Source organism: Cicer arietinum, chromosome 7, assembly GCF_000331145.2.
Source record: "Cicer arietinum cultivar CDC Frontier isolate Library 1 chromosome 7, Cicar.CDCFrontier_v2.0, whole genome shotgun sequence".
Lineage (NCBI taxonomy): Eukaryota > Viridiplantae > Streptophyta > Magnoliopsida > Fabales > Fabaceae > Cicer > Cicer arietinum.
Window position 1 is genome coordinate 19,448,790 of NC_021166.2, and position 72,089 is coordinate 19,520,878.

At 30.3% G+C, this 72,089-nt stretch overlaps 4 protein-coding genes and 1 long non-coding RNA gene across 6 annotated transcripts; 1 reads left to right on the forward strand and 4 right to left on the reverse strand.

The window, feature by feature from the left end:
• The first annotated feature begins 3,381 nt into the window (after positions 1-3,381).
• LOC101506240 (alpha-glucan water dikinase, chloroplastic) lies at positions 3,382-22,386 on the forward strand. Of its 2 annotated transcripts, none has more exons than XM_027336804.2 (34): positions 3,382-3,603; positions 3,763-4,036; positions 4,954-4,995; positions 5,094-5,203; positions 5,336-5,414; positions 5,541-5,632; positions 5,730-5,883; positions 8,158-8,412; positions 8,538-8,888; positions 8,988-9,098; positions 9,219-9,317; positions 9,409-9,546; positions 9,652-9,740; positions 11,157-11,291; positions 11,523-11,685; positions 11,788-11,877; positions 11,963-12,148; positions 12,603-12,665; positions 12,760-12,822; positions 12,909-12,968; positions 14,321-14,521; positions 14,628-14,711; positions 15,165-15,341; positions 15,414-15,520; positions 15,663-15,876; positions 16,222-16,325; positions 16,421-16,559; positions 16,726-16,851; positions 17,790-17,900; positions 19,177-19,275; positions 20,496-20,669; positions 20,790-20,882; positions 21,348-21,463; positions 21,942-22,386. In XM_027336804.2, exons 2-34 carry the CDS (start codon positions 3,785-3,787, stop codon positions 22,144-22,146), a joined length of 4,482 nt encoding a protein of 1,493 aa, XP_027192605.1. In that variant the 5' UTR covers positions 3,382-3,603; positions 3,763-3,784; the 3' UTR covers positions 22,147-22,386. The 2 variants fall into 2 exon arrangements, with proteins under 2 accessions (XP_027192605.1, XP_004509565.1); XM_004509508.4 differs by having other exon boundaries at positions 3,447-3,603; positions 14,321-14,473.
• A 295-nt stretch (positions 22,387-22,681) lies between these two features.
• LOC113787711 (uncharacterized) lies at positions 22,682-24,000 on the reverse strand. The gene is made up of 2 exons (XR_003474239.2): positions 23,289-24,000; positions 22,682-23,154 (listed from the first exon to the last, which is right to left on the reverse strand). It is a non-coding gene; the product is annotated as an uncharacterized lncRNA (long non-coding RNA).
• A 1,781-nt stretch (positions 24,001-25,781) lies between these two features.
• Positions 25,782-26,795, reverse strand: LOC101505602 (uncharacterized). The gene is made up of 2 exons (XM_004509506.4): positions 26,493-26,795; positions 25,782-26,396 (listed from the first exon to the last, which is right to left on the reverse strand). Exons 1-2 carry the CDS (start codon positions 26,714-26,716, stop codon positions 25,976-25,978), a joined length of 645 nt encoding a protein of 214 aa, XP_004509563.1. The 5' UTR covers positions 26,717-26,795; the 3' UTR covers positions 25,782-25,975.
• Positions 26,796-39,451: 12,656 nt separating this feature from the next.
• LOC101499934 (protein neprosin-like) lies at positions 39,452-44,480 on the reverse strand. The gene is made up of 7 exons (XM_004509574.4): positions 44,254-44,480; positions 43,027-43,113; positions 42,693-42,914; positions 42,415-42,582; positions 41,089-41,142; positions 40,490-40,636; positions 39,452-39,888 (listed from the first exon to the last, which is right to left on the reverse strand). Exons 1-7 carry the CDS (start codon positions 44,455-44,457, stop codon positions 39,511-39,513), a joined length of 1,260 nt encoding a protein of 419 aa, XP_004509631.1. The 5' UTR covers positions 44,458-44,480; the 3' UTR covers positions 39,452-39,510.
• Positions 44,481-66,540: 22,060 nt separating this feature from the next.
• Positions 66,541-71,376, reverse strand: LOC101499629 (protein neprosin-like). Its single transcript, XM_004509573.4, has 7 exons — positions 71,167-71,376; positions 70,246-70,332; positions 69,928-70,137; positions 68,590-68,757; positions 67,713-67,766; positions 67,009-67,155; positions 66,541-66,921 (listed from the first exon to the last, which is right to left on the reverse strand). The coding sequence occupies exons 1-7, from the start codon at positions 71,368-71,370 to the stop codon at positions 66,541-66,543; spliced, it is 1,251 nt and encodes a 416-aa protein (XP_004509630.1). The 5' UTR covers positions 71,371-71,376.
• Positions 71,377-72,089: the final 713 nt, after the last annotated feature.

Below are 72,089 nucleotides of genomic sequence, written 5' to 3' on the forward strand. Positions count from 1 at the left end.
GTTTATAAATGTGACAAAACATAAACATATGATAAAATTAAAATGCTTAAAATGTTTCTAGAGTTGTAATATTGACGGTCCTAAAACTATTAATTGAATTTACAGTGAATTGAAACTAATTTATTAATTTAAACTAAATGACATGACAATAAAATGAGAAATCAAGACAATAATATCATATCAAAATAATCAATAAAGTTTGATACCTTTTACACTATTATTTATGATATATTTTATCTTTAATTATTTAATATCTTATTTTTTTTCTATAATAAATATTAATTAATATTATTATTGATCAATTAATAGCTAAAATAACATTAAATTTATATTTTTTCAATAGAAGATTATATTAAACTTTGAAAAGTACGTCAAATAAAAATATTTTTTTTTTACACAATTAAAAAGTATCGGAGAAAGTTATAACTAAATTATTAATGACATTGGAATATTCTTTTCCTAAAAAAACATAAAATATTCTTTGAGATAAAAATATTATTTGCACGGATGCTGTATATAAAACCAGCCAATCGGGTCCTAATTAGTGGAGAAACGTTAGAAAACGCATTGGAGGAGAAGACATTAAAGTCCGACACTTGGAGCCTTAAATCACATATTTGTAAAAAAAAAATTATATATATCTCTACTTAAAAAAATATTGTATGTCGACAAATGTCGACAAAAGTGCATCCATTATTATTTTTTACTCAAAATCAAATAAATAGCTACGAAGTGCATAAGTGGGTGATAGGATCCACCAAATCCGAGAATCAGAAAAGCGGTGTTGAGTTTACGAAAAGCGGTGGTCCAATGAGTGAAATTACAGAAATGGTACTCCCTCAAATAACTATTACAAAAAAAAGCACAAATCAATGAAATTTCAAGTGGTAATAACTCAAATCGCTAGAATACTTCCCTTTCACAATGATTGGTATTCTATGATTTAAAAAACTTGGATTATTTTTTTAATTTCATTAAAATGATTGATATCTTATGATTTAATAATTTATTTTAATTTAAATGTAAGTAATATGTATGGATATTATAAATATGATGATTAAAATATCTACGCAAGTATGTTATCTCTAACAACCAAAAATATAAATTATTTGGACATACATACATAAATATGAAAATTTTAAATAGAAATTATTTAGTCACATCATATAATTATTATTTTTTTATTTGTGAGTCCAAACATTTTTTATTTGGAGTTGTGTTCAAACAAGCATTTCTTATTAAAAAAATTAATTTTGCAATTATTAAAAAATTCAGTTAAGTATAATTAAATTTTTTGATGTATATGTAAAAAGTTTCACATTGTCAATGTATACAAATTAAATTTTTAATATATATATTAAATTTATTAAATCGTCTCATATTAATTTCAAATAATCAACTATCGATATTAAATAGTTTGAATCAAATAAATGATGTATTAAAAATAATAACATTAAATAGTAGTAAAGTAATTAATTATTATTTATAATAGTGAATAAAATTTAATTTTTGTTTATACTTCTAAGATCTAGTTCGGTAAAGATTCTACCCGTGGTCGATTTTAAAATTATCACTTCTCACTTCTCTACTAGTAAAAAGAAATACCTGTAAGTTTTTTTCAAAGGTTTCAATCGTAATTTAAAATGGAATTGACATGATTGTTTGTGTCGAACTGTGATCCATGCAAGATCCTTCAATATGCTTTCTGGTGGCGGCATACCGTGGTTGATGGTAGGCTGGTAGCTACGCTTTTAGTTGAGGTACCTACAAACACTTCAATGCACATATCATTAAGAGTTGAGGGAAGTGAAAGATAATTAATGAATATACATATATTGTTTGGTGTGACTATTGATATAGTAGTTCCTCAATGAAGAGTGACATGGAGGAGGTTACAATGTTGCATATTATCCGATGCTAAAGGTGGATCAATGTCTAATGCCAATGAACAACTATGATCAATTGGGGACAAACTCAACACTTACGCATGTATTTGACACCCATGAGAGCAAGTACTTCGTAATCTTTGGTCGATTAGACTAAGTTCCAATTAGAGGCACTTAGTGGACCATAGTCCACTAAAAAAACAATATATTTTAAGATTTGACACTAAGTTTGCTTGTTTTATTAATTATCTTGAGTGATTTTTTGATTTGGATTCAGTTGTAGTGGTTAACATGGTGCATGTAGGTGTTTCAAATAACATTACCCTAAAACCTCTTCTTCAAGAAGTGATCAACCTTTGCCAACAATATGATTGAAGAACTTCTCTTGTTTATTAGCCAATTGAGGTCACTCTTCTCTAATGTTTGATTTAGTTTTATAATGATTCAATTTTTTCTCCTATACGATAATCAAGGAATGTAAGAGGTAGTAGCCTGCACCATATTATTTATTAATATTAAGGATATAAGACTAGGATTGGCCTACTTCGTAAACCTAACAAAGTTATGCCTTTATTTTTTTTATAGTCTTTTTATCTTCTTCATTCATTAGGTGGTTTAAGACTATTTCTTTTTGGGTATGAAGTCATTCTCTAACTTGTTCTTTCTCCCTCTCTCCATCTCTAACTTTGTTTGTGATTTAGTCATATGAGTGTGACATTGTTTGTTCTTCGTCTTTGTGCGACATTTTGATTTTCCGTCTTGTTGTACATTTTAGTTTGTTTCAAGTTTGTATTTCATATGTTTTTTGAAATGACTGAGAAATACTAATCTAAGAGACCATCTATAATCAATCTGAGCGAACATCAATAAATATTTTTTTCCGAGAATAGATGAAATTAAAGACTATGAGTTTTACATCATTCTTGACATTTAACTATATTTGAAATAAATTAGTTTGATTGTTATAATTCATATTTCGATTTAAAAATATATGATTGACTTAAAAAACATTTAAGTGTATAATTAATATACTTTGACTTTATTATTAATCTCAAAATATAGATGTTAAATATTCCAATGCATAATCAATTTAATTATATTACTCTCATTTTAGGATTTTAATGAGATTATTTTTCTATGAAAAGATATAAATCTCACCTAATAATTGTGAAAGATAATTTAAAATAAATAAATAAAAAATTAAATATTCAACCTTCATAACACTAATTTATTAATGTGTATTTTTACACTAATTTAGTAACATCTATAATTTCAAGAAAAAGATGATTTTTTCAATGTTATCCTTTTCTAAAAGAAAATATTTCATCTAATTCACACTATTAAAAATAGATAAAATATTGTGTTTGATTGAAAGAAATTAAATGAAAAAATATGGACAATCAAGGAAAAGAAAAGGTACCATCCCTCACGGACCCCACGGGATATGTCGTATGAGGCCATTGATGCGTGTTTCCATGCGATTCCGCACGTGACAACCTCTATTACACAACCCCTCTCCAATTCCATCTCGCCACGTGTCCTTCATCCTCGATATACCTTCCAAAAATACGACTAGTGATGACTATCAAAGCAACCGCTATCATTCATACACTCATCATGACACACACTTCAAAACTTTCTCATTCATCAACGTAGATATTTTCCCTTCCCATTCTGCCGAAGATTCCACTCTCACATTTCACCGATTCATCAAAAGGTTCCTTCCCCTTCAATCACCAATTTCACTTCTCCTTTTTCTCATCAATTTTTTGAATTGATTTTTGTAGCATCGCGATTTTGATTTTGTGGTGATTATTAACTTGAACAAGTTTAGTTTATGTTAATTATGTTGATTCCGAGTTACGGATTAATGCAGAAGAAAGAGTGGATCCACAAAGATGAGTCACAGTATCTTTCACCAAACACTGCTCTGTCAAACTCAAACGGTTGCTGAGCATCAAAGTAAGCTTAATTCTCGCGGTGTAACTGCTAATACTTTATTCCAGTCGAAGAGTGTTCACAAAGAAAAGAAGCTTTTGCTTTCTACAAATTTCCGAGGGAACAGATTGTGTGTTAGGAAACGCAAATTAGCTATGGGAAGGAACCGAGCTATTCCACGCGCTGTGTTAACCACAAATCCTGCTTCCGATGTATGTTCTAAACTGTGAAAACGTGTTGGTCGTCATTGCTTCGTTTTGATTTATTTGAATGCGATTATTATTATTATTATGTTATTGTTATTGTTGTTACTACTTACTATTTTGTTTTTCTTTTTTCGTTTTGATTTATTTAATCGCATCCTTCTTCGTTTTTATTTTATTATGTCCTTTGAAATGAAATATAACAAAAAAATGATTTTAAGAAGTGAATGTAGTTAGTCCAAATTTTAAAATAAATTTTGCTTATATACCATTTTAGAGGGAGAATGCTACTGAAATAATAATAATAATAAATAATAATAATAATAATAATAATAATAATAATAATAATAATAATACATTTCAGTGGAATCCAAACACATTGTTTATGTTTCTTTGAATGTGATTACTATTTTTGTTTTCTTTTGGTAACATTGAATGCAACTCTGTTAAAATGTCATAAGTTAACATTAGGAGTGTTTACTTTTTTAATTGAATTGTCAAATTGTAAATGCTTTATGCATTTTTGCTCACAGATTCATTCTTGATAGTGTTAAAACATCCAGGTATCAATAGTTGCATGTATTGTACTAGTATATCTGTACTAGTTATTTGGATACAAGTTGACTTGTGACTATGATATTTTTGTACAAGTTATCTTGGATACAAATCATGATTCAATATGGATTTTAATCATGATTCTTGGATACATGTTAACTTAAATTTTATACAAATTAACTTGGATACAAACCAGTCAATACATCCAGCTGCCAGGATTCAAATCATGACTCAATGATAAAATTTAAATCATTGATGTACTGTGCATGGTGAATTTTAACCAATGATTCAATGCGTGCCAATTGTTTGTCTGTTTTTCTTAACTTGAACTTGTAATGGTGTATTGATTGGTTTTTTGGGACCCGGAGCAGCTTTCGAAGAAGTTCAACCTGGATGGAAATATTGAGTTGCAGGTATTCAGCTGATCTGTTGAATTAAATTGTTATTTTGAAAATAAATTTGAGATTGTAGAAATACAATAGCTAATGGTTGCTTTTATCGGATGGAGCAGGTCAGCGTTAGTTCTTCAGAACCAGGAGCCGCAACACAAGTAGATTTGCAGGTTTCAAATACTAGTGGCTCTATGCTTTTACATTGGGGAGTTATATGTGAAAGTCAAGGGTATGTTCAGTATCAGAGTTTTAAAGTTATAAAGTGTGTTTGTATCTAAACTAGTTAATTAGTAGTTAATAATAGCTTGCGATATTTCTTGTAACTTGAAGGAGATATTTTTCCCTTATTTGCTATTTCCAGGAAGTGGGTACTTCCTTCTCGTCACCCAGATAGAACTCAAGTTTATAAGAATAGAGCTCTCAGAACTCCTTTTGTAAAAGTAAGTTTTAATAACAACTACAAAAGAAAATAAGGTTTCCTAAACTGACTTGACTTGTTCAAATATTGATTTGCTTTTTGTTTGACTAATTTTTCTTTTCTTTTTCTCTTATTTTTCTCTTATTAGTCTGGCTCAGGATCCTTACTTAGGATAGAAATTGATGATCCTGCTGCACAAGCCATTGAGTTCCTTATACTTGACGAAGCTCAGAATAAGTGGTGTGCTTTCATAATCTAGTTTCTTTTCTACCCTATATTTAACCCGCAATGTTATGGTGAAATTAAATATAGTTACTTGCTTTTTTACGAAGTAAAGGTTTAAAAACAATGGTGAGAACTTTCACATCAAGTTACCAGTAAAAGATAAGCTAGCTCCACAAGTTTCAATTCCCGAAGACCTTGTACAAATTCAAGCATATATTAGGTGGGAACGAAAGGGTAAGCAGTCGTACAACCCAGAGCAAGAGAAGGTCAGTAATCAAGTAGTGTTCATGTCTTGCATTTAGCTGCTAAATTTGGCTTCCTACATTGTTTCTTTTAGCTGATTCTTCTTATGACTTTCATGGTTTCCCATTTAGTTTGTTTTACTTTGCAATTTCATGGCTACATTGCTTTGATGCTTTGCCTTTAGAGAATATATCAAATCTGTTCCTTTGATCTATCCAGGGTACGCGTTCTTCATTATGCACAGCATAACAGCCTCAGAAAAAGTTTAGTCTCCGAATCTACTGTTAATGTTAAGTTTATGTTAGTGTTATCAAATTGCCGCTATAGCGTAGAGGAATTTAAACAAATAGTTATTGTTCCACAAATTGTTATTTAGTACAAAATGTTGTCCAATAGCCGCTATTGCGGTGCTATAGTATAGCGGAATTTGAAAAAACCGCTATTTTCCACAATTCACAATTGACAACATTGGTTTATGTATGCTCTAGCTATATAATGCTATAACCCCTTCCTGGTCCATGTCTTTGTTTTTTCATGGTCTCAGTCCTCATTTAAATGGTTCTTGGATCCTTTGTGGGTTTTAAGGCCCACTCTCTAGTTTCTGTGTTTAGTTTCCATGAAATATTAGTAATAAAAAGCGAAGCGCTTCCACTTCTTATTGAGAATAAACTACTGAAAGAAGCCGCAATCTTTTTTCTCTAATGATGTAGAAATAGACAATTTTCTTCTGAAAGTTGAATGGGCACTTTCCTTGTAATTTTCGACCTACAGGAGTAATTTTCTTAATTACCCTTTGAATCTAGTCCACAATCCACACTTTATAACAGAATAATTGCTTCATAAAAATAGATGATTTTGTTGCAAAGAGTAGTTATTAGATAGATGGTTCTACTACCTTTAATTTTGCAATGAAATAAGCATCTGTTACTTGTTAGGGCGGGATGAACATTTTGTTAGTGGTGCTTATTCTGTCATAACGTGTGGCTATATGAGTGCAAGTTAATTTGGAAAATTATAAAGCACCGATTGGCGCACCGCCAGGGGAAGTTCTTGTATGACATGCAATGGATGCTAGTTCTTCTATCAAAGGTAATAAAGAGAGACAATAAACAATGAAGGAAAGAATAATCCTGTTAGATGCCCAACAAGATCTTCTCTCTAACAAAATGGAATTCAATTTCGATGTGTTTAGTCCTTTAACGAATGACAAAACTTTGAGGAAAGGTACAACATCACAAGTTCCGTGGGACCTATTTCACAATACTTCAGTTTTTGGATTAAAGTCTCAACCACAAACATTCGCTAGTATCCTGAGCCATAGTGCGATATACCCTATCTTCTTACTTGACATTGGGTCATCAAATTCACCTCCTTCTATTGTTGAAATTAAGTTTCCTCCAATTAGAACACAATAATTTAAAGTGAACCTTTTATCACTTGCATCACCTGCCCAATCCGCAATTAAGCATCGAACAATATTGGTAAGACCTTTATTATATATATAAACAAGCCCTTTCTTAAGCGAACCTTTAATACCCCTTAAGATCTGAGCAATTACATTTAAACGACTATCACACGGCCAGTCAAGAAATTGACTCACGAGTCATGACACTGACTTGTGATGAAATATCTAGTCTGGTCATGTTGAGATAATTTAATACTCCCTGATTTCCTCCATAAGATATAGCACCCTAATAAGGTACAACCGTAAAGCTTCACATCAAGGTTCATATGCATGTCCATTGGCTTACAATCAAGCATCCGCGCTCTGATTCTTCTAAGAAGTTAAGAGCATATTTCCTTTGAGAATGACTATTCCTACCTGCATGTGATTGGGCTACTTCAGTCCCTAGAAAATAACATAATCAACCAAAAATTTTGGTTTTCCTAAACAATGACCCTATTGCAACTAGTTGGACTTTCAATCGATCCACCTGTCCAGTGTAAGTAGAGTATTTACTTTTACGAATGGCAAGGTCTGGTAGGACCGCAATGGGACAACAAATTCAAATAGGATTTCAATAAGGGATTTATAGGAGCGATCTGTAGATCTCCAAGACATTGACACTAATAAGCAATACCACAACAACACAACTGAGTAGTTACGCAGTTCTGTAGATAATGCAGCATAATATGGGAAATGGATTTTATCATATTTCTGTCATTCTCTTGTAGTTGTTGGAACTTGGGATTTGGAATTAAACAGAAGTGTTAGCTAGATACATTTCAATGCTTAAATCAGAGCTAATGCATTTTGTTTTCCCATGCATCATTTTTATATGTTTTTTCCCTTTTAGGAGGAATATGAAGCAGCTCGACGCGAACTATTGGAAGAAGTAGCTAGGGGTACATCTGTACAAGCCATTCGTGCAAGGTTGACTAACAAACCTAATGATGCTGAAGTGAAGGAGCCTAAAAAAGATAATGCTGCGAAAGTAAAGGAACCTTCTGTTTCAGAAACAAAAACCATCCCTGATGAACTTGTACAGATTCAAGCTTTTCTACGCTGGGAAAAAGCTGGGAAGCCTAATTATTCTCCAGAACAACAACTTGTAACCTTATATAATCCTTTCTGATTTCCCCTTTTCTGACGAACTTTAATTACTTAGATTCTCAACACTATAGTGTTCATTGTATCTCATCAGACTTTTTTGCTCTCTTTCCTCAATTGACTTAGATGGAATTTGAGGAAGCAAGAAAAGAATTGCTAGCTGATCTTGAGAAGGGTGCTTCTGTGGATGAGATACGGAAGAAGATTACCAAAGGAGAGATACAAACTAAAGTTTCCAAGCAATCGAAAACCAAAAAATACTTTCGTGGTGAAGGAATACAAAGGAAAAAGAGAGATTTGACGCAGCTTATCAACAGAAATGCTGCTGCAAACATAGACCAACAAGTTGTCGATGCTCCAAAGGCTTTGACAAAGGATTTGACAGTAGTTGAAAGATATGCCAAAGCAAGGGAAGAGGATGATAAGGGTAGTGTTTTGAATAGAAAGATTTTCAAGCTTGCTGATAATGATCTTTTGGTGAGACAATTTTAATAACTTGCTGTTTTTTCCCATCTTTTTTGGCCAGAAGGTCTTCTTTTGATGACAATCCTAATTTTAGTTCTTTCTTTCTTTAAGGTCCTCGTTACTAAAGATGATGGTAAGATTAAGGTTCACCTGGCAACAGACTACAAATTACCTATTACACTTCACTGGGCCTTATCTAGAACAACACCTGGAGAGTGGTTGGTGAGTGTACATTGTCAACTCTAATACTGACAGGAGACTTTGGATGTTTAAATTGATGTATCTGTTGCGTGTATATCTCTTTTGGGTTTTTACTTACACGAAATATAATGGCAATCTTAGGCACCACCTGCAAGCTCTCTGCCCCCTGAATCTGTTATTATGGATAAGGCTGTAGAAACACCTCTTAAAGCTGGCTCTTCATCTCATCTTTTTTCCGAGGTTTCTACAATAACAATCTGAAGTTGTATTTTTATCTTAGGCCTCTGAGATCGGAGTTTAAAATTTCTGATAGTATTAATACAATTTTCAGGTCCAGTCCTTGGATATAGAGGTCGATGATGACACTTTTAGAGGATTAACTTTTGTCATTCTATCAGATGGAAGATGGTTAAAGAACAATGGATCAGATTTTTATATTGAATTTGGTGGGAAGAAGAAGATACAAAAGGTTACACTTTGTGCAGTTGTATCAGTGGTTCCCCTAAATCGACATATATTGGTTGATGTCACAATGGTATTTTGATTGACAAGACTTTTTTTTTTTCCATTGAAGGGTTTAGGTGATGGCAAAGGTACAGCTAAGTTCTTGTTGGATAAAATAGCAGAAGTGGAAAGTGAGGCACAAAAGTCCTTTATGCATAGGTAAGTAATCCCTTAAAAGGTTTTACTGCTTTTTTAAATTGTTCCAATCTATCATTGTCTTTAAGTACTATAAATAAAGTTTTCATACATGATCTTAAGAAAAAATGATCTGCAATTGCTTTTGTGGTGAGGCATGTTGGCTTGAAGACTGGCCCAGGGTCTCCTTGTTACAGGCATTGTATCAAAGGTTTAGTTGACCTTCCTTCAATAATTTTACACCTGGTACTGGGTTGGTCTAGGTTTACTATGACACAACACAGAAGATGGCAACAACACAGGTGAAAAAGGCAGAGTGGGATCAAACCTGCTCTAATAAGTAATACCACATTGAGAAGAGGGATTTTGAAGATTTAGACTTAGGAAAACTGTGAAATGCTCGAGTGATTAACACTAAGTAGATGGGATATATATATACACTTCCTAATTAATTACATGATATGTTTCAAGAAGAATAAACACGAGTGCAACTTCCTAAGTACATGAACATTATACATAAATCTGAAAGTACATGAACATAAGCATTAAATGCTACTATTTCCACAAGTTCCTTCCTATTTCCAACAGTAGGAATACATAAGATTTCACCATAAATAATTATAGTTGTGGACCAAGGGTCAACTTTGAGTTGTAGGAGTATATTCTTATTGTTTGAGATTGTACATTGACTACTCATATCACCAAAACTGTGGTTATTGGAAGGGAGCAACTCTCACCCCATGAGTTAGCTTTTGGGGTTGAGAGATGACAACAAGTAGGGTCTAGGTAGAGTACTATAGTACTAGTCCCCATACCGACATTTTAAATCCTAGCTTTGAGATGACTACTCCACAAGCTCATCATTCTATCATACAAAATGATGGGGAGATGTCAGGCATAAGTTTCAAAGTAGACAAAATGAGAATGTTTCATGTGTTATCTTTAATAGAAACGTGTCACTTAAGCCAACAAGGAAGTAAACTCAGTGCTTCTGAGACGAGAGAACTATGATGGATGTGTGGCTAACATGATTAGATGGGATAAGAAATACTATTATTAGTTAAAAAATTGGGGTAACTCCTATCGTAAAAAATATGGTAAGACATGTGTAGAGGAATATCGTAGAAACATGGGTAAGGAGGGTTGTAAAATGGAATATAAACCAATAGTTATGAAGAGAGACAGGCCAAGAAAAACTATAAGCCCAACTATTAAGAACAACTTCAGAAATAAGTGGTTTATCGTTTCCTTAATCCATTTATGAGTTCACCAATATTGGTATCTTGTATTCGTTGACTGCATGCATGCTTTGAGTTAACCAATATATTCTCTTGAATCTGAGGTAGCCCATGCTGATTCAATGTACTCACCCAAATACTTAATAGGATTTACGTTGTTCAGTATAATCTGGGTAAGTCACTTATACATCTGTTTTTTCAGATTTAATATTGCATCAGAATTGATAGATGAAGCCAAAAATGCTGGGCAATTAGGTCTTGCTGGTATTTTGGTGTGGATGAGATTTATGGCTACAAGACAGCTCATATGGAACAAAAACTACAATGTGAAGCCACGGTAAATTTCCTTTAAATGTTTATTATCACTTGGTTTATGCACCCCAGACATTAAAGTTTTTAAATCCTTCCAGAAAATATAAATTATGAATCACAATATCTTGCTTTCTGCTTCAGGTTTCGTCAGTTATCGTCTTTCTTTTGTGAACAGGCTAATTCATTTGTTATAGTATATCTTTCTGTCTGTGCTTAATCTCTTCTGATCATAAGCATCGATTACTGATTGGAACAGTGAGATAAGTAAAGCCCAAGATAGGCTTACAGAGTTGCTCCAGGACGTTTATGCAAGTTATCCACAGTACAGGGAAGTTGTGAGGATGATTCTTTCTACTGTTGGCCGTGGAGGTGAAGGTGATGTGGGACAGCGTATTAGAGATGAAATCCTTGTCGTCCAGGTAGATATGATTTTATTTGTTTTTCCTTCATTTCCTCATATTTCTCCCCTCTCTACATGCATTGATCTTAAATTACATGGAAAATTTATGTTTGTTTTGTAGAGAAATAACGATTGTAAGGGTGGAATGATGGAAGAATGGCACCAGAAGTTACACAATAATACTAGTCCTGATGATGTTGTAATCTGTCAGGTAATATGCTGTTGTTGATCTCTTTGTAATACTTATGTTTCCCTTTTTATCCTCACCTTTGATAATTCGGGAAAAATCTCCCCAGGCACTAATTGATTATTTAAGTAGCGACTTTGATGTTGGTGTTTATTGGAAAACATTGAATGACAACGGAATAACAAAAGAACGGCTTTTGAGCTATGACCGTGGCATCCATTCTGAACCAAATTTTAAGAGAGATCAGAAGGAAGGTCTTTTGCGAGATCTGGGAAACTACATGAGGACATTGAAGGTTGGATTCATATGTGGCTTAAATTGAGTTCTATTTTGCTTTCTTATTCTTCTTTTTGAGCTAGTGATTGCACATTTGTTAAAAGTTTTCTTGCTTCTATTCAATATTCTTCTCTTTTGTTATGATTCTTATTGCTGTGAAATATGGGTGCATATACATTAGAATATGATGATGATAGAAATGTTGCACCACATCCCTGATACCATAATGGAGCTAAATTGTATTAAGTTTATTGTTGTAAATAATAAGCAGCAAGAGGGAGGGGAACGGTTTATTTCAGTTACTACTGCCAGAGATTATTGGAAGAATTGTTTTTTCTTTCATTCCTTCTTTTGGTGGTCTTCTAAGAAAGTTAATCCAATCTTGAGCTGCACACCAGTACCCTTAACATATTTTGCCAACTTGTCAATTATGTTGTCGCGTGATGACTTTTGTTTGATTATATCATATGCAGGCAGTTCATTCAGGTGCAGATCTTGAATCTGCTATTACGAATTGCTTAGGCTATAAATCTGAGGTAACAAAATTGCTAAGAACTCTGTTGCATAGGAAACTTTTTTTTTTTATCTTTTGAGAGATTATGCTAAGAATTATTCTCTATTATTCCGCAGGGTCAGGGCTTCATGGTTGGGGTGCAGATAAATCCGGTGCCTGGTCTGCCATCTGGTTTTAATGTAATGTCATCTTTGTTCGAATTTTGTTGTGATATTGTTATATCTCATGAACTATAACAACTATTTGTATGATCTATCTCAAGCAGGAGTTAGTTCAGTTTGTCATGGAACATGTTGAAGATAAAAATGTTGAGCCGCTGCTTGAGGTATATGCTGCTTTAATATAATCAGTGACCATATAAAATAGGGATAATATCCCCTATATTTATTTTCTGTGATTACTACTTTGAGCCTATATGAAATCGACACCGCTATGTAGTTTATGCACACAGTTTCACCATAGGTATCTCATTCCTCTCATTTAACAATTATGATTTTGTTTTATGTCTTCTCTATTTATTTAGGATCAAGAGTCTTGTGTCCCTATATTTAGGGATTAGTTTTTAATCTTTTATATCAAGCTAGTATTAATTCATTATGAATAATATTCAAGCCGTTACTATTTTTCTTTTCCTTTCATATAAATTCCATAGTTTCAAAACTATTATCATGATCAGTTTTCTTATTTAACAAGGATTAGCATTCTAGTATTAGTATAAATAAAGGTTACTGTTTTTATATCGTACTCTTGTAACCACTTTTCAGGCCATATCACTATCCAAGATGAGGCTCTCAACGCATACCTCACACCTGGGACTAGATATCTAGGGTATAACCTGGATGGCCTGATGGATCTAAGATATACTGTGATACCATCTTTGAGTTTGAGCTTAAGGTCGAACTTAACCCCACAAAATCAGCTTATAAGGAGAGAGACACTCACCACTTATGACCATTATTCTATCCATCAGTATCCAGTGTGAGCCTCTTAACACCTCATGTCCAGAACTAGACCTCATGTCCAGAACTAGACATCTGCAGCGTGACCTGCGTGGTCTAACAACGGGTGTCCCAATAGATCTAGAATAATTATGACAATATCTTAGAATTCGGGCTTATAGCCTAAATCAACCCTATATAAAGTAGCTCATAAGGTAGAGTTGCTCGCCACTTATAACCATTAATCATACCATATTACTATCCAATATGAAACTCTCAATCCCCCTTCACACTCAAGACTGACCATCTGGAGTGTGTCCTTGGTTGCCTAATAACGGGTTCCCCAATAGGTCAAGCATAGATTCCAATAGTTAAAACTTCGATTGCATCTAAATCAGCACTACAAAATTAGCTTGTTCGGTAAGAGATGCCCACCACTTATAACCATTGTTTAGATTATATCACTATCCAATATGAGACTCTCAAAACCAAAATCATAATTCATATACTTCATTTCTTATTCTTTTTGCTCCTTTATCTTAAACCCTTCACACAACACAAATCAAGAAATATTTTGAAGTATGGAAAATCTCTTTTTAAGGGTTAATTTGATATACTCCACAATATTCTGATAAGAAAAAATGAAGAGTTATGGGATGTTTTCTAGATATATCATAGCAGTTTGAATGTATACCCTACACTCCCCCTATTGATATGAATGCATATTTGTTTGCAATAGGGTTTGCTAGAGGCTCGTCAGGATCTCCGACCATTACTCAATAAGTCCCAAAGTCGCCTGAAAGATCTCTTATTTTTGGATATTGCCCTTGATTCTACGGTTAGAACAGCAGTGGAAAGGGGGTACGAGGAATTAAACAATGCTGGACCTGAGGTGATTCCCTTTTTTGGGGGTCTAACAGTTCTTAAAAGATGCTCACTGGTTATTTATGTTGATATATATTTACTTTTAAATCAGTATTTTTTTTTATCGAACCTAAAATATGCAAAGATATGAAGCCTGATATGCCGATGTGTGGATTATGCAGAAATTAATGTACTTTATCTGCTTGGTTCTTGAAAACCTTGCACTCTCATCAGACGACAATGAAGATCTTATCTACTGTTTGAAGGTATACTGATATGACTGTGGCAAAGTATGATTCTGCTTATTAGCATAAAAAATTAAATCCATGATATCTTGTAAAGTTGATTCTGGGAAGAGCGATGCCCCTTTCCGTCTTATTATTTTCAGTTATTCATTATGTGCAACTATTTCTTTATCTTGGTCAGTTCGCAGTTTATGATTCTATAAAATAATGAGTCAAACAATGTGGAAGTTCTTAGAATACCAGAAGTTTATGAATGCTTATTCCATTTTAATTTGAAATTGCTTCATGCAAAATCAAACACCTTAAAGCTGATTATGAAGGGCTCATGATAATACTAGAAGACAAAACAACAAGTGCTTTTTCAGTATTGGTGCTAAATGGAAGTAATGTCCAAGCGGTTGTAGATGTTCATGGTCTATCTGTCTAGCTAAATGAAGACCATAATTTATATTTCTTATTTTTTTCGTTTTAAAGGGATGGGGTCTTGCCTCAAGCATGTGTAAGGATAAAGACAGTCATTGGGCATTGTATGCAAAGTCAGTCCTTGACAGAACACGCCTTGCACTCACAAACAAGGCAGAGTCATACCAGAAAATTCTTCAGCCATCGGCAGAATATCTTGGATCATTACTTGGCGTGGAAGAATGGGCTGTATGTCTTTTTAGTTTATTTAATTTTCTTTCTTTGCGCCCTTGTTTCTCTCCTGAAAATCTCCTCTCGCAGGTGGAAATATTTACTGAAGAAATTATCCGTGCCGGATCTGCTGCTTCTTTGTCTACTCTTCTAAATCGACTAGATCCTGTACTCCGAAAGACTGCTAATCTCGGAAGGTGGGATTTATCACACTTGTTCAACTTGAGTCCCTGATTTCATCTTCAGGGTCATATCTTTCACTTAAACTGTCATGTTATTCGTTATTTGGTTGTTTTGATACTGATGGCCTTCTGGTGTGATTCTTGTTGTCGGTTATAGCTGGCAGGTTATTAGCCCAGTTGAAGCTGTTGGATATGTTGAAGTTGTGGATGAGTTGCTAGCTGTTCAAAACAAATCATATGAGCGACCTACAATTTTGATAGCCAAGAACGTGAGGGGAGAGGAGGAAATTCCAGATGGTGCAGTGGCTGTGCTGACACCTGATATGCCAGATGTCCTTTCTCATGTATCTGTACGAGCAAGAAATAGCAAGGTATCCTGCTTCTATAGCAGTTTTTTTTGGCTTATATTTAAAGCTACTACTGTTGAATGAAGGGCCTATGCATTTCATGTTTATTTTTGTGTTTGATCAGTGATGTGTAGTCAAATAGGGTACTCTCGCTGCCACTTCTCAAATATAATGACATATGTAGTATGTGGTCAAACTGTAAATTAATGCACTTCATCAAAAACTGTATCTATAGCGTTGAGTTATTTATGTAGCTAAACCCATCTAATGGAAGAAGGCTTAGTTGTTGTATGATAATTGCTAAATACTTTTTTCTAATAAGAATATCGTATGCATTGATTGGAAATACTAAGGTTCCAAGTTTTCCAGGTGTGTTTTGCGACATGTTTTGATCCCAATATCCTTGCTGACCTCCAAGCAAATAAAGGAAAGCTCTTGCGTTTAAAGCCTACATCTGCTGATGTAGTTTATAGGTAACATTTATGCTTTAGCCCCTCTGAACAACATAAATTGCTGTTTAATAACCATTTTAACACCAATTTTCTTCATTTTTTTGGGGTTCTTACAGTGAGGTAAAGGAGGGTGAAATTAATGATGACAAATCAACCGACCTGGTAGAAATTGGTTCTGTTCCACCCTTATCTTTGGTCAGAAAGCAGTTCAGTGGTAGATATGCTATCTCATCTGAAGAATTCACTGGTGAAATGGTTAGATTTTCAAAATGCGTTGTCAATGTTATGCAGTTATAGTTGTTTTTACTTACGTCTGTCTATCTAGCCATTATCTGGCCAAACACCTGTTATGTTATTAAATTGTCACTGTTCTAGTTCTGTGTTCCTTCATTATAACTTGTGTAAGGTTGTGTTTTCCCAGGTTGGAGCTAAATCTCGTAATATCTCTTATTTAAAAGGAAAGGTGCCTTCTTGGATCGGAATTCCTACCTCGGTTGCCATACCATTTGGGGTTTTTGAACATGTTCTCTCTGATAAGTCAAATCAGGTTCTACTTATTATCCCTTATTTCCTACACGTTATGTTGCATAACGAGCCTTACTGTTCATATTCCGTGGTTATTTCCTGTGAGGATTTACCATGATGTTTTCTAGTTAGATGTCTCTTTTTGTTTGATGAGGATAGTATTTCAGTATTACACACAATCACACTTGTTTGGTGAGGATAGTATTTCAGTAATACAGTCACATTTGTTAGAATATTAGAAAATATATTATAATATCTTTTATATTACATTAGAGTATTGAGTTATTTTCTAAGATCAATTTATAATCATAGAGATATCTTAGAATATCTCATTATTATTATGATTTTTTCCTGAATTAGGATTGAGTCTACGTATCTCTATAAATAGAGATTAGTATTGAGTCTTTTGTAATCAAATTTGCATAAAATTATTATCAGTAATATAGAAGCTTTTATTATTTTCGCTTCTCCTTTTATCTAAAATCCGACAATTTCAACAACACTCACATTAGCTTCTGATTCTAGCTGTTGAATTTCTAACTATTGCATTTGATCCTAGGCAATTATAATTTTGTTTTTTAATTTTTGTATTAGTAACTCATCAATGGAGCATAAATTTGAATATGAACATGAAGTTAATACTCCAATAATCAAAATATCTGTGATGAGTGAACTTTTCATAATATGTCTCAAGTAACCCTATTGTAATAAGGAGTTCCCTTGGCTCCTTGGAAGTTTCTTTACGAGTGTTATAGCCAGGGAGTGTTAAGATAAGGTTCTTGCCAAGAACCTACTTCTGGCAGAGGAGATCATTAAAGCCTATTACTTCCTTAGGATTCAATCTCAAAGGTTACTTAGATGCACGTGTGGCATCTAGTTCTTTATTTTTCATTTACTTTATATTTTTCATGTACTTTATCTGTAGTTTAATGAAATCTTGGACGGCATATTAACTAACAGGATGTGGCTGAGAAGGTCAGTAGTTTAAAAAAGAAGTTAACTGAAGGAGACTTCAGTGCCCTCAAGGAAATTCGTGAAACAGTTTTACAGTTGAATGCACCACCCAAGTTGGTAGGTTCTTTTTAATGTTAGGCTTTAGATTGGCATGATATGACGAACATTGTTCTTTCTTTGATTATTATTGTTGCATATGAAATTGCTGAAAAATATTTTATTTTCCATGATTGCTAGTATGAGATGGTAGTATAAATAGGGAATTAGCAAAGCAGCTGGACTGTACACTAATCCGTGGCCAAAAAATAGGAAGTCAGTCTCCTCTTAATTGTTAAGAGTCTCACAATGGATGAGATATGACCTAAAAAAGTGTCTAGAAGTGGGTAGCATCTCTCACCTTACAAGCTAGTTTTGTATGGTTGAGTTAGGCTGAATTCAAATTTTAAGAGTAACAAACAAAGATATTATGGAGATCCTTATTAGAACTGGAAATAACATCTACTCCTACCTGTACATAGAGAGCAGGAAATGAAGGGAGTGGGATAGAGAAAGGAAATATATAAAGGAGGAGAGGGCATGGGGGAGAGGAGTGGAAAAGAAATGAGGGGGCAAAAGTCTCTCCCTCCAATTTTGCCATACCTCCCATATTGGAAGAATTTTGAGGGGAGGGGAAATGACTTAAAATAGTTGTGGACTGAGCTAACAATTTTGCCTTCATAATTCTTATCCCTAACTATCCCATGTTACCTATGCCACATCAAGCCTTTTCACTTTAAGCGAGCCATATAAATCACAGTTTTTGCTTCTTTCTATCCTCCATTTGCCATAAAGGCATATAGTAAAATTACTTTTATTTTTCCTCCCCTCCCTTTCCCTTCAATCTATAAAACCCCTTTGACCTCTGCCCTTCTTTGAACCAAACAGTATGTAAAGGTTTTAGTGTAACCAGATTACTTTATGTATTTCTTGTATATATCAATCTGCTCAAGATATTGGTCCATATTTATAGCACACAAGAGATATCATAAAAGAAAAAAATGTCCTAAGAACAAAGCTGTGTATCAGCCTAAAAAATTACCTAAAGAAAACAACATAAATAAGTTTAGAGAATTCTTCTCTAGTCACTCCACTTTAATTGAAATCCCGTTTTAAGCATATACAACATTTCTGTTATTGATTTCCCTTTCAAAATGTCGGGTTAAAATTTTCATTTATATTTTCTGTTTTTAAGGTCGAAGCTTGCCTTTAGTTTAACTTCTCGTGTTACTTGTCTGCATTTTTCTCCTCTTTCTGGACTGTTAAAAGATGATATGCATTCTAATGTTTTTAGGCTACTCTACATGTAAAATGATGTACAGTCTTACAGATGAAGCCAATGAACTGATTATTTCAGGTAGATGAGTTGAAAACTAAGATGAAGAGTTCTGGGATGCCTTGGCCGGGTGATGAAGGTGAAAAACGCTGGGGACAGGCATGGAAGTCTATAAAAAAAGTAAGACTTATATCCATATACTCGATTTGATGCCTGTGCCATTAAATTATATACCATGCTCCAAAAAGAAAGTGTTTATCTTCTTGTATATTTGAGCCACACTCCCCACTACTCTTACATTTCCATCATGGTCAACATAAATTTAAAAAAATTTAATGAGGTGTTATTGGAGGCCTATCATTACATGTTTTCTTTCATAATAAATATTCTTTGCACATATAATGTTTGTAGAAATCAGTTGTTCTTCATACTTTATTTCCACGAGGCAATGTTTACATAACTTTCATGGATTCATTTTTTTTCTAATTATGAATTTATGACTTTTTCATAACAATTAGGAATGCATTCAGTGGTGGCTCTGAGCGTGGGCGCGAGGGGAGGCCAACCAGGGCCCAATATTTTTAGTAATTAATAGTATATAGATTAACTATTTTCCTAAGACATGCATGACATATAGAATAGTATTACTTATTCATGCTAGTGTTGCATCTGTTGAACGGAATTTTTCTAAATTGAAATAGTTAAAGTCTTATTTGCGATGTCCTTAAATCCTAGCTCAACTGACAAATGCCGATATTGTTAGGTTGGACGTCTTGTCTAGGGTTCAAACTCGAAACCTCGCAGTAGTGTGAGTTAATTATGGTGGTATTTACCATCTCTTTTAAGACAAAAAAAAGTCTTATTTGCGATCTTTAATGTCACATTAAATATTCTCGCTAAAATTTCTATTGAAATCAATTTTTTAAATTACATTGATTGTAAAATACCATTGATGACTTTGCAACAAAAAATTCAAATAGAACGATATTCAAATAATCATGAAGGCACCATATTATTGGTTTGTCCAGGGCACCTAAAACGTGAGGTCCAGCCCTGAATGTATTGATCCTTAACATGATACACAGACTGGGTTAAAGTTAATAAACTGAAGTTTGTGACTATGGTTTTCTTTCCCCAGGCAGCTTTATCTACAATCTAGTCTCTACCAAATTTTCTCATGCCTCATTGATTTTCTGAACTTTCCTCAGTTGTTACACTGGGACATGCAAGCGATATACAATCAAAACAATTATGTCAGCACAAAATAGTCATTTTAGAAGTGTGTTTTATATTTATCTTATGTCAAATTTTGGTGAAACCAAAATTTTTGTGGTACTCTGGTAATCTTATTTTAGTACTCATGGATCAATATCATTGATTTGTTTGTGACTCACAAAAAGGTGTGGGGCTCAAAGTGGAATGAAAGAGCGTACTTCAGCACAAGAAAAGTGAAACTGGACCACGAATATCTTTCCATGGCTGTCCTTGTGCAGGAAGTGATTAATGCTGACTACGCTTTTGTCATTCACACAACTAATCCATCCTCTGGAGACTCTTCAGAAATATATGCCGAGGTATAATTAATGATTTCATGCTTCTTTGCCTATGCTTCCACAAATTTGTTGAAACATTCGCCATTTGAAGAGATGATGGCAATAAGCATGGACATTTTGTGTGATTCTCTTTTGATATAGGTTGTAAAGGGACTTGGTGAAACATTGGTTGGAGCTTATCCCGGTCGTGCTTTGAGTTTTATCTGCAAGAAACATGATTTGAACTCTCCTCAGGTAATTTTGTTATAGAATTTTTTTCCCATGGTTGTTTATGCTTGGTGCTTGTTATCATTCTTTTAATGAATATTTTCTACTTTGAAAGTTAAAGGGTCAGTCTATTTGGACAAGAGGGTCAAAAACAGTACTGCGAATAATGACATTCTATTGACAATAATGCAAATGACATTTTGGATGCTACTCATTGATATTTATAATGATACTAGTTTCTTAATCCCTATCAAATAAAGATTAAGGAAAACAAATTGTGAAAATAAAGAAATATAAAAATTATTTTCAAGTGATAATTTTAGATATATTTTATGATAGAAATATAATAATGATGTGTTGAGATATTTAGATATCCTAACAATTATGTCAAAGTTTATAACATCATAGTGAACATATGAAATTACCTGTACCCGTACTGCATCTGTTCGTAAAACTTCCCATTATTTTGCTGATGGTTATGGGCTTCTTTAGGTCTTGGGTTATCCTAGCAAACCTATTGGGCTATTTATAAGACGGTCAATTATCTTTCGATCTGATTCTAATGGCGAAGATCTAGAAGGTTATGCTGGTGCTGGCCTTTATGACAGGTAAAATTTGACATCTATTCTTCGATGAGCATCTTTCATAGAACTAATAGAATTTGATGAACTAATGCAACCACATGTTTAATTACTGAAGTGGCTTTCCGTAACTCTTTACCCTAGTAATAAATATGAAATTGAGGTAAAAATTATATCAAAAGATGCAGACGTCGTATTCCAAACGAATTGAACATGAAACGTCTCCAGCATAATGTGAGAGATCAGCTAAGATATTTTAAGATATTTAAAAAATACTGATGGTATTACAAGATATTACTACGTATTTTAACAATTATGATAGAACCTTAGAATTCACGAGAGCTAATAGCCGCACTAGCAGTTGTCAGTTTCTGTATGAAGTTTTAGTTTGTCTTACATAATGTGTGCACGAGATTGATTTGTCATGTAAACTCTTTGAAATAATCGTTTTGCAATTCTATATCATACTGTCTGAACTGATTAACCCAGTTTTCTTTCGGAACAGTGTGCCAATGGATGAAGAGGAGAAAGTGGTGCTAGATTACTCAACAGATGCACTGATGATCGACGGTAGCTTTCGCCAGTCAATCTTGTCAAGCATTGCCCGTGCAGGAAATGCAATCGAAGAGTTGTATGGCACTCCTCAGGACATCGAAGGTGTCATCAAGGATGGAAAAGTTTATGTAGTCCAGACCAGACCACAAATGTAGGTCTCTAGACTTAACAGCTAAGCCACATATCTTAATTAAGTTCATCACCATACTACATACTACATGTCATTTCAAATCAAACGTGAGTAGCTTCTTGCCAAATTTAGAGCTACGAATTACGAAATTTGGCTTGTACTTTTTAATATAAGTGATTTATTAAAAATAAGGAATAATTTATGTGTAACTAAAGAATAATGTAAATACGGAAACATTAAAATGGTTCTAGTGTTTGCTCTCTTATGCCTATGTTTGAATTTTGAGAAACTTGCGGTGACACCGCACGACCACTCAGAACTTTGATTTGTGGCTTCATGAAAATTACGGCAAACTATCATTGGGATGGAGGATTTGCAAAGCCAACGTGGATCTAACCAATGGCTATATTTAAAATCTGAAATCTATTTTTCATCGTCCATGTTGTATATCTACTTGAGGTCTACTGTCAAAGATTAGATTGGATATTACTACAATTTATCATTTCAAACATTTTTATTTGGAGGGTTAATAGGTATACTTGTCCCTGTAATTTGAACAAATTTTGATTTTAGTCTCAAATTTTTTTTATTCAACCTTTCTCGTTTGAAATTCTTATATTTTTTTTTTTTGATCTTTGGCCAGGTTTATCCATCCAAATAAGCTAATGTAACATCATGATGTGTCAAGTTAAACATTTATAAAAATACAAAATTTCAAACTGAAAACTAAACTTAATTAATTATAGGCCCCAAAATTTGAAACTTGTCGCTCTCTTACGTTGCGTTTGAGTTCATCTTCTTCATGTATTCGCCTTCATCTCCCACCTTCCTACATGAAACTTGTCGCGTCTTTCTCTTCTTCCTCTTCACATCATTTTTTTCATCTTGATGGCATTTTTAGATTTGAAGAAATAATGGTGAAAAACAGATCTTCTGTCAGCACATCAAATGGGGTAAAACCACCGTTATGTGGATGTAAACAAGTGATGAGGATGTGGATGGCTAACACTCCTAAAAATCCTAAGAGGAAATTCTGGAAATGCAAAAATTATGGTGTGAGTAATTGTGAATCTCTAGATTCCATGAATCCTACTTCTATTTGTAATTTTTTTGTCAATTAGTTGGTTGATTTATGTTAGTAATTTGTAGAGTGAACAAAGTTGTCACCTTTTTGTTTGGGATGATGATCGAAATTTGCATAATGGTAATCAAAATCCCTCTACGGTTGCTGCTGGTCCTGTTTCTGCTGATACTGTTGCTCTTGATCATGTTGCTCCTGCCTGCAATAATTGTGACATGATGAAGAGTTTTATGATGAACAATTCAAGAGATGTTGACAAATTGAAGAAAAAATTAGAAAGTGAGAAGAAGAAGAAGATCTGGCTTGTGATTGCCCTGATAATGTCTTGGATTTATTTTACTATTTTTTACAAGAATTAGAAAGTGAGAATAAGAATAACTTGCTAGTAAGAGTGTGGATAGATTTATGGAATGTTGGTGTAGTTTGGATGTTGCTGTTATGATGAATAAATTAAAAGTCATTTTTTTACTTTAAGAATGTTATTTTTGAAGTAAAAACACAAGGATAAAGCCATTAAAGACAACAAGAATTGTGAGGAAACATAGGTCTTAAACATTAGACTTGCACTTCAAGTGCACAAGTACCAATACAATAGGTCTTACACCATAAGAAAATGAGACCATAAACAATAACCATAATACATAAGTTTTAATTATCTAAAATGAGGTCAATGGACGGCTTCTAAAATAGGTCTTAATCCATATCCATTGCACAAGTTTTGCTTATTTAAAATAGTCACATAAGTTTCAAAAGTTTATAGAGTAGATTTCTTGGTTATATCATCTCAAAATTGGCAAGTTCGTAGACATGTTACGAGTTTTGAATTTTAATTTTTTATAGTATTTTCTTAAGTCAACTCTCCATCATTTGCAACATCTTCAACTACGAAAGATGTGTCAGTAGAAGAAGAAAGACTTTTTATGAGAACAGTGGTCATGTACATCCTTATCCTATCACTAATTTTTCTCTTTATAAGTCGAATTAAATCCTTACCACATTTTTTTTCTTTTAACTCGTTGCTCCTAAATCAAACACAAATCAAGAAACAATTGAAACACCAAAATCTAACTCACTACATAAAAGACCGTTGTTTTTGGGACTAGATTAACTTTAATGAAGATTGAGACCTTGCAACAGTTTTTTCTTTTCTTTTTTTTACCTTTTTTGTAAATTTATTTTCATGAATCAATCACAATTCAAACACATTCCAAACACAGATGAAGCTTAAATCAAACTCATAACATTAGGATCTGCATAAACTTGGACTAGTATTACATTAGAGCCTGCATTATCTTGGATTGGTACTACTTGTGAATTTTTTGAGGGTTTTCCTCTATAACAAATTGAAGCAAAATTAGATTAGCAATTAACCAATAAAAAAAAATTGTGAAATCACATTACCTTCCTCTTCAACGCAACGTTCTCATATCTAGAACCTAGCACATGCGTTGATGTCCATCCAAGTTTTCATTTGGTATGTGTGTTTGTCACCAACTTTACTTACAAGAGTTAAAATTCCACATTTGCCCTTGCATTCTATCTTATACTAACTTTATCGTTTTTCACAAAGTTAAAGTCCTTAAATTCAACAGGTGTATTAAATTCCATACCTACTTTAAACTCAAAGGTCTTGTTCAACTACTCCATCCTAAAATTTTCATATTTTATACCACTTTTATTATTAATCATTTAGGTTTGAACTTTCTATTGATCTAAACTCTTTAAGAACCATTAGCAAGATGCGAATAAACTAACATTTCATCAAACTCATAATCAATTGCCATCAAATATGAACCCCTTTATTGATTCATCACTACATCCATCAACTTCATCATTATTATTTCCCTCTAATTCAATAGATGTAGGTTGAATTACTTTTTGGAAAATATTATCCACATTGTCCTCAACATATATGTGAACCTCTTGTTTTTTTTTTACTCAATGCATGTGAACCAAATTCAAGGGCATGGTGATCCAAAAACAATTGCTTGAAAGGATCATCTATTCTATCAAGTTTCCTCCAAATCTTAAAACTAGTTGAATTATACCCTCAATCTTTCATCAACCCAACTGCTACAAAAAAAACTCCATTTATCTAAATGTTAGTTAGAAACCACATTTTCAATGCCCCTCTGTAAAACAAGATGCTGTCTTGCACAAACTCACCATTGTGGTAAAAAACAACAGTGAAGTTACTCATATATGAAAATAAGTGTATTTAAAACCAAAACCAAAATTTGCTCAAATTATAAGGACTAAGTTACCTATTAACCTTTATTTGTAGTAACTTTTTCTAATTTCATTAGTTAAAATCAATAGTCATGATTACTTCAAATATTGCAATGTAATTGATTGAAATCAAGTTTGTTACTATCCTTTTACTTTAGTTAAAGATTTTGATTTAACCCTAAAGGATCTTGATAGGATCACATTTCAATTTAGGTTATAATCATGTATATAAATAGTTGTACAAATAAACATCCAAATTTAAGTTGATCTTATCTAGTTGCACTACCATAACCACTTTCAAGGTGAAACTCATATAAATCCAACATTTACTATAGTAAAGATGGCAAAAATAAAATAAAAATTTCATGCTCTCAAATATAAATTCAAAAACGTAGAGATTTCTACACTAGCAAATCACATTTTCAATAGGAGCATTATTTTACATTGAACTGACTTCACACATTCACACCGTCAGTAACTGTATAATTTTTCGATTAATTAAGATCATATGACGAGTGAGTGCAGGGAACCCAAATCACTACCCTTAGCAATCAGTTCTGAATCCCGACACTTTAATCCATACTTCGTTAACCCTCTCAGTATTACGAAAAGAAGCATTGTATTGCGCAATGGTATACGAGCTTGTATCTTGTATGATTGTTGAAGTTCCATCTAAGTGTTTGTTTAAACTACTAACAAGAGATTCAATTTCTTTGTTAATGTTATCATCTTTGGCATATCCACTGAACTTCCTAACTGCTATGCATTGAGTTTTCCATTTTTCAAGTTGTAATTTCAGTTCAGGATTAGGCTGTGGAGGTTTCCCTTGAAAATGAGCTGATACATACATTCTTACAATATAGTTAACCCCATAAGATGTTGATGAAGGAATCTTTGTTAAGATTGGAGCAGTTATTGCAAGTTTGGAAGAATTTAAATTTGCGCCATGAATGTATTGGTACAATCTGCAGAGAAATTAAAATTATTAGAATATAAATATAACAACTTAAAAACAAAATTATTAACAACAAAATGAGAAATATATAATAAAATTATAAAACCTGTGAAATCCGGTTTCAGTGGAGTGCTCGAATGAATAATTAGTTTGTGAAGATGAAGCAGAAATCCACGTTGATTCGTTATACAATCTGATCTCAAAATCTGATTCAGATTGTATCACTGTATACTTTGGTGATTCAATAGCATGCACTGGATTGTTAAAGCAGTAACAAATTGCTATGAACAAAGAATTAAAAAAGCACATGATTAGAACTGTTGTTTCCATCTTCACCTTAATTGCTTTGTTTTTATGATTATGATGATTTTGCTAAATTTTATTTAAAACTATAATATGATTTGCATTATGCACATAACCCTTTATGTATGCATAGTCAGTACTCAGACAATAGTTAGTGGGGTTCCTGGTTTTAGTGAATGCTTATCATTTTCCATTATGTATCTCCAATATTAAAACTATAATAATTGGACAAAAAGCAATACTTCCTCTGCCCTTTTATTTTTATTTTCTTATGAAAAAAAAATATAATAATAAACTTACACCCAAATGTGATCGTATGAGTTTGAATTTAGGACAAGACTTCTAACTCCAACTGAAGTATTTTTAGTTATAAAAGAAAGTTAATGGTATTGTTTCGAATTCTACAACATTAACTAAAATATAACTTGCGCGTTTTTGTGATTTAGAAAATTTTATTTTAATGTGAATTTTTTAAAAAAGTTTGAAGATAATATTTATGATGTATCAATTTAATCGAAAAAATTTTCAATCTTTGTTAGTTGGCTTTATAAAAAAAAAACAGAACAAATAAAATGCAAACAATAGAAAAATTTGTAATAAAATAAAAGGGATTTTTACTCTGAAAATATAGTTAAAAAAAGATGGTGATTGTTTATATACATTTTATTTTATTTTAAAATTTAAATATTATAGAATATTTTCTTCCTATAAAAAATAGAATGTATGTGTTTGTTAGCATTAGTATGTATATTGTATATGATAATAATTTTTATTTTTGTTTTACTTTTTATCTTGAATGTATTATATATTATTTCTTTTTTGACCAATTGAATGTACAATTATTTTTTATATCTTATATTTTGTATCTCATTTCTAATTAAACTTTGAATAACTAATACTTAATTAGATGTGTTATGTCATGTGTTTCTTTCAAAGTTATTTTGATTGTATATATCCTTTTCGGATAGTGTTTATAAAATACGAAATTAAAATAATTTTTTCCTCTAATTTATCCTTCGTCCAACCTATAAGTCTAATGTGTCTTTGTTTTCATGAACAATTTATATAGATAAATACTTTGATAATATTTAATATATAACTAACATTTTTTTTTTAAATTTAAATAGGTTTCATTATTCCCAATTTTTTTAATTTTAATTTTATTAGATTGTTTGTGCGTAAGTTTTATTATTATTTTTGAAGATGTGATAATTATATTATATTATATATATATATATATATTGTGGTTATTACTTATGTTGCTATATTTTAATTATTAAAATGTAATTAAAATATTATGATATCAATAAATTAAAAAAATAACTTACAATTAAATTAAGTTTATAATGAAAGTTACTTTTTTTTATTGCTAATTTTTTTAATTATAGATATACAGACGAAGAAGAAGTAAACTAAAAAAGAATGAATGAATTTTATAATAAATACTACATTATATTATTGAAGGCTAAATTACATACGTGGTCCCTTAATTTAATTTTAAGTAACGTTTTAGTTATTTATCTTTTTTTTTCTTCCCGATTTAGTCCTTTATTCCTAACAATATCAAATAAAGTATGAAAATATGAGTTTATTTGAATATTTGCGTTACGAATTTGATGAAATTTGTATTATATTGAAGAATATAATTAATTTTATGCGTTTTGATTAATTTTTTTTTTGAATTTTTGTATAAACAAGGATAACATTGTTGAAATTTTAAAATATAAAATATCAAATTGTCACTTAAAATTAAAATAAAAGATAAGTCACTTGAAATTAAGTTAAAGGACCACAGATGTAATTTAACCTATTATTGAATTATATGATATAATTAATGTTACATGAGATATGAGATATAAAGTTGTGGTGTTCGTAAATATAATAATTTAAGATTTATTTTAATACATTATTTTGATTAGGCGTGCATTTGCTTTGTGTAGCTATATAAGTCTAGTCTTACTCTTAGTTTGTGTGTCATTTTTTCCTTTAAATCGAGAAAATGTCTTTATGTTAGGTGTTCTTTGGGGGTGATCTTGTAAGGTGTGTACTAATATGGGGTATTTTGAGAACTTTCATTCTTGTATTGTTGCTTGTTTGTTTAATATTCTAGCACACCATAGTGTAGCTTTTATAGGTAAAGTGTGTCTCCCTTGTTGTAGTGGGCACTTTTAATTGAGCAAATAAATTTATTGTACAAGAAAAAAATAATATATATATATAGTCTCAGTACTATTTAGAAAAGATGAAACCTTTTTTTTTTTTAAAAAAAAATTAGCCATTGCTTCTTCTTTGATTTTTTTCTAGTCTTCCTTTTTTTTTTTTTTTTGTGTGTGTGTATGTTTTTTAAGTGAGTTAGTATGAGATGTCAAACAAAAATGATCTCATCTACAATATACTATAAGAATTCTCAACTATACCAAAAATACAATTATATCCTTCATAAATTTAACATTTGCAAAAATTTTAGGTTACAATTCTAACTTACTCTAGCTTTTTGCACATAATCCAACTTCTTCAAATTTTTGTCATTTTAAAATATTTCTAGTTTACACACTGCAACACTCCAACATTTCTGTAAAACAAACAGATTTACAGAGAAGAAAATCAAACATATTCACGGAGAAGAAAATCAGAGAGATTCAAGAAGAAGAAAATCACAATGGAACAATATAAAGAAGGAGTTGCCACAATTTGTGATATAAGTCTGGTAAAGGTTTGTCACTTCCTCCTTCAAACCCATTCTAATTTTCAGTTCTTCCTTCTATGAATGTTGTTTACTATAATTGCAACTAAACTTCCATTTCATTCAATTTCAATGAGTGTTGTTTTTATTTGGAACTGAAAAATATATATAATATTAATATTTAGTATATTATATCCAAATCATAAAAGAAAGAGAATTGAAAAATCAATACCGGTTCACCGTTACCGGTTTTCCACTCGAAATGTTAACCACATGTTTTTCTCTTGAATCAAACACAAATAAAAAATAACTGCACATAAAACTAAAAAAAGAAAAAGAATTAAGCAAAACATAATTGTCTTTTACATAATCTACTATCAATCAATACAAGAAATCAATCAATACAAGATTAACAAGATTACAAGAAATTAACAAGATTACAAGAAAATAATATACTATCAAAATTACAACATTGTCCACTTAAATTTGGTGTTTTTATTTTATTTAAGGATTCAATTGTAATATACTTGGTTGATTTTTTTAGTTTAAAAAAAAAACAGCATTAAAAACAGCAAAAAAAAAATTGCATACAAATTTTTTAAAAACTGCATAATAAAAACCGTAAAAGGTACCAGAAAAACTGTATAATAAAAACTTTAAAGAAACTACAAATACAACAATGCACACAATTTATTGTGAAACAAAAGAAATGAAAAATTACATCTACAACTGCAAAAAAAAAAAAAGAAAATACAAGTAAAACATATTTCTTCATCTTCTTAAAAACACTAGTTTCTTAATTCTTTAAATTATTCTTGATAAATGTGAGATTGATCTAAGGATGATGACAAGAAAATTAAAAGAAATTCTTACCCGAAAGAGAGGCATTATAGATTTCTCTTTGGCCAGCTTGACACAGAAATCCACATCATTAATAATGCCTTTAACTTGGACAAAATTAATCTCCACCTACTCCATTCAATTTACTCACAATTCATTATACATTTAATATTATATATAACATAAAAAAAAAAACCTTAAAATTCTCCATGAAACATACCAAGAAATCTCATTACATACATCACAGAATATATCTGCAGCCTCCCTCATTATATTCATATTTTTTGAATGGAATTCAGCTTTTGTTTTCTCAAGGATTTGAAGCATTGCTGCCTGCAATTGTAAATTTCTATGTTACCATCATTTTTGTTTCTAGAAAAAAATTAATTGTGGCATACAAGTACAAATATGTATTTAATTAAGATACAACCTTTATAAAATTAAATTTTCTGGTACTTTTGTACTTTGCTTGTGGTAGAAAACTGTTTCCCTGCATGATTGTTGGAGGTATTGAATAATGGATAGCACTTTGTGCATATTTTCTTAGTTTTTTAAAACACTATTTCTTAGTTCTTTAAATTATTCTTGGTAACTCACCTTCTTCATATTCTTTTGCATTTTTTTAGGTTTTTTTGTTTGTACTTCTAAATGTTATTACAAACTGAAATTGTATCTTCAACTTCTTTAGATTTTCTTGACTCTTTAAGTTCCAAATCTTTTGTATTTCTTCTTCAGATATATATTACAATTTGAAATAAATGATTAATTTTCAATTGATGTTTATAAAATTTGCATTGGTTCATAGACAAGAAATACAACACCATTGAAGGATATTAACACATCAAAGGAAACTTATAAAATAGCCGTTAGGGTCACAAATTACTTCAGTGTTGTTAGTAAATGTAACACCCCGTTTTTCAAAGCGAGGGTGTATTTTTTTTTCAAAAGGAATTAAAATAAAATAGAGAAATAAATAAGGTAACACACATCTGGATAAATATTTAAGTCGTAACACAACGACAAATAAGTCCACAGAATTTACGAGCAGCGGAAAAATTTTCAATCCATGAATTCAAAATATATATATAACAAAAGTAGTACAGTCTTCCAGTTTAAAAATAAACGCAACCCAAAAGAAAGACATCCGTTCCCTCTGTGACAACCTAGCCTGATCATTTTACAAAACAACTAAACACCCTGGGTGATCTCCATGCGCCCCGTGAGATCCTCCTAACGTGGCCGCAGTCAAGCGTTCCCATCTCCATTCCCGTCGGTAGGGTACGAACCGGTAGGATCGTCCTGACTCTCATCTGAGGGCAAAGCCCAGATTTCCACAATAATTATAAAGGGTCACCAACCAAAAAATAACAGTTAACACACAACAATTAAGTTTTTAAATGCACAAAATAACTTTTCAACTAAGCATGCACCTTAACAGGATTTTCAATATGCGAAAAGTTCATACAATACTTTGCCAATTAAAAATGAAAGTAAAATGAGGTTCTCAATCCCCTAATTATAACATAACAAATCAAGACATGGATAGTTTCATGAGCAAACAATCATACAACAAAAATTGAGGATTTTCACTGAGCCAATCGATTAGGCAATCGATTGGGGTGAAGGATTTTGATGAAGACAGAATCTTGGGCTTAATTCAATCGATTGGGCAATCGATTGACAGGATGACTGAACCCCTGACTTAATGCCAATCGATTTCCAAATCGATTTCCTAAAGGTTTTTAGTGAAATTTTGAACTCTGGCTTGATTCAATCGATTGGGAAATCGATTGAGTGAGTACTGAGCCCCAGGTTTTAAGCCAATCGATTTCCAAATCGATTTGGTCGGATATGGGTGAGTCCCTGACTTAAGGCCAATCGATTGCCAAATCGATTTCTTAAATGATTTCGAAAAACTGATTACAAAATCGATTGGCCAATCGATTTTGTTACTTTAGCCAAGTCCCTGTTAACCTATCAAATCGATTGGGAAATCGATTTCCCTGTATATTCTTTCAAAAATTCATAAACTAACTCAATCACATTCATGCATAATCTCAAATCCTAATACTTAGCACTCATAATACAATCGCTACAACATCGTTAATTTCGAAATAGTATTGCAAGCAAACATGTTATCACCGAATTCCAAAACATAACAATTAACATTTATAACACAATTAATACAACATCATGGGTTTCAAAATGGTATTGCAATCCAACATGTTATCACCAAATTCCAAAACATAACACTTATAACACAATTACTACACATACCAAATGAACCAACAATTCACAATTTAACAGGGTGTAGTCTCTCACGGACAAACACATGTGCAGTCTCTCACGGACAAAATTCCAACATGTTATCACCAAATTCCAAAACATAACACTTATAACACAATTACTACACATACCAAATGAACCAACAATTCACAATTTAACAGGGTGTAGTATCTCACGGACAAACACCTGTGCAATCTCTCACGGACAAACACAGTTCCCTCAGGAACGTAAGTCGTAAACGTACCACCTATCACGGGTCAGTATTGTTTACCGAGGTGCCACCTATCCCGGGTCAGCACGACTTACCAAACGTAAATCGTAAACGTACTGTCTATCAAGGACCCGTACCGTTTACCAAGGTGCCACTCATCCCGGGTCAGCACGATTTACCAAGGCACACATAAGTAAACGAGACATTAAGAGATTCCCCGTTCTTAATTCTCATCTAACTTAGACCAGACGTAGTCTCTCACGGACAAACCCCTGTGCAGTCTCTCACGGACAAACACAATTCCCTCAGGAACGTAAGTCGTAAACGTACCACCTATCACGGGTCAGTACTGTTTACCGAGGTGCCACCCATCCCGGGTCAGCACAACTTACCAAACACAATTCCCTCAGGAACGTAAGTCGTAAACGTACCACCTATCACGGGTCAGTACTGTTTACCGAGGTGCCACCTACACGGGCCCGTCCGTTTACCAAGGTGCCACCTATCCCGGGTCAGCACGATTTACCAAAATACACATAAGTAAACGAGCCATTAAGAGATTCCTCATTCTTAATTCTCATTTAACTTAACGACTTTCAAAACAAAACATTCAGTAAATAAGTCATTAAGAGATTCCCCATTCTTAATACTCGTTTACTGAAGCGATTTTCAAAGACACACATTAAGTAACTGAGACATTAAGAGATTCCCCATTCTTAACGCCCAGTTAACTTAACAATTTTCAAAACAAATATTAAGTAACCAAGACATTAAGAGATTCCTCATTCTTAATTCTCATTTAACTTAACGACTTTCAAAACAAAACATTCAGTAAATAAGTCATTAAGAGATTCCCCATTCTTAACGCCCAGTTCACTTAACAATTTTCAAAACAAATATTAAGTAACCAAGACATTAAGAGATTCCTCATTCTTAATTCTCATTTAACTTAACGACTTTCAAAACAAAACATTCAGTAAATAAGTCATTAAGAGATTCCCCATTCTTAACGCCCAGTTCACTTAACAATTTTCAAAACAAATATTAAGTAACCAAGACATTAAGAGATTCCTCATTCTTAATTCTCATTTAACTTAACGACTTTCAAAACAAAACATTCAGTAAATAAGTCATTAAGAGATTCCCCATTCTTAATACTCATTTAACTTAATGGTTTTCAAATTCCACACGAAACAAACTCAAACAAATTCTCACATTCAATTCATAATTCACACCAAAATACATCAATCAACAAACATCAAGTATGAACATGCCAAATACGATGAACACAAATCAACATAATAAATTTCATTTATTCAAAATCTTACATACGTGAGGTAAGTCCATTTTTCCCAAAACAATACTCCAATCCTAACAAAATTCGTTTCCACACAACCACAGATAAGGCCCTAGATGCAAACTAAAAGTTTGGAAGGAGCCCTTACCTTCGCGTTAGCTCTAACGTGCGTTTCCGGTACCGCGAGCAAATCCGGTAAAAATCTCCGCTCGCAACGTCGCCTCCAAATTGGTCCCCTAGCACCGTAGCGTGGTAGTGAGCAACTTTCCCTTCTAACTCTTCGCGAAATGAAGCTTGGATCTAGAAGAAACGGAGGGGTTTGTGTTTGAATCTCAAATACCGTTTTTCTTCGTTTTCGAATCAAAGAGGAAGAGTGGAGTTGCGAAACCTTTGTTCTAACTCTCACCCAACCTTGGGTTACTAGTTTTGAAGAAAAGGAACGAAAAAGAAAGCAAAACCAAGAAGGAGAAGAAATGGGTTTTCGCGAGGCACGGGAGGAAGAAGATGGAAAATTGGAATTTTCTTTCCTTCCTTTTTCCTTTCTTTGTTTTTCCTTCCTTTCTATTTCCTTCTTTCCTTTATATAACCTTTTCTCTTCCTTTTCCTTCCTTCTAATTTTCTTTCTTTCTATTCTCTCCAAACAAACATATATATATATATATATATTAAATATAACTTAACAAATATCTCAAAATATCTAGATATTTGTTAAATTACCATTTCACCGGTAACGCATTAAATTCTCCGTAAAGGATTTACCGCACTTAATTTAAATTTATTTATCGACGAGTAATTCTAAACGGTGTCAAAATAACTTCTTGATCAAATAAACTCCAAAATATTGTTAACTTTGGCTAAAAAGCCTCCGAGCCAAAATCCAAAATACATAAAGTGATCTTTAAAATTATGGGTCTTACAGTAAAAATGGGAATGTGCACGATGAAGTTATTTTGATGGATCAATAGGTCTACATTTTAACTTTTTCTTTATGTTTGGTTGACAAATATTTTCATTCTATTGGTTAGTATCTCATTTTATAAATTATTTGTTATTAAAAGGCTGACCAAATACATGTTGTTATACAACAATATGATTCTTTTAAATGGATGGGTAAACTCAAAGAGAATCAAACATACATCATCCATAACTTTTCAGTTTTTCCAAGTATTTTTCAGTTCAAATATTGCCTCAATAAATTCAAAATTGTTTTCAATTTTGCTACTTTTGAAGAAGAGATTGATATCCCTGAAATCCCATCGACTCAGTACCGTTTTGTGTCTTTTAGCATCATTTTGAATGGACAAAACCCTCGTAACAACTTAATTGGTAATACTATCATTTTTTTTAATTGAATAATATATATGTGTTTTATATTTTTCGTATTTCAATTGATAACTTATCTTTTTTATTTATAGATATTATTGGGGTAGTGGATGAGGTCATTTCTTCAACTTCAACATCATCAACCCAAAAAACTTGTGTCACCGTCAAAATCAAAGATCTCAGGTAACAACAATATTTACATTTAATTAATATACTATACAAAGCATGTTTCAAATGATATTATTCATTTGATCAGCGAAAATATCCTTACTTGCTCCCTATGATACACAATTCCTCAATTATGTTAATGTTCACCCCAACTGGTCCCATCATTAGAATCTTCCACCACGCACGAGTCAAGCCTCTATAAGGTATTATTAATTCAACACAAGTACTAATTTTTTAATGAAAGATTTCGTTTGTTACAATTTATTTAAATGTAGTTGTTAATTAATTTGTTCTATATGGCAGGAAACAACGGGCACACAATCACTAAACTTCTTATCAATGAAAACATGCACGAAATCAAGGAATTTAGAAACCAGTAAGTTGACCAACTCTTTACAAGTGTCTTTCAAATATTGCAGTTATGATTTAGTCTGATTAGAGGTCAAACGATTTTAATGATGTATACCACTCATCTTCAATTAGCAGTTTTGTTTATAAGTAATCTTTTTTCTGTTAAGTAGTCAATTTTCAATGAATGCAGGTTACCTGCATATAGATAACTACATTCAAGACAACCAACTACAAACTCAGATCACATCTTCATCTCAATACACTTCACAAGAGAAGTTTATGTACAATGTTCAAGCTAAAACTCTTCGCCAAATCAAGACTGTTGGACATGTAACTATAATTTCATAACACTATTTTTATGTAGATATATACATTATTTAATTGTTACAATTTTTTTAATTACAACATGGTTTTTAGGAAATGATTTGTGTCGCTGTAGCAACTCTGTCAAAGGTTGTGCCAGACAAATTCGGTTGGTTTTATCTTGGTTGCACTAATTGCACATTCAAAGCTTTAGAAGGGATTACAAATTATCATTGTAAATGTGGTGTTCAGGTTGACGAACCAATTCCAAGGTACATCAAACTTTAATAGATGTTATTTTTTATATTTTCGAAGTATGTAATTTCATTTGTTCTTCATAATTCAAAATATATTGTCCAATCAAAGTAAAACTAAATGGTTACAATTTTTTAACTTATAGGCATATGGAATAAAGTAGAAACAATTTGTATATTATTAAGTGTTAGTGTTACTATATGAAATGTTTTCTCTTAACTGTCATATAAGGATATGAATTTATTCTCAAACTAAAAGCAAATAGCCCATAAGAGTAGTTCAATATTCAAACTTAATTTATCATAATTTATAAATCAATATTATAGTCCTTATATCAAACACTTATTAGTATCAATACTAAAAACATAAAACAGGTACAAAATGATCATTAAAGTTTTTCACAACAATTATTTTTGTAACTTCCTTATGTGGAACTAGGATTGTACTTCACTACTTAAAATTTCAGCACTTTAAATGAGGAAGAATATGATTGAGGCATGTATATAATGCTTAGTCCAAGTAACTTCATAGTTTGGATATTTATTGTTTACCACATAATATGACATAACTCATTTACCTGAAACATGTTAAAGGCCGGTGATACTGACATAAGGATATATCCATCAGAACTTCGAGACATAATGGGGACCACTCTAGTTTTTTGTGTAAAACTACAACCATCTTCAAAACAGTGTTCTGTTAATAAGTCATGGAATGATACTGCACTTATTGCTACAATTAAGGAACAATTTCAAATTGAAGAGGTATTCAAACCACATATTGCCTTATTGTATCTTCTAATTGTAATAAATTATATATATATTAAAAATTGCACAACTTAAATTAATAGAAGTCTATTTTCAGAACACATCCAAAGGAGAACCGAGTCGTGAACTTCTTAGTCAAGAAATACTATTTGACACTGTAAGTATATCTACATGACTCTCTATAAGTGCATCATTTTGATAAATACATTCTGATTTCATAAATCTTTATGACAATAATCTAATTAATTCCTACAAACTTTATAAAATATGTAGCAATCATTATCAACGACTGATGAAAGCGATATTGAAAATATTCAGGCAGCTACATCGGCTAAAAGGCCTCCAACTGATTACCAACAAGATAATGGGGATAACGATGCAATTGCAAGAATATCAAATGTATAATAGGAACTACAATGAAATTATATGCTACACAGTAGATGATGACATCAATTATGTTAAAAACTATTATTATATGTTGTAATCCTAAGGTCTAATTATATTTTGGTCTCATGAAGTCTGAATCGTGGGATATATATTCTCAAATCATGTATTGTTGTAAACACTAAACACAACTACACTTTTTGGTTCAATGTTATTATTATAGGATGCATGTTTAATTGATTAATGTCTTTAGGAACAGTAGTATGGAAAATGTTGATATGTTGTCTATTGAAAAAAATATAAACTCAGTGATTATTCTTATATCTCTATATTTAAAAAATTATATATGACTAAAGAGCAAATTGGTTACTATCTTTTTTAGTTTTTGTTGTATAATACAACATAAGTTACACAATTAGACTATAAAATAACTCAAACTTTTATACTTTATAAATAATATATTATATTTTATTTTATAAACCAAACTGGTTCATTTATTTTATAGAAAATGAAGTCATATTTTATTTTTTTTTAACAATTAATATCAATCAATAATGGCAATTCAGTACGATTCCCAAAATCAATATGGTTTGAAAATGTACAGTTTAATGGCAATTATGTGTTTTGTAAATATTGATAAAGTTTTTGATTAAGCAATATCAAATATTTATTGTTCCTAAATTGATTTAGCACTGTCAATCTAGTTTTTTGTAAGATTAAAACATATAATATTACTTATCATGATATAAATAAAATTTTAGATTTAACATGAAAAAAAAATTAACCTCCATCATGAAACAATAACTACTTCCATCATGAAAAATAAATTTTAACATGAAACAATAATTTTTATATGTCTTAATCAATAGCATTCAAATTCTATTACTAAAATGGTTTCATTATAACTTGCATGACCATTGTCTTGAAAAATTGTTTTCTACAAATCAATATAATTTGAGATACTCCATAGCAACCACAATATTATCACTAATAAATCCTCATGAAATCTTAACTCTCCCAAATGCAATCACATTATAAATTATTTTGTTTTGATGTTAATATCTTTAAGTACAACTAATATATTAGTTTCGTAATTATCGACTACGGTAATTAATTTCATTTATTTTTTTCTATTTATTATAAAAAATATTTAATTAAATAAAAATATATAAACGACACACCACTCGTGCTTCGCACGGGTATTATACTAGTTTTTTCTGAAAAACAAAGTTGTATTTGGAGTTTTTCTTCACTTGGTTAGTTGTTTCTCCTTTCTTTAGGGTTCCAATGAATTTCATCTTTTGGTGCTTTAATGTTTTTACCTTTTTTGTTTTTATTTATTTATGTTTATGAGTCAATTTTCTATTTATGTGTAAGTATCAGAACTGGTTTGTTGGGAGCTAAAGAATTTTATTTTTTCTTTCTATTTGCAATTTTGGGTCTATATTTTCTATTGCATAGTTGGACATAGGCACAATAATATGATCAACCAATTTGCTTGTTGTTTTTTGTCTGAAGCATCTAATTAATTTTTATCAATTTAGTTTTATTATATATCATTGTTTTGTTTGATACTCGTTATATCTGGACTCTATTGTATTGATTGTAATTTATTTATTTTTTGTAACCTTGATCACTTCTAATTCCAATTTTAAATTGATAGAAATCAAATTATACACATTGATATCGTACTTAAAAAACACTAATGCAGATTTTTGTGTGCATTGATATTACATATGTGGATTTATATTATGTGCTAATTAAAATACTAATTGAAATTGTTGTGTGCCTTAAATTTGCTTGCAGTCTCGCGTTTCAGTTTCCAACGTTATGCACTGTTTAGGTATACAATAATTATGATCGACATTAAAAGAACCTAATCAACGGATGCCAAAAAAGTTATTTTTCATTCAAATTAATATACATATTTTTAATTCTGTATTACTTGTTCTCTTAGACACACTTGGGATTCCTTCCAGGTCCACCATAGTAAAAATAATTTTCCCAATCATCCCTCATCCCTGTTTTTATATTATAACAATTTGGGAAAGATACATAAGTTTCAGGATCTGGCAATGCAATCAAGTTGTCATCAGAATCAACAACTTGAATATTCCTAAAATGTGCAGCTTTTCCAAAATCTTCTTCAGCAAAATGTCCACTACCCATTTGAGTGAAAGTGTGAGATCCTGCTGACGCTAGATTAATAATTGCTCCACCAAAATTGATGCCATTTGCATAAAACTTTAAGTAATTAAACAAGGTGGCTGGCCAATACCCAATTCGATTTTGAAGTCCAAAATAAAACCACCAATTCCCATCTTTTGGGTCCTACAAAAATAATAATCAAAGTAAACCTTAAATAAAAACATTTTTGTTTTGTGACAAAGTTACCCAATCATATATAGACATAATCAATAAGACTAAGAGCAACATGTGATATATGCAAAGTATTAAGATTTTGTTAAATAATATATAAATGAAGGAATAAAAAGTGGCATCCAAATTAAACTAAAGTAGTAAAAGTTCATCCAATTTTTTTTACATTTTTATGTTTTAACTGTGGGAAAAGTGCTAGCTCTAATAATTTATAGATCTTCTCTCGATGTCTTTAATATACTCTTTGAAATTCTTGACTCTAATCAATTTAGTTATTGAAATAAATAAATAAAACTAATCAAAATTTTACTTTTATAATTATAAGTTTTCAATTATATTAGTGAGTCCAGATCAATTTTATAGACTGAAATAATTAATTTCAAAAACAATTTTAATTAATTCTTAAAATTTTGTTAACTAAATTAACTCATACATATGATGGTTCACAGATTACTGTTGAAAAAAAAAATATTAAAAAAAATGGAGAAATATCTACGAAATTATCCATAATCTTCTCATTAAGGTAAATTTGTTAATTAGAACATAACATTACCCTTCGAACCATTAGCATAATACCATACTGTTGTCCGTTATACGTAGAAATCGGAGTAATTCCTGATCCTAATGCAATTTGGTGGTTAGTTTGAACAAAACCTGAGCATAGCAAATTGTAGCATCCAGTCTTGTTATATCCATCAGCCTGCAATAATTACTATTATCATTTTCTTTTCAATAAAGATTCATGTGTTTCTTACTCTTTTCAATTGTAACCTTTAATTAATACTAAATACTTCACTTTCAATTCAAAATATTCACTTTTGTATTAATGGAAATAGTCAAATATATCATTGTGGTTGGAGAAATACTACATAATACTCCTTTCGGTTATCTAATAAGATTTTTTTTTTTCATGTTAATTAATTTTCTAAATTTCATCTAAAACATAATCCAAATTTACTATATGTGTATTTTTTAATGCCAAACACTTAATAACATATATTAAAAATTTAATTTTGAATTAAATGAATGAGATATCATGAAGAATAACATTAAATAATTTAAAAGTAGTTGATTTTTACTTATAATTATACCGTAATAGTGACTAGAGGGAGTTTACTTTCCCACCTCCTTCAATTCAATCAATTTACTTACCGTCCAATAAATAGTCAATCTTGTGCGTTGGTCTCCATAGAGACTTGGGCTCACCTACATAAAAATTACTTAAACTTAGTTTAATTGACTAAAAATTAAAGGGTTAAATAAGTTTTTAATCATCATAAAATATTACTATTTAGTTTTTAGTCTTTATAACAAATTTGTCAACTTTTAATCCCTTAAAAACTTTCATTTTCATTGTTGGTCCCTGATTTAAATCAATTCTTGCGTATCATTTGAATTTTTGAATAGTTTTTTGCAATAATATCTAGGACATGATTAACAATATTCATACAAAAATTTAGAATTTTCATTCAAAAGATGAATTAAATATAAATTATTATGTGTTTTGCACTAAAAAAAGATAATATTTAATTGATTGCCTTATTAAAAAATTATAAACTTTTTTGAGAAAAATTCTAATAATGTCACAAAAATTACTGCAAAAAATCATTTGAAAATTTAAAAGATACACAAGAATTGATTTAAAATTATGGAACAAAAATGAAAACAAAAAAATTTAGAGAATAAAAAATTTAAATTTTTTTTATAAGAACTAAAAATAAAATAGTAGAATTTTGTAGGAATTAAAAATTTATTTATCTTTCAAAATTAAATACATTAATGAAATTCGGTAAAAAAAAAAATGACATTGATGAAATAACAATGAGAGGTAGATGGTGGACACCAAATTGAATTTATTTGAGAAGTTTTTGAAAGATAAATTAATTTTGATATTTGATACATTATTAATATAAAGTTTTTATGGTTGAAGTAAATGAAAACTTTGTATACATTCGATAATCATAAAATTATGACATCAATAAAAATGTTGAATTTAATTCTCACTATCTTATGACTTTTTTATATCGATAATATTTACCAAAAAATAAATAAGGGTTAAATATTATAGTCACTATAAAACTTTAAAATTTCTATAAAAAAATATTTTATCTTTAGTCTCCAAAATATTTCTCAGTTTTATTTTTGGTACATGCATGTTTACCTGTCAATTTATGTTTATCATTTAAATTTTTGAATGATTTTTTTCATATATATTTAGAACATTTAGGAGTTTACCTCACACAAATTTAAAATTTATAAAAAAAAAAATAAATTAAATATTAATTTTTAAATGTCAAAATTAAAAACTAAAACCAAAATTTGGAAATTTTTTAAAAACTAAAGATAAAAAAAATATATATAATAACTAAAATAAATATTTAAATTTTATAAGAATTAAAAACTTATTTTACTTAATAAATAAATTTTAAAAAAAACATATGAATGAATGGATGATTTGATTAAGATGTAATAACATGCCTGCCAACCAACTTCAATGGAATTGATATCTTGTGGCCTAGATGAACCAGAGCTGATCCAAATTTTAGACGAGCTTAATTCATTTTTATTTTCCACAAATGGAACCCACACGTTCATGGCAGCCTTTGCTCCATAAAACTCACGGTCTCTCACTCCTTGGATTGCATACTGTGAAGCAATTAAACAAACCTTTGTTATTTCATAATTTAAATGAAATCAAAACAAACTCCCTTTATTATATGTGAAAATGAAACAATCATTTATTATAGGTTGTATACCTCGACTCCATTACCACCATTGGTCTCACTTCTAAAATCATTTAATTTTTTTCCAAATTTACTAATAGAACCAGCTCTTAAAATGTCTTCTTCAAGTGTTCTTCTAATCGGAATAGTTCCTTCTGGACATGACTCTCCTGATAAACTCCACAATTGAAAGATATCACTCGAATTATCTTTTTGGCGATACCTTTTTAGTGTTTTTAGAGATTCCTGTAAATTCTATTATTCATGAAAAATTAAAAATTATTAATATGAATAATAAAAAGTTATAATTAGGTTAAAATATAGTTTTGAATTTTCCTTAATTCAATTAACAAAAAATTAGAAATACCGATGGTTTAAGTCCTTTCAATAAAGGATGATCAAAAGCAGGTTGGTTATGAAATAGAACACAATCAATGATATCACCATCAGGACTCTGCAAAAATGAATAAAACAAATTAAATAAACACAAACACAAGCATATAATTTAGCCATCAAGACTTAAGTTGTTTGGATGAAGTAATTGAAAACTATAGAAAATTTAATATTATGAACAATATAAATATATCAATTGAATTCCGTTCATTTATAGTTTTTTTTTTTCAGATAGAAAAAATCTTATTTATAACTGAGTCATTTTTATTAGTTTTATAAAATTTACGGTAAAAATATTAATATCAAGTTTTGAAAAAATTTAGGTACCTATTTTCAAAATTACCCAATGAGGAACCGATTGTGAAATTTTAAGAAATTATAAAGACCTATTTTGTAAATATCTATAATTAATAGGGATTAATATGCAAAAATTGAAATATATCAACATGAATTTGAAGTGATAGGGACTAATACTTGGACCATTTTGAAAATCATATTATATAAGGTTAGGAGGCAATTTTAAATTCTAAGTATTTAGGTAGTAATTGAAGTAATTGTTTGATGCGAAGTAATTTAAAATTCTAGAACATTAAAAATTTAAACAATTCAAAAATTTTGATTGAATTATTCTCATTTATAATTATAATATTTGTTTGGATACAATAACTGCTTATTTAAATTTGGATCATTTTAATAAGTTTCAAAATTTATTTGGTAAAAATATAAATAATAAGAATCCAGATGCAAAGAGGAAATTTTAGAAATTGGGTCAAAGTTGAATATTTGAACAAAAATTAATGGACCAATTTTCTAGGTTTGAATATTTATAGGAACCAATTTGCAAAATTAAAAAAATTATAAGAACCTATTTGCAAAAATATGTGAATTTATTGGGATTAACATACAAATTTCAAAATATATAGGGACTAATTAGTGTTTATGGAAAATTACAGGGACTATTTTAGATTTATATTTTATAAAATAATAGAGAAGTAGTATTTGAAATTGACTAAATTTTGCTTTATCAAAATAAGTCAAGAATTCCCTTCCATTTAAAAGTTCTTCAAATTTTTTTGGAAACAAGAAAATGTATATTGAAGAATTCGAATTATCCTCTAAAATTATATTACATCGTAAATTTCCTCATCTAAACATGTTGAGTGTAAATTCTACAAAAGGTTTAAGATTTATTTTAACATACATGGATCGTCTTGACGGCAGGCTTATTGATTCGTTGAAGATGAATTGCTATCTTCTTCTTCAATTTGTGAAACTTTTCCTCTTGTTGAAAAGTTTGATTGACTAAATGGTGACTACTGGTTTTTGAACAATAAATTGGAGAAACCAAAGAAACAAGGAGAAGAAAATATAGGAGGTGGGAAATGATTGGAGAACTCAAATCCATGTTTTGTTTACTATAGTTTGTTCTTGTCCAGAATTTCTTTTGAGCACATATATATACTACTCCCATCTTTAATATAAACAAATATAAAGATAAAGAAAGTTGAGATATTAAAATTAAAATTTTGACTAAACATATAAAATATATAAAATTTATTTAATTTATTTATACTCATATTTAAGACGAGATAAAGTATGTTATAATATTATAAAAATAATGTATTTTGACATTGATTATAAATATAAAATATTTTTTAAGGAATATATTTAAAGTAATAATAAAAACATTTAAATAAAACATTTAATACATCTGAATTAATAATATTTTGGTCTTAAAATATATTATTAATTTTTTTATGCAATATTTACTAACAGTTTCTATGGTTAACCAGTCAAACAACACAAGCTGGACATTTGAATACATTGGGTTGGTCTCATAATTAGTTTCATTTTGGTTTATTTAATATATATTAATAATAATTATAAATAAAAGAAAGAGAATAAATTCTTTTATTATAAAATTATCGTTATTGAACATTAATGTATTTTCTAATATTAGAAATGCCAATTTGAGTATAATATTTTTGAAATAATGTGCAAATTATTAATTGGAGGATTTAATTGGAAAAATATATAATATTATTTGAAAGCTGATGTAATATTTATTTTGAGATAACAGATTTTATAAACCTTCATCGTGAGAGTGGAGGGATAAATGCTTTTATTTAAATTTTTTATACATTTCATTCAAATGATTTAATTCCAAAAAGATATACAATTTTGCTACCAATACTCCCTAATTTACTATCCACACCCCTCAAAAGTTTAAAAAAATCATAATTCTCAAATTACCCTTCTCTTCTTCCTTTTCATTAACCTAACCCGTATTTTTCTTCTTTATTCTATCTTCATCATCTTCATGCAACACCTTCATTTTCTTCAACATTAACCATCATCATCATTAACCATCTTCATAAATCATCATTAATCATCATCAATCATCATTAATCTTCATTAATCATCACCAATCATCATTAATCATCGATTCACGTACAAGAAATTGAATTCACGTAAATAATTTAATTTTTAATCTTCAATGATTTCGCAATCTTAATTCACGTGTGAATTAAGATCGCGTACATACTGAGATTTTTCAAACTCGGTTGATTACACAATCTTAAATCAAGTACGTGTACGTGAATTAACATTGTATAAATTCTGAGATTTTTACTTTTTTTTTTAACATACGTGAATTTAGTTCACGTAACAATACAACGTACGTGAACTGAGTTCACGTCCCATATTTAGAAAGAAAAAAAAAATCGAACTCAGAAACAGACCAACAAACATACATTTTTAGGTCACTTTAACCACAATGTGATGAAAAAACTAATGGTGTAGGTTATGAGTGAGTTATGTGAGTTTTAAATGATTATGAGGTAGGGTTGGTGACATATGGTGATTTTTTTGATATGTGAGTCATGAGATATGATGAAGGTGAGTTATGAGTTAGTAAAATTGTAAAAAAATATTATAAATATCAAAAAGTATTTTAAGTATTTTGGTTTTTTTTATAAATTTGAGGGGTGTGAATAGTAATGTGAGAGATGTGGGTAGCAACATTAAAAGATATATTAAAGGCATTTATATCTTGCGATGAACCTAACACCTCTTTTTTTTTCTTTCTTCAGAATAAGGCCATACACATGTTGGTAATCAATGTAATGGTAAGGTTTTATTATTTGTAAAAAACCCACATGTAGCCTCCATATTAATTATCATTTTATTTATTTTTCTTATAAAACATTTCTTTTCATCAACCAACTCCATTTTCTTTAGTTTTTATTTATTCTTTTACATAACACATTTTTTTAACAAAGAAAAACTTTCACAACAAACTTAAATTTTTATTTATTTATAAAATAAACATTTTATTGATCAAAATAAAACTATCAAACTCCATTTTTTATTTGGGAAATTGTATTTACTTTCTATGAAATTTTATTAAATGACACTCACATATTTTTTTTAATTTTTAAAATGCACTTACCTCCTCTATATTCAATAAAAATATCGTGCATAACATTTTTTTTCTCACTTATAACTCTAAAATGCAAACTTCAGCTGTGCAACTTAAGAATATAATGACACATATCAAAATTGTAAATAGTAGATGTATAGTGGTACATCTATAAATTAAAGTAAAAGGTTTAATTGTATCATATGATAAATGACATGAATACATATAAGTGTGACAAAAACTGTGTTTGATTTAATTTTCTTAATGAACATACGGGATACGAGTGATTAGGTGGTTTTTTTATATTTAATTTAATGACTAATAATATAAATTATTACCGTTGGTAAATGACTAATAATATTATAAAATAATTTATAAATTTATTATAAAATAACTTATAAAATAATTTGATAATAATATCAATTATAAATTATTATCAAATTATAAAATAATATTATCAAATAGATTTTGGAGGTATTAAAGAAATTGTGGAAGGAAGAAGAGAAGCATAACTAAAAATAAGGATTAACGAGATTAAAGAAGTTGTTGAAGGAAGAGAGCATACTCTCAACCTCAAGAGATACACATCATCTTTTTGACTCATGTGAGAAATATTTGTATACGTGGATGAAATATAATGAGATGACATAGGTAGTCTGTTTTAAATATATATAATAGAAAATCATTACTCACCATAAATGGAATAATATAATTGTTCATAGGATTAGATAAAGAGCATTTAAGACGATATTTATCAGTGATTAGGTGATTTTTTTTCCATTTAATTTAATGACTAATAATATAAATTATTACTATTAATAAATGACTAATAATATTATAAAATAATTTATAAATTTATTATAAAATAACTTATAAAATAATTTGATAATAATATAAATTATTATCAAATTGTAAAATAATTTATAAATTATAAATAATTGTAAAATAATTTTATAATTTATAAATTTATTATAAAATAATATTATCAAATAGATTTTGGAGGTATTAAAGAAATTGTGGAAGGAAGAGGAGAAGGAGAAATAGGGATTGAATAGATTAAATAAGTTGTTGAAGGAGGAGAGCATACTCTCAACAGGTACACATTAGCTTCTTGGCTGATGTGCGAAATATTTGTATACGTGTATAAAATATGATGAGATGGCATCGGAAAAATTATAATAAGGAAAATAAAAATAAAAATGGCATTCAATTATAATAAGGAAAATTATTATAATAATAAAAATTAAAATAAAAAATAGCATTCAATTATAAATATATAATTTAATTGATGAAAGTTTAGTGTTAACATATTTTTTCAGAATACATATATAGTAAACTATTTTTCATTATATTTTTTAATATATTCATATATATTATAATTTGAAGTAACTTTTTTTAATAATTTTTCATACATTCGTATTTTATGATTATTTTTAATAAATTTTTGTATTTTCTGTCAAATAGAATATATATATTTTTATTTTATAAAATATTACTAAAAAAATGGATTGACATAAATTGAAAGTAATTATAAATGGATTGACATTAATGAGTAATAAATTGAAAATAATTATAAATGGATTGACATTAATGAGTAATTGAATTTTTAACATATAAAATCATTACTCACCATAAGTGGAATAATATAATTGCTCAGTAAAAGAATATTAGATAAATAGCATTTATGACGATATTTATGAGTGATTATGTGGTTTTTTCATTGAATTTATTGACTAATAATATTATAAAATAATATCATAAAATAATTTATAAATTTATTATAAAATAACTTATAAAATAATTTGATAATAATATAAATTACAAATTATTATCAAATTGTAAAATAATTTATAATTTATAAATTATAAATAATTGTAAATAATTTTATAATTTATAAATTTATTATAAAATAATATTATCAAATAGATTTTGGAGGTATTAAAGAAATTGTGGAAGAAAAAGGAGAAGGAGAAATAGGGATTGAAGAGATTAAAGAAGTTGTTGAAGGAGGAGAGCATACTTTCAACAGGTACACAAGCTTTTTGCCTTCATTTATTTTTTAACATTCTAATTATCATTAAATTATCAGTATAATAAGGAAATTAAAATAAAAAATAACATTCAATTATAAATATATAATTTCATTGATGAAAGTTTAATATTAACATATTTTTTTAGAATACATATATTGTAAATTTCTGTTCATTATATTTTTTAATATATTCATATATATTATAATTGGAAGTAACTTTTTTTAATAATTTTTCATATATTCCTATTTTATGATTATTTTTAATAAATTTTTGTATTTTCTGTCAAATAGAATATATATTTTTATTTTATAAAATATTACTAAAAAAATAGATTGACATAAATTGAAAGTAATTTATAAATGGATTGACATTGATGAGTAATTGAATTTTTAACATATATAATCATTATTCACCATAAGTGCAATAATATAGTTGTTAATGAAAAAAGAATTAGATAAAGAGCATTTATGACGATATTTATGAGTGATTAGGTGAATTTTTTCATTGAATTTAATTACTAATAATATAAATTATTGCAATTGGTAAATGACTAATAATATTATAAAATAATTTATAAATTTATTATAAAATAACTTATAAAATAATTTGATAATAATATAAATTATAAATTATTATCAAATTGTAAAATAATTTATAAATTACATATAATTGTAAAATAGTTTTATAATTTATAAATTTATTATAAAATAATATTATCAAATAGATTTTGGAGGTATTAAAGAAAATTGTGGAAGGAATAGGAAAAACAGAAATAGAGATTGAAGTGATTAAATAAGTTGTTGAAAGAGGAGAGCATACTTTCAAAGCTACACATCAGCTTTTTGGCTGGTCTGGTTAATATTTGTATACGTTGATAAAATACGATAAAGTGGCATCGGGAGTCTGTTTTATATATATATATATATATATATAACATTCAATTTATCCTTATAATAAGGAAAATTAAAATAAAAAATAGCATTCAATTATAAATATATTTAATTGACGAAAATTTAATGTTAACATATTTTTTCAGAATACTTATATAGTAAAATTTTGTTCATTATATTTTTTAATATATTCATATATATTATAATTTGAAGTAACTTTTTTTAATATTTTTTCATACATTCGTATTTTATGATTATTTTTAATAAATTTTTGTATTTTCTGTCAAATAGAATATATATTTTTATTTTATAAAATATTATTAAAAAAATGGATTGACATAAATTGAAAGTAATTATAAATAGATTAACATTAATGAGTAATTGAATTTTTAACGTATAAAATCATTACTCACCATAATATGGAATAATATAATTGTTCAGTAAAGAATATTAGATAGAGAGCATTTATGACGATATTTATGAGTGATTAGGTGGTTTTTTTTCCATTGAATTTAATAACTAATAATATAAATTATTACCATTTGTAAATGACTAATAATATTATAAAATGACTTATAAATTTTTTATAAAATAATTTGATAATAATATAACTTATAAATGACTTATAAATTATTATCAAATTGTAAAATAATTTATAAATTATAAATAATGGTAAAATAATTTTATAATTTATAAATTTATTATAAAATAATATTTACAAATAGATTTTGCAGGTATTAAAGAAACTGTGGAAGGAAGAGGAGAAGCCGAAATAGGGATTGAAGAAATTAGAGAAGTTGTTGAAGGAGGAGAATATACTCTCAATAGGTACACATCAACCAGCTTTTTGGCTGATGTGAAAAATATTTTTATACGTGTGTATAATATAATGAGGTGGCATCAGAAGTCTGTTTTAAATATAAATATATAATAGATTATTATCAAATTGTAAAATAATTAATAAATTATAAATAATTGTAAAATAATTTTATAATTTATAAAATTATTATTAAATAGATTTTGGATGTATTAAAGAAATTGTGGAAGAAAGAGGAGAATAAGAAATTAGGATTGAAGAGATTAAAGAAGTTGTTGAAGGAGAAGAACATACTCTCAATAGGTACATGGACGAAATATGATGAGGTGGCATCGGAAGTTGTTTTAAATATATATAATAGATAGATTCTTGATAGACTTTATTTCTTGGAGGCACATTGGTCATTAAGGTTCACTATTTACTCTTTTTTATCAAAAATGGGAGAAAGGAAAATGTTTTATTAATTAAAGTGTATTAATGGTCAATTTAACAATTGTGTTTGAAAGAATGTAAACTCTTTACCTTCAAGTTGCAAGACTAACTCTTAATAATGAACTAACACCTCGAGTGTATGATCTGTTTATTTAGACTATTTTGTATTTTTAGTTTTTAAAATGTATTTATTTTATTTTGATGAGAAATTTTTAAAGTTAATTATTGTCATAGAGATGAGATAAAATACTAGTTAATGAAGATTTATTTTTAGAAATAACAAAAAAAAAAGAACATTTTTCTAATATATTTTTATTGTTTCTAGAAAGTGTAAATAACTATATACTTTAAAAATTCTGTATTTTTTGTTAATAAATAAATTTAACACAAATTTTAGAAAATCAGAATCAAACTTATTTCTACAAAGTATATGGACTCTTCACACCTCAGTTGTTCTCTGATTTGATGCAATTGGATTTGTTGTCTTTTGATGTTTCAAACTCTATATTTTAAAATAGATTCAATGAACAAAACAGAATGTTGATTTTTATAGATTAAATATATTACAATCACTACGCGAAAAAATGCATTTTACAGCGCTTTTTTTAAGCCATTTACAGCGCTTTTTCAAAAAAAATAAGCGCTGTGGAATAGAGCGCTGTAAATGATACAACAGTGCTTTTAAAAAAGCGCTGTAAAACATGTAAATATAACGCGGGCTTGTTATGCACATTTTACAGCGCTTCTTCAAAAAAGCGCTGTCATATGCACCCCATTATATGAGTTATGGGTCTGCTTTTAGAGCGCTTTTTAACACAAGCGCTGTAAAATGCAGACCCATAATTTTCATATTATGGGTCTGCATTTTACAGCGCTTTTGTTGTACATTTTACAGTGCTTTCTCACAAAAGCGCTGTAAAATGTGCACCATTAAAGCGCTTTACAACAACATTTTACAGCGCTTTTTAAAAAAAGCGCTGTAAAATGTGTGTGTGTTTTTTTTTTAAACGCTGTAAATTAATTATTTGAAATGAAAAGCGCTTTTTAGCTTTTTATGGCATTTTTTTAAAAAAGCGCTGTCTTTTATCTTTGTATCCAAAATTATTTTGATCCAAAATCACTTCACAATCAGTGCACACAACAACATAACATATTCAAATACCATAAGCAGTTCACACAATCAGTAGAACAGAAATCAAAACTCTGTAACTTTATTAACATATATGTAACTCTGTAATTTACAACCTAATTAACTACATTCAGATACATATATACAACCTAATTTACAACCTAATTAACTACATTCAGATACGTGTATATATATATAACCTAATCCTAATTACCTACATTCAGATACGTATATATATATAACCTAATTTACAACCTAAACTACATTCAGATCCATATGCATGTTCATATATTGTGTCCTATGATCATTTACATATAATAACTAACAGAATATACATTATATGCACTAGCTACCATATAATATTCAGATCCCTTGCCCAGCAGCAAGCTATTTCCCAGAAAATCAAATAATTTGCATGTCAAGCACATACTGACACCAGTCTTCCTTTAATTCCATCAGATCTTCCTCAGAATATCATGGACTGGAATTGTCAAAGTACTGCAATATAAAAATTTAACATATTATATTAAGTTAGTATCAAATATATAGATAATTTATATATGAAAATCATATAATGCAAATACCGTACCGTTTCTGGGATAATAGTTTTATTCTTCTCAACAATCTCCTTCATGAATCTCAATATGTAGTACCCACAGTCGATGTTATTTGTTTGACGAGGGCACTTTATTGAGATCCATGTAATGTTATTAGACTTCTGCTTCGACACTTTAGCACCTCTTTGAGCTCGATAAACTTTTAAGGCACTATCGAATGAATAAATGTGATTATTAGAGCATGAATATATATATATATATATATATATATATATATATATATATATTTGAATGCCTTTTACGCCTTTTACAGCGCTTTTGTCAAATAAGCGCTGTAAAAGACCTCCGTGTGTTATTATGTTATTTGAATGCCTTTTACGCCTTTTACAGCGCTTTTGTCAAATAAGCGCTGTAAAAGACCTCCGTGTGTTATTATGTTATTTGAATGCCTTTTACGCCTTTTACAGCGCTTTTGTCAAATAAGCGCTGTAAAAGACCTCCGTGTGTTATTATGTTATTTGAATGCCTTTTACGCCTTTTACAGCGCTTTTGTCAAATAAGCGCTGTAAAAGACCTCCGTGTGTTATTATGTTATTTGAATGCCTTTTACGCCTTTTACAGCGCTTTTGTCAAATAAGCGCTGTAAAAGACCTCCGTGTGTTATTATGTTATTTGAATGCCTTTTACGCCTTTTACAGCGCTTTTGTCAAATAAGCGCTGTAAAAGACCTCCGTGTGTTATTATGTTATTTGAATGCCTTTTACGCCTTTTACAGCGCTTTTGTCAAATAAGCGCTGTAAAAGACCTCCGTGTGTTATTATGTTATTTGAATGCCTTTTACGCCTTTTACAGCGCTTTTGTCAAATAAGCGCTGTAAAAGACCTCCGTGTGTTATTATGTTATTTGAATGCCTTTTACGCCTTTTACAGCGCTTTTGTCAAATAAGCGCTGTAAAAGACCTCCGTGTGTTATTATGTTATTTGAATGCCTTTTACGCCTTTTACAGCGCTTTTGTCAAATAAGCGCTGTAAAAGACCTCCGTGTGTTATTATGTTATTTGAATGCCTTTTACGCCTTTTACAGCGCTTTTGTCAAATAAGCGCTGTAAAAGACCTCCGTGTGTTATTATGTTATTTGAATGCCTTTTACGCCTTTTACAGCGCTTTTGTCAAATAAGCGCTGTAAAAGACCTCCGTGTGTTATTATGTTATTTGAATGCCTTTTACGCCTTTTACAGCGCTTTTGTCAAATAAGCGCTGTAAAAGACCTCCGTGTGTTATTATGTTATTTGAATGCCTTTTACGCCTTTTACAGCGCTTTTGTCAAATAAGCGCTGTAAAAGACCTCCGTGTGTTATTATGTTATTTGAATGCCTTTTACGCCTTTTACAGCGCTTTTGTCAAATAAGCGCTGTAAAAGACCTCCGTGTGTTATTATGTTATTTGAATGCCTTTTACGCCTTTTACAGCGCTTTTGTCAAATAAGCGCTGTAAAAGACCTCCGTGTGTTATTATGTTATTTGAATGCCTTTTACGCCTTTTACAGCGCTTTTGTCAAATAAGCGCTGTAAAAGACCTCCGTGTGTTATTATGTTATTTGAATGCCTTTTACGCCTTTTACAGCGCTTTTGTCAAATAAGCGCTGTAAAAGACCTCCGTGTGTTATTATGTTATTTGAATGCCTTTTACGCCTTTTACAGCGCTTTTGTCAAATAAGCGCTGTAAAAGACCTCCGTGTGTTATTATGTTATTTGAATGCCTTTTACGCCTTTTACAGCGCTTTTGTCAAATAAGCGCTGTAAAAGACCTCCGTGTGTTATTATGTTATTTGAATGCCTTTTACGCCTTTTACAGCGCTTTTGTCAAATAAGCGCTGTAAAAGACCTCCGTGTGTTATTATGTTATTTGAATGCCTTTTACGCCTTTTACAGCGCTTTTGTCAAATAAGCGCTGTAAAAGACCTCCGTGTGTTATTATGTTATTTGAATGCCTTTTACGCCTTTTACAGCGCTTTTGTCAAATAAGCGCTGTAAAAGACCTCCGTGTGTTATTATGTTATTTGAATGCCTTTTACGCCTTTTACAGCGCTTTTGTCAAATAAGCGCTGTAAAAGACCTCCGTGTGTTATTATGTTATTTGAATGCCTTTTACGCCTTTTACAGCGCTTTTGTCAAATAAGCGCTGTAAAAGACCTCCGTGTGTTATTATGTTATTTGAATGCCTTTTACGCCTTTTACAGCGCTTTTGTCAAATAAGCGCTGTAAAAGACCTCCGTGTGTTATTATGTTATTTGAATGCCTTTTACGCCTTTTACAGCGCTTTTGTCAAATAAGCGCTGTAAAAGACCTCCGTGTGTTATTATGTTATTTGAATGCCTTTTACGCCTTTTACAGCGCTTTTGTCAAATAAGCGCTGTAAAAGACCTCCGTGTGTTATTATGTTATTTGAATGCCTTTTACGCCTTTTACAGCGCTTTTGTCAAATAAGCGCTGTAAAAGACCTCCGTGTGTTATTATGTTATTTGAATGCCTTTTACGCCTTTTACAGCGCTTTTGTCAAATAAGCGCTGTAAAAGACCTCCGTGTGTTATTATGTTATTTGAATGCCTTTTACGCCTTTTACAGCGCTTTTGTCAAATAAGCGCTGTAAAAGACCTCCGTGTGTTATTATGTTATTTGAATGCCTTTTACGCCTTTTACAGCGCTTTTGTCAAATAAGCGCTGTAAAAGACCTCCGTGTGTTATTATGTTATTTGAATGCCTTTTACGCCTTTTACAGCGCTTTTGTCAAATAAGCGCTGTAAAAGACCTCCGTGTGTTATTATGTTATTTGAATGCCTTTTACGCCTTTTACAGCGCTTTTGTCAAATAAGCGCTGTAAAAGACCTCCGTGTGTTATTATGTTATTTGAATGCCTTTTACGCCTTTTACAGCGCTTTTGTCAAATAAGCGCTGTAAAAGACCTCCGTGTGTTATTATGTTATTTGAATGCCTTTTACGCCTTTTACAGCGCTTTTGTCAAATAAGCGCTGTAAAAGACCTCCGTGTGTTATTATGTTATTTGAATGCCTTTTACGCCTTTTACAGCGCTTTTGTCAAATAAGCGCTGTAAAAGACCTCCGTGTGTTATTATGTTATTTGAATGCCTTTTACGCCTTTTACAGCGCTTTTGTCAAATAAGCGCTGTAAAAGACCTCCGTGTGTTATTATGTTATTTGAATGCCTTTTACGCCTTTTACAGCGCTTTTGTCAAATAAGCGCTGTAAAAGACCTCCGTGTGTTATTATGTTATTTGAATGCCTTTTACGCCTTTTACAGCGCTTTTGTCAAATAAGCGCTGTAAAAGACCTCCGTGTGTTATTATGTTATATTAATGTTTTTTAAAGCCTTTTACAGCGCTTTTTACACATAAGCGCTCTAAAATGTCTCTTTATGTTAATTTTAAGAGGCTCTTTTACAGCGCTTTTCCCAATAAGCGCTGTAAAAGACCTCCGTGTGTTATTATGTTATTTGAATGCCTTTTACAGCGCTTTTACACATAAGCGCTCTAAAATGTCTCTTTATGTTAATTTTAAGAGGCTCTTTTACAGCGCTTTTCCCAAATAAGCGCTGTAAAAGACCTCTGTGTGTTATTATATTATATGAATGCCTTTTACAGCGCTTTTACACATAAGCGCTCTAAAATGTCTCTTTATGTTAATTTTAAAAGGCTCTTTTACAGCGCTTTTCCCAATAAGCGCTGTAAAAGACCTCTGTGTGTTATTATGTTATATGAATGCCTTTTACAGCGCTTTTACACATAAGCGCTCTAAAATGTCTCTTTATGTTAATTTTAAAAGGCTCTTTTACAGCGCTTTTACACATGAGCGCTGTAAAAGGCCTTATTGTTTTTGTGTTTTGTTATGTTATGTTATTTTTTAAACAAGCTCAACATGCATGCAAAACCCACATAACTGGTCACCACCAAAATCTCTTCTCCTTTTATGCATCTTCTTCACAAACATCAAAGCTTACTCTTTCACAATTCAATCTCCACCTCAACACCCTTTTTATCTCTTTACATTCTCTTTCCTTCTTAAATCGAAACTTGGTATTCAGGATCATTGCCATGTTGCGAAAAATGGGTTTGTGTCTGATGTTTTTGTTAACAATGTGTTTTTGGGGATTCCCATGATGCGTACAAGGTGTTTGAAGAAATGGGTTTGTGTCTGATGTTTTTTGGATTCCCATGATGCGTACAAGGTCTTTGAAGAAATTAGGTGTCTGATGAATATTATTTTTAAAGGTTTTTTACAGCGCTTTGTCAAATAAGCGCTGTAAAATGTCTTTTTTAACTTATTTTCAAAAGTGTCGTTTACAGCGCTTTGTGTGAAAAGCGCTGTAAAAGGTATAAAACACTCATTATTTTATTTTTAAAAGGATCTTTTACAGCGCTTTTTAATATAAGCGCTGTAAAATGTCTCTTTATTTTATTTTTGTGTTTGGTTTATTTGGGATGACATTAAAAACATTGTTATCATTGTTTATTGGATTAAAAATATTGTTATCATTGTCTTTATCACAATACTTTAGGAGATGATGAATTATTAGAAATGAGAACTTCTGAAGAATCTATATATATATGCACTGAGCAAAAGAGAATCTCTCTATTCAGTTCAGTTCAGTTCATGTAAATTACTAATTTATATTCAGTTCAGTTCATGTAAATCAAGCTAAATATAAAACACTCATTGTTACATGAACTTGGTATAAAACACTCAAATCAAGCTAAATATAATCAGAAAATAAATTTGTAACACCCCGTTTTTCAAAGCGAGGGTGTATTTTTTTTCAAAAGGAATTAAAATAAAACAGAGAAATAAATAAGGTAACACACATTTGGATAAATATTTAAGTCGTAACACAACGACAAATAAGTCCACAGAATTTACGAGCAGCGGAAAAATTCTCAATCCATGAATTCAAAATATATACATAACAAAAGTAGTACAGTCTTCCAGTTTAAAAATAAACGCATCCCAAAAGAAAGACATCCGTTCCCTCTGTGACAACCTAGTCTGATCATTTTACAAAACAACTATTAACCTCCAATTTTTGAGGTCTGCTGCCTTTTTTTGGCTGTAGGGGTGGTTTATTTATTTGGACCTACAAAAATGAGGTAAAATGTTAGTTTATTGAATCTGAAAAAATAAAAAACCTTAGGCAATAAATGTGACAAACCTTTTCGGGAGATGTAACTGATTTGTCCTTGGGAATCTTTTTTTCGAGGGCAACAAGGTGTGTGGGCCATGCCACGTAACTGCCAATAGCGTCGCTTAAGAACTTCATATCTCCATCGTTGTCCGGTATGGGCAACGGTGCAGTTGGTTCGAAAGCAACCGTAGGCGATACTTTGACATGGCCCGCGGGGATCGGAATATTGTGCAATACTTCTCCCGAAGTATTGTGCAATATTCCTTTTCCCACCTTCCGTTGAGTCGGCGAGGACAAGTATAGGACACATGTAGTGACACCCTACATCAATAGTTAAAACATAAGTACAGTTAATATATAAGTTTGTTTAATACATAAGTAATTACATAAGCAAGTAAGTAGTAAGTAATTAATTACCTCGGGAATACTCTTCAAACCGACGTTGCAACTCCCGGTTTCACTCTCCATTTGTATTTCAGGTTGGAGCTGAACCGGAAGTTGCTTGTCTTTATTCGTATTCACCAAGAGTGCCACTTGCTCCGATAAGATTCTGAGCTTCTCTAATACTTCCTCGTTGGAAGGTTTTTGGCGCTTCTCTTGAGGAAAAAAGCTTTTGGGAGTTACGCCAAATCCTTTCCCCCTCACTCGACCGGAATACTCAGGGACATTAAACACTTTCCCAAGAATGTCCCTGCACGTATCCTTGTTGCCCTCTTGAGTTTCAGAACTTTGTTCAATAGTTTCCTAAAATACATGTAACATTAAAAAGATAAGTTCAATAGCATTTTTAAAATACAATATTAAAAAATATTAAAGTGATAATATACTTACACAAAGTTCTACAACTTTCTTGACATTTTCATTATCAACCACTCCTTCTTTGTTAACACGCGCTTCCTTCCATAAGATATGACGACCCAAGGGTTGATCGGCTTGGGTGTCTTTTCTCTATTCGTTAAAATCATAAACAAAATAATACAAATTAGTTACACACTATAGTTTATAATACAAATTACAAGTGATGTTTAATTACTTACAATTTTTTGTTCAAGGCGTGCATATCCCATACGTGATTTCTTGTATGGGTGTTTTGGGTTGCTTGCCCGTTCGCGATTTGCCTTACTAATATTCTATATAAAAAAAAAATAGCAATTGTGTAAAAATTTAAAATACGCTACGAATATGAATAATAAAACACAAATGCTAATAAATTAATCACTTACGACAAACGCCGGGTCAGAACGTTTGGAAACAAATGCACTCCATTCATCCTTTGATATATAATGTTGATATATCTTTGGAGGTTCAGCATTTGTGTTTCCTTCTCTATCTTTTAGATAGAAATTTGAGAGATGGGATCTAAATCCACGATGGATTTTCCCAGCAACTCTCAAAACATATGACTTTCGTTCCTCATCAAGAACAAAAGTGGTCTGCAATGAAAACAATTATAAGTAATGTATTTTACAGAAAAAAAATTATAAATGACAAAAGAGTAGATCAAAATATTTACTTGAATGTCATTCCAGATGATATCTTTGGCATCCTTCAACGCCTTATCTCTCCAGTTGTCTATTGTTATTGGGACATTTTGACGAACAACAGCCCCAATGTAGCTTACAAACATGGAGCTGTTGGGGTCAACTGGCTGACCACTCTCGTTCCAGCCAACCTAATAAACTCATATAGTAAGTACATGCCCTAAACCCTAAAAAAAGATAAAAAAACACACAGCAAACAGAGTATATATAGTATACCTCAAATTTAATGCCACTGCTCCGTGCTTTAATCACCCTTTGCATGATAGTTGCACCACGTTTGACTTCTTTTTCGTAAGTCTTAGAGGTGCCAACTTCTTCATTTTGAACTTCTAAATCTTTGTTTGTATCCATTTAACTACAACAAGTTCAACATGCACTTTAGTATAACATCAACAAGCTCAACATGGATCATGCATTATTATAAACAAACTCAACATGTATCAGTATATCTTAAAAAAGCTCAACATGCATTCTAATGATTACAAAAATTTAATAACATCAATACCTGAATAATGATGGTTCGAAGAAAGACGAAATGCAAAGAAAAGAGGGTTTGCAGAAAGTTCACAGAAATATGGTTCACAGAAATACGGTTTGAAGAAATACGTAATGAGGGTTACGTATTTCAATGAAAATATATTGTGTGAAATGGGAGAGATGATCTTGGATGGAAATAAGGTTCGAAATGAAGGAGATGATCGTGGAAATAAGGTTCGTAAAGGACGGGATGATAGGGTTTGCAAAAGAAGAGAAGAAATGAAGGTTGAGATGAAGGTTACGTAATGAAGAGGAAACTGAAGAGGTAACTGTTATATATACGTAACACTTTTACAGCGCTTTTTATAAGCCTTTTACAGCGCTTATTTTGTAAAGCGCTCTAAAAGGCTTCTTTAGTTAAATTTTTAAAAGGCTCTTTTACAGCGCTTTTTTCAAATAAGCGCTGTAAAAGACCTCCGTGTGTTATTATGTTATTTGAATGCCTTTTACAGCGCTTTTTTCAAATAAGCGCTGTAAAAGACCTCCGTGTGTTATTATGTTATTTGAATGCCTTTTACAGCGCTTTTTTCAAATAAGCGCTGTAAAAGACCTCCGTGTGTTATTATGTTATATGAATGCCTTTTACAGCGCTTTCACACATAAGCGCTCTAAAAGGCTTCTTTAGTTAAATTTTTAAAAGGCTCTTTTACAGCGCTTTTTTCAAATAAGCGCTGTAAAAGACCTCCGTGTGTTATTATGTTATATGAATGCCTTTTACAGCGCTTTCACACATAAGCGCTCTAAAAGGCTTCTTTAGTTAAATTTTTAAAAGGCTCTTTTACAGCGCTTTTTTCAAATAAGCGCTGTAAAAGACCTCCGTGTGTTATTATGTTATTTGAATGCCTTTTACAGCGCTTTTACACATAAGCGCTCTAAAATGTCTCTTTATGTTAATTTTAAGAGGCTCTTTTACAGCGCTTTTCCCAAATAAGCGCTGTAAAAGACCTCCGTGTGTTATTATGTTATATGAATGTTTTTTAAAGCCTTTTACAGCGCTTTTCCACATAAGCGCTCTAAAATGTCTCTTTATGTTAATTTTAAAAGGCTCTTTTACAGCGCTTTTTCCAAATAAGCGCTGTAAAAGGCCTTATTGTTTTTGTGTTTTGTTATGTTATGTTATTTTTTAAACAAGCTCAACATGCATGCAAAACCCACATAGTAGTAACTGGTCACCACAAAAATCCCTTCCTCTTCACCAAACTCTTCTCCTTTTATGCATCTTCTTCACAAACATCAAAGCTTACTCTTTCACAATTCAATCTCCACCTCAACACCCTTTTTATCTCTTTACATTCTCTTTCCTTCTTAAATCGAAACTTAATTGGTATTCAGGATCATTGCCATGTTGCGAAAAATGGGTTTGTGTCTGGTGTTTTTGGGGATTCCCATGATGCGTACAAGGTGTTTGAAGAAATGGGTTTGTGTCTGATGTTTTTTGGATTCCCATGATGCGTACAAGGTGTTTGAAGAAATGGGTTTGTGTCTGATGTTTTTTGGATTCCCATGATGCGTACAAGGTGTTTGAAGAAATTAGGTGTCTGATGAATATTATTTTTAAAGCTTTTTTACAGCGCTTTGTCAAATAAGCGCTGTAAAATGTCTTTTTTACTCACTTTCAAAAGAGTCGTTTACAGCGCTTTGTGTGAAAAGCGCTGTAAAAGGTATAAAACACTCATTATTTTATTTTTAAAAGGATCTTTTACAGCGCTTTTTAAGATAAGCGCTGTAAAATGTCTCTTTATTTTATTTTTGTGTTTGGTTTATTTGGGTTGGGATGACATTAAAAACATTTTTATCATTGTTTATTGGATTAAAAATATTGTTATCATTGTCTTTATCACAATACTTTAGGAGATGATGAATTATTAGAAATGAGTATTCTGAAGAATCTATATATATATATGCACTGAGCAAAAGAGAATCTCTCTATTCAGTTCAGTTCAGTTCATGTAAATTACTAATTTATATTCAGTTCAGTTCATGTAAATCAAGCTAAATATAAAACACTCATTGTTACATGAACTTGGTATAAAACACTCAAATCAAGCTAAATATAAGCAGAAAATAAATTAATCAGAAAATAAATTAATCAGAACTTAGTATAAAACACTCAATTCAGATTACATGCATATTTACAATAACACAGTTCAGATTACATGCATAGCTTATATAAAACAATTAAACATATATATACATTAAGATGCCCTTCTTCTTTTCCTGGTGACATTCACATTTGTTTGTCCATTTACAATACGAAACGATGGATTAATCCAAATTCCCTCATCATGATCATCTCTAAGATATAAACCATCATCAGTTGAATCAATTTCATGTGGTTGTTGTGATGTTGCAAATAAAAGATCATTACCAACATCTTCATCATTATTGTTATCATCACTTATTTTATTGGTCGATAGGACAACAGACCATTTATCATTAGAAGGATCAGTGACATAAAACACTTGTTGAGCTTGCGACGCTAAAATAAAAGGCTCGTCTTTGTATCCCACCCTATTAAAATCGACAAGCAAGAATCCTGACTCATCAATCCGAACGCCATTATTATTATCGACCCACTTGCAACCAAATATGGGAACACGAAACATTGTGTAGTCTAACTCCCATATGCGCTCGATAACCCCAAAATATGATAGATTTGCATATATTGGGTTTTTGTCTTTTGCACTTGAGACATGCATCGCTTCAGCTACGAGAGTGACTCCACTATTTTGCATAGTGGTCTGATCATCTTGTTCTTTGGTATAAAATGTGTAGCCGTTAATAACATAACCAGTGTAAGAAAAGACATGTAAGCTCGGACCATTTGCTAGCCACCTCAATCTATTTGAAATTGATCCGGGGTCTATATCAAATTTTGACATTATGTGATTTTTTAACCATGTTACAAAACTTCGATTGTGCTCTCGAGTTATCCAATTTTGATTCCTATTCATGTTCAAACGAGATAACTGATCAATGTGTATTGTAACATACGGTTGAACCTCATCATCATTGTGCAGAACATACAATTGTGCCTGCTCCCATTCTGTCCTTGATATAGTCAGTAGTCTCCTTCCAGTTATCCCTTCTCCTGATAGTCTTCCCGAATGACGAGACATGGGAAGCCCTATGGATTCAACATTGGACAGATATTCAGTACAAAATTCAGCAGCCTCTTCAACAATGTATCGTTCAGCAATACAACCTTCTGGTCGACTTCTACTTTTTACGTACCCTTTTAATATTTTCATATATCGTTCTATCGGATACATCCATCTCATATAAGCTGGCCCACAAAGTTGTGTCTCCTTAACCAGATGAACAGTAAGGTGAACCATTATATCAAAAAACGATGGTGGGAAATACATTTCAAGCTCACACAAAGTAACAACAATTTCCCTCTGCAATGTCGGTAATTTCTGAGGGTCGATCACTTTACTACAAATTTCCCTGAAGAAGAAACATAATCTAGTTAAGGCTAGTCGAACTTTTTCAGGTAAAATGGAACGTATACCTATTGGTAGCAAATGCTCCATTATAATATGACAATCATGGGTCTTCAAACCTTTTAACTTGAGGTCTTTCATACAAACCAAATTTTTAATGTTCGAAGAGTATCCTTCTGGAACTTTAACTTCGTGTAGAAATTTACATAAAACAATTTTTTCCTTTCTAGATAGAGTATGAGCGGCTGGAGGTAGATATGTGCGATTTCCTTTCTTTACTGGAGCCAGTTCATTTCTTATTCCCATATCGACCAAGTCCAATCTTGCATTGACGCCATCTTTAGACTTTCCTGGAACATTGAGTAACGTACCAATAACACTTTCAAATACATTTTTTTCAATATGCATCACATCGAGGAAATGTCTTACATACAATGACTTCCAATATGGCAATTCAAAGAAAATTGACTTTTTCTTCCACCCAGTTTTCACCAGCTCTCCCGCAAAAGGTTTGCCAAATTTATTGGTCAAACCTTGTACTTTTTCAAGTATTTGATATCCAGTCGGTGCTAAAGGAGCTTTACCTTCCTCTGATTTTCCATTGAATGCATTTCTCCACCCACGATACTGATGACTATAAGGTAAAAATCTACGATGTCCAAGAAACACATTCTTCTTACAATGTTTCAACCGCATCCAATTTGTACTCTCTTCACATATAGGACATGCACACTGACCTTTAATGCTATATCCTGATAAATTACCATATGCTGGAAAATCATTAATTATGCCGAACAACATAACCCTTAAATTGAAACATTCTTTCTTATACCCATCATAAACTTCCACACCTGTCTCCCACATACTTTTTAAATTTTCGATTAGAGGAGTCAAGTATACGTCGATATCATTCCCCGGTTGTTTGGGTCCAGAAATTAACAGAGACAACATCATAAACTTACGCTTCATACATAACCATGGAGGTAGGTTATATATTACCAAAATCACAGGCCACGTGCTATGTGAGATGCTTTGAAGACCATGTGGATTCATTCCATCAGTAGAAAGTGCAAGTCTTAGATTTCTTGACTCTATCCCGAATTCAGGATACTCGTGATCAATTTTTGCCCATTGTGGGGAATCTGCAGGGTGTCGAAACATTCCATCTCTAATTCTTTCATCTGCATGCCATGTCAAGTGTTTTGAATCTTCTTCACTGCGATACATGCGCCTAAATCTTGGTATTATAGGAAAATACCACACGACTTTTGCTGGAGTAGATTCTTTCTTCTTATATCGAGAGACATTGCATTTCGGACACGCCTTAAGTAGTTCATATTCGTTTCGAAATAAAATGCAATCGTTAGGACACGCATGAATCCTTTCGTAACTCATTCCAATAGAACACAAAATCCGTTTAGCCTCGTAGGTTCGACTGGGAAGTTCATTATCATCTGGCAACATATCTTTTATGAGTGTTAATAATTCCGTAAAGCTTTTATCAGACCATCCATTACTCGCTTTTAAGTTGTACAACTTTAATATCGCTGACAGTCTTGTGAATTTAGTACAACCATTATATAATTCTTTCTCTGCATCACTCAACAAACTTTCAAACATTTTAGGACAATCTCGAAGATCTTCTTCAACTGCTTTTGCAATCTCATCAACTCGGTCCGGCTCATATGTATCTGTATCGAAATCAGTTGAAGCATATGTAGAACTATTCTCAAAATTAATGTTTCCTTTTTTTTTCTCACCATGTCTTATCCAACATGTGTAGCTTTGATCAATTCCATTACATACTAGATGTCCTTCTAATTCATCTTCTCTAACACGTTTTCCAAAACAACATTTTAAACAAGGACAAACTACTCTATTTGGATCTTTTGCATTCTTCACTGCAAACTCAACAAACTCCTTCACTCCAATTTCATACTCTTTTGACAATCGATTGGCTGAAATCCATTTCCTATCCATATTATACCACCTATATAAATGCAGTAACAAAAATAATAAGCTTTCAAAACATATCAACAAGTTTCAAAAAGAAACCAATATCAACTAACAATTTCAAAACAGAACAGATCATGTGGTATGAGTTTTTGACAATTTTTGACAATTTCAAAACATAACAGATCATGTGTAAAAAATACCTTAGACAACGTAGATGGCCGCACAGTACGTAGAGGATATTAGGGTTCGCAACGTATATAATTATTTGAAAGATGTAGAGGATATGAGGGTTTCCAACGTATATAATTATTTGAAAGATGTAGAGGATATGAGGGTTTCCAACGTATATAATTATTTTAAAGATGTATTTTACAGCGCTTGTGAAAAACGCGCTGTAATAGGTAGTTAAATTCAATGAAAGCGCATGTGTTTTACAGCGCTTGTGAAAAACGCGCTGTAATAGGTAGTTAAATTCAATGAAAGCGCATGTGTTTTACAGCGCTTGTGAAAAAAGCGTTGTAATAGGTAGTTAAATTCAATGAAAGCGCATGTATTTTACAGCGCTTGTGAAAAAAGCGCTGTAATAGGTAGTTAACTTCAATGAAAGCGCATGTATTTTACAGCGCTTGTGAAAAAAGCGCTGTATTAGGTAGTTCAAATATTTGGAAGCGCATGTGTTTACAGCAGCTTGTGAAAAAAAGCGCTGTAACTGATACGCGAAAGCGCTTCCTTTTACAGCGCTTTTTTGACAAGCGCTGTAAAAGCCTTATAACGTGATGCGCAAACGTTATATGACCTACTACAACGCTTGTTTTACAGCGCTTGTCATCAAAAGCGCTGTAAAAGGTTCTGTTATTTTTAAAATATAATTACAACAGCGCTTGTGTTTAGCAAGCGCTGTAAAATGGGCGCTGTTAAATGTCATTTTTGGCGTAGTGAATACTATGCATATCTTGAAATACTAGAAAAGTAGAGAAAGAGTAAAATGGATAGGTTTCGCAACATTATATTTACTCTTTATTTTAAGGTTACGTTTGGTACATCAGAAATATAGAGTATGACATAGACATGTTACGCTTAACATATTATAAGTTTGATGTACATAATATTATAATAAATACGATAATATTATTTTATTATATTATGTTTTAAATAAACAGTTTATAATAACATAATATAATATTTATTATATTTAAATAATAAAATATTGTTGTGAAATAATTATATATATTTCTTTATCTAATAAAATTTTAAATTTTATAAATCAATAAAAACACTAAATAAAAAATAAAATTAAGAATTTTAATTTAAAAAATTAGGACTAACTAAATAATTCTATTATGTTAGATCAGTTATAAGAGTTTAACCTTGTCATTAAATTAATAAATTAAGTAACAATTACTATCTTCTAATTATGGAACAAGCGTCACAAAATATAATTTATTTTAAGAGAAGTTAATTATCAACCTCAATTCGAAATAAATTAAATATATATTTAAATCACTCTCAATAACATTGAAAAATAATGAAATATTGCTTTAAGGACAATTAATATTCCTGCCTGGTCCACCATAGTAAAAGTAACTTCCCCAATCTCCACCATACCCATCCTTTAAATTATAACAATCTGGGAACGATATATCAGTGGAATGAGCTCGAAATGGAACCAAGGCATCATCAGCATGCACAAGTTGAATATTCTTAAAGTGTGCAGCTTTGCCATAATCCTCTCCCGCAAAATGTCCACTACCCATTTGAGTGAAAGTGTGAGATCCTGTTATCTTTATATTTTTTATTGCTCCACCAAATTGCACATCATTTGCGTATTCCTTTAGGTAAGTAAACAAGCTCGATGGCCAATACCCAAGTGGAAGTCCTCCAGATCCCCATTTTAGCCACCAATTCTCATCTTCTGAGCTCTACAAATATAATATTAAATTTTATTAATCAAATTTACTCATCATCTTCTCATTAACGTAAATTTGTTAATCAGAACATAAAATTACCTTCCACACCATTAGCGTAATAGCATATTGTATCCCGTTATACGTAGAAACCGGAGAAATTCCTGATCCTAATGCAATTTTGTGGTTAGTTTGAATAAAGCCTGAGCATAGTAAATTGTAGCATCCGGTCTTCTTATATCCATCAGCCTGCAATACTTACTATTATCATTTTCTTTTCGATAAAGATTTAATTTGTGTTTCTTACTCTATATTAATTATTTTTTTCAATTGTAACCTTTAATTGATACTAAATATTTCACTTTCAATTTAAAATATTCACTTTTGTATTAATGAAATGATAAATGCACTAATACACTATGGCGATTTAGTAAAAATATCATTTCTCTCTCTTATTTTCACTTTTTCTAATCTGTATGAAAATTCAAATACATCTATTATTTTAGATACAGAAGTACTACATAGTACTTCTTTTGGTTAATATTGTAAGTTTTTTTTTTTTGTGATAATTAATTTTCTAAATTTTATTTAAAACATAACTCAAAAACTACTAAATCATTATTTTTTAATGTCAAACACTTAAGGACATGTATTAAATATTTAATTTTGAACTAAATGAGTGATATACTAGAAAAAATAATATTAAATAATTTGAAAATAGTTAATTTTTACTTATAATTATAGTGTAACATTGACTAGAGATAGTTTACTTTTTCCACCTCCTTTACTTCAATAAACTTACTTACCGTCCAATAAACAGTCACTCTTGCGCGATTGTCTCCATAAAGACTTGGGCTCGCCTACATAAAAATTACTTAAACTTAATTTGATTGACTAAAAATATAATATAAAATCAAATACATTGATGAAATAAAAATGAGAGGTAGATGGTTGACACCAAATTGAATTCAGTTAAAAAGTTTTTGAAAGATAAATTAGTTTTGATGCATTATTAATATAAAAGTTTGTTTGGTTTAAATTAATGTAAATTTTGTATACCTTTAAAAATAAAAAAATTATGACATCAATAAAAATGTAGAATTTAATTCTCACTATCTTTAAAGTTTTTTATACCGATAATGTTTATCAAAAATTTTAAAAAATGGTTAAAAAGTTTATAATTATAAAATTTTAAAGTTTTATTTTTAGTTTTTTAAAAAAATTCTTTTAATTTTAAAAAATTTCTCAGTTTTGTTTTTATTCTTATTTTCAAGTCAACTCATGTTTATTATTCAAATTTTTAAATAACTTTTTCATAAATATTTAGAAAATTAAAAAAATTTCCCTCACAAAAGTTTAAAATTTATAAATGAAGAAAAAGACGAATATGAATTTTGAAGTGTCAAAAGCTTATAAATTCATATTTAATTGGTCATTTATTAAAAAATTCAAATTTTTTATAATATTCTAACATCTATGACAAAAAACATTCAAATATTTGAATGATAAATATTAACTGACTTGAATACAGAGTCCAAAAATAAAATTTGGTAATTTTTAAGAACTACAAGTAAATAAAAAATTATTGAACTCAAATTTTATTTAATACAATAAATAAAAATGGTGCGAAAGCATATGAATGATTTGATTAAGATGAAGTAATTAATGAGAGTAATAACATACCTGCCAACCAAATTCAATGGAATTGCGATTTTGATTATCAGGTGGACCAGAAGTGATCCAAACTTTAGAAGCACTGAATTCATTTTTAGTTTCTATGTAAGGAGACCACACGTTTATGGTAGCCTTTGCTCCATATATCGCTTCGTCAGTCACAGTTTGAATTGCATACTGTGTAATGTTATCAAATAAAACAAATTAACCCTCTTTATTATTGGCGAAAATGAAACAATCATTTATTTATATAGGAGACATGTCATTCTTTATTCGTACTTATAAAGAAAATTAATCTAAAATACAAAAAAAAAAAAAAAAAAAAACATTTGAAATACTTTGATATGTCTGGATTTACTCATGAAAATTTAAATACTCAACTATACCATGTAGGGCTGTGCATGGTTATTTTTTAAAAAAACCAAACCATATCTATTTTAAAACTAATATATAGATTTAAATTTATAATCAAATCTATTATTTGGTTTAAAACCGATTATAAAACCAATTGTAAAATTGGAAATAACCGGTTTTGAAAAATTCAATTTTAAAATTGGTTTTTTTTTAGAGAAATATTTTTTTTCGATAAATAATAATTTACAATTTTTTTAATTCAAGAAAAACAAATCGATTTTTTCGATACATTTTTTTAAAACTTTTCTCAACAATTTTTTTGAGAAAAAAAGTTTTTAATTTTTTTATGATATTTTTTTTAAAAAAAATCTCAAAATTAACAAAATATTGGAGGACTATGAGCCCCCTCCCTTAAATCTACAAAAAATAATGAAATAGTGAGTCAGAACTTTAAAAAAATTGGCTTAATATTAGAGGCTTAGTAAAAAACAATTTAAAGAAGACTTTGGAGTTTAGAATTTTTCTGACAACTCTAGTAATAAGTAATTGATTAAATGAAGTTAGTAATAAATTATCGGAAAACACGGCCGAAAGGTGGAAGGTCGGTGGAGTGATGGCAAAATCAGAATTGTTTTAGAGTTTTTGAGATTAAAGATTTTTTGGGAGTTGAGTGGATAAAAACCGGATAAAAACCAAATTCAAATATAAAACATAAGTGGGTATCCAACCAATTCATAAAAAAAACCGGATTATAACCATGCGATTTTAACCGAATATTTAAAATAGATCTGGATCCGATTTTAGATTTGGGCCACATAACCGGATTTTTTGCAGAATCCTAATACCATGTGCTTGCTTTACCAATCTCCATTATCATTTTATGTGAAGAATTGTTTGTTTATTACTTACTCTTACTATAAGAAATAATGCTAAAAAAATATAAAAAATGAAAAATATTGAGACACAAAAAGTTAATTTCTCGTGATTGCATACCTCGACTTGATTATCACTATTGGCGTCCTTTCTGAAATCACTTAATTTTTTTCCAAATTTACTAATAGAACCAGCTCTTAAAATGTCTTCTTCTCGTGTTCTTCTAATTGGAATAGTTCCTTCAGGACATGATTCTCCTGATAAACTCCACAATTGAAATATATCACTTGAATTATCTTCGATATATCCTTTTGGTAGTTTTGGAGGACTCTGCATATACAATTATTCATGAAAAATTATAAATTATAGAATATTATAATTAACTTAAAATATAGTTTTAAATTTTTCTAAATTCAATTAACAAAAAATAAGAAATACCGCTGGTTTATGGTCTTTCAATAAAGGATGATCAAAGGCAGGTTGATTATGAAACATAACACAATCTATGATATCACCATCAGGACTCTGCATATATGAACACAATCAATTACATAAACACAAGCATATAAGTTAGACCGGAGACTTAAGCTATTTGGATGAAGTAATGAAAACTATAAACAATACAAATTTTTCAATTGAATTTCATTCATTTTATAATTTTTTTGTTTGCATAGAGAAAATGCTTATTAAAAATTGAGTCATTTTTATATGTTTAAAAATATTTAGGGTAAAAATGTTAATATCCAAAGAAAATAGGTGCAAACTAACAATTTTAAAATTGGGCCAAATTTGAAATTTTGAAAAAAATAAGGTACCCATACTTAAAATTTTGCAAATATTCTTTTGGTAGTTTAAAAAATTATAAGGACATATTTGCAAATATTTATAATTAATAGGGACTAATACTTAAAATTTGAAATATATCAACACGAATTTGAAGTAATAGGTAATACTTGGACCATTTTGAAAATCATATTATATAAGGTTAGAAGGCAATTTTAAATTCTAAGTTTTTAGGTAGTATTTGAAGTAATTGTTTGACGCGAAATAATTAAAAATTACAAGAAATTTAAATTTTAAATCATTCAAAAAGCTTTGATTTAATTCTTTTAATTTATAATTATAAAAGACAAGAATTAAATCAAAGCTTTTATGTAGTATTTGAAATTAATGACTTAATTTTGCTCGGTCAAAATGGCTCAAGAATTCCCTTCAATTTAAAAATTCTTCAAATTTATTTTTAAAACAAGGTAATTTATATTGAAAGATTTGAATTATTCTATAAAATTAGATTACATCATAAATTTTCTCATCTAAACATGTTGGATGTAAATTTTACGACAATTTATTTTAACATACATGAATCGTTTTGACGGCAGGCTTGTTGATCCGCTGAAGATGGATTGCTATCTTTTCCTTCAACTTGCGAAACTTTTCCTCTTGTTGAAAAGTTTGATTGACTAAATGGTGACTACTGGTTTTTGAACAATAAATTGGACAAACCAAAGAAACAAGGAGAAGAAAATATAGGAGGTGGGAAATGATTGGAGAACTCAAATCCATGTTTTGTTTACTATAGTTTGTTCTTGTCCAGAATTTCTTTTGAGCACGTATATATACTACTCCGATCATTAATATAATATTAACAAAAGTAAAGATAAAGAAAGTTGAGGTATTTAAATTAAAATTTGGACTAAATATATAAAATATATTTATTTTATATTTAAGATGAGATGAAGTATGTTATAATAATATTATAAAAGCAATGTATTTTGACATTGATTATAAATATAAAATATTTTTTAAGGAATATATTTAATGTAATAATGAAAACATTTAATACATCAGAATTAATAATATTTTGGTCTTAAAATATATTATTAATTTTTTATGGAATATTTACTAACAGTTTCTATGGCTTACCAGTCATACACCAAAGGTGGACATTTCTTTGAATATACTACTTTGGTCTCATAATTAGTTTTATTTTGGTTTATTTATATATCAATAATTATTATAAATAAAAGAAAGAAATTTTTTATTTATTAAATTATCATTATTAAATATTAATGTGTTTATTAATGTATAAATGCAAATTTGGATATAGTATTTTTGTAATAATGTAATAATATTAATTGGAAGATTTAATTGGAAAAATATTTAATATTATTTGAAAGCTGATGTAATATTTATTTTGAGATAATAGATGTTTATAAAATAACAGTCATTATTAGTGTTTCAAAAACCTTCATCGTGAGAGTGGAGGGATAAATGCTTTTATT

Bases quoted from the DNA above. Each gene is read 5' to 3' on its own strand.
- LOC101505602 (XM_004509506.4), bottom strand. From the start codon at position 26,716: ATGGAAACAACAGTTCTAATCATGTGCTTTTTTAATTCTTTGTTCATA. The intron at 26,397-26,492 runs GTTTTATAATTT...ATTTCTCTGCAG, and splicing joins ACTGAAACCGGATTTCACAG to ATTGTACCAATACATTCATG.
- LOC101499934 (XM_004509574.4), bottom strand. From the start codon at position 44,457: ATGGATTTGAGTTCTCCAATCATTTCCCACCTCCTATATTTTCTTCTC. The intron at 41,143-42,414 runs GCATGTTATTAC...ATTTTTATGTAG, and splicing joins CCATTGAAGTTGGTTGGCAG to GTGAGCCCAAGTCTCTATGG. The intron at 40,637-41,088 runs GTAAGTAAATTG...TAATTATTGCAG, and splicing joins GATTGACTATTTATTGGACG to GCTGATGGATATAACAAGAC.
- LOC101506240 (XM_027336804.2), top strand. From the start codon at position 3,785: ATGAGTCACAGTATCTTTCACCAAACACTGCTCTGTCAAACTCAAACG. The intron at 5,633-5,729 runs GTGTGCTTTCAT...TACGAAGTAAAG, and splicing joins GACGAAGCTCAGAATAAGTG to GTTTAAAAACAATGGTGAGA. The intron at 9,547-9,651 runs GTTACACTTTGT...TTTCCATTGAAG, and splicing joins GGAAGAAGAAGATACAAAAG to GGTTTAGGTGATGGCAAAGG.
- LOC101499629 (XM_004509573.4), bottom strand. From the start codon at position 71,370: ATGGATTTGAGTTCTCCAATCATTTCCCACCTCCTATATTTTCTTCTC. The intron at 68,758-69,927 runs GTATGCAATCAC...AACATTACACAG, and splicing joins ATAGTGATAATCAAGTCGAG to TATGCAATTCAAACTGTGAC. The intron at 66,922-67,008 runs GTAATTTTATGT...TTATATTTGTAG, and splicing joins TTACGCTAATGGTGTGGAAG to AGCTCAGAAGATGAGAATTG.